At 44.3% G+C, this 72,089-nt stretch overlaps 1 long non-coding RNA gene across 1 annotated transcript; it reads left to right on the top strand.

Moving 5' to 3' along the window:
• Positions 1-25,884: 25,884 nt before the first annotated feature.
• Positions 25,885-52,815, top strand: LOC116980245. Its single transcript, XR_004413917.1, has 3 exons — positions 25,885-25,895; positions 38,955-38,960; positions 52,707-52,815. It is a non-coding gene; the product is annotated as an uncharacterized LOC116980245 (long non-coding RNA).
• Positions 52,816-72,089: the final 19,274 nt, after the last annotated feature.

Below are 72,089 nucleotides of genomic sequence, written 5' to 3'. Positions count from 1 at the left end.
ATGAAAAATGGAAAGGGGGAGATTATTTAAATAGCACAACAGCATTAAATATTGGTGTTGAAACAGATCGTACTTGCTCAATAAATACATTATGTTAAGACTTTGCTACAGCAGTATTAACAAAGGCAAATAGATTGTTGGATTTCATTGCATGGAAGATGGAATAAAAAGAAGGGAGACACAAGAATCTCCAGATGCTTGCTTAATAAAAAGACACAAGAATGCTGGAAAATACCCGCAGAACATGGAGCGGTAACATATTGGGTCAGGACCCTTCTTCAGACTGATTATGGTGGGGGAGGAGTGAAAAAGACATGGGGGCAGGTGAAAGATAGACACAAAAAGTTGGAGTAACTCAGCGGGACAGGCAGCATTTCTGGAGAGGTGGAATGGGTGACGTTTCAGGTCAAGACCCTTCTTCAGACAAAGCTTGACAAAGATGGAAAAAAAGCAAAAAGTGTGAAATAAGGATAGAAGAGCCATGAACCATCAAGCCAAAGGAGGGGATATATGTTGAAGGGAATGGGAGGTGGGGTAAGTGGGGAAATGGGTGCAAATCCAAGTGGGGCTCAGATTGAAGAAGGGTCCTGATCTGAACCGTCACCTATCCATATTCTCCAGCAATGCTGCCTGACCCGCTAAGTTACAAAAGCAGAGATGTCTTATTATAATCATGCAAGGCTTTAAGAGAGACTGGACCAAATGGGACCCATTGGGCCCTGTTCCCCCAAAGCAATATTCCACCACTCACCCATTGCCCCCAACTGCGCAGGAGCGACTCATTTCCCCTCAACCGCATCACTCCCTCCCGCTCCTCTTCACCCTCCTTCTTCTTTTTCCTCTCCTCCTCTCATCCCCTCCTCCACTCCCTCCCTCACCTCTCCCTCCCTCTCCTTTCCCCAACCCTCAGTCACCCCCTACCTCCCTCCATAACCCATCTCCCCTCCCTACCCTCCTCCTCTCCCTCTATCTGTTTAAATAATATTAAACAACAATCCTCTTCTTGTCCCCTCCCCCACTCGCTCCCTCTCCTTACAACAAAGTAATAAATATCTCATTGCACTGACAGTCCTGTCTTTGTTAGCATTGTAACAGTGGAGCACTGCTGATGGGCAATTTATGTAAATGAGATCGATTGTGACGTCACGGTTGTAACTGCCACTGCAATTGCAAGTGATATTTTTCTCAAAATGGATTTTGCAATGATAAAAATATTAATAACTTGTAAAATATACCACCAATCTGAACAAAACTACCTACATCACACCACAGGGTGATTAAAGTGGTCAAAATATAGTGCTATCATGTACCGTTTTGGTGTAATTCAGGGCATCAGGGCATGAGCCACAAACAGACAGGCAGACTCACAAACAAATAAGATGAGAGTTTTAGTAATATACTAGACTAAGTGGAACCCGTTGGGTCCCAGCATCACACAGGAGGGCTGGTCCCCCAACGCAATATTCCACCTCTCCACCAATTCCAATATTAGTGGCCAGTGGGGGGAGAGTGGGGTTTCAGGAGTGCCAGTATGGGTGTTGTGGGCTGAAGGCACTGGTTTCCAGAGGGCTAGTATGGATAATGTGGGCCAAATGGATTCTTTGGTTGGCGGCTCAGTCAATCAAGTCTGTTGTGCTGGCAGAATACTCACTCACGGCTGGTGGGTTGGCAGTTGATTCACGGCTATTCCTTGAAATTCCATTTCAAGCAGGGTGCAAGGCCACTAAATTCAAGTGCAGTTTCTTACCACTTCAAGCATGGTGCAAGGCCACTAAAGACAGTGAGTCGTGAACTCTCCCTCATTCATCTTGCAGAGACACTTCTGGGTTTTATAGTCCCTCCCCCCCTCCCACCAGAAGGGGCGTGGCCTTCATGGCATGATTGACAGTAGAGAGAATCTCAACATTTTAAAAACACTAATAACTCTTTTATTTTTCATCGATCGGAAAATCCTCAGCACCTGATGAGCGGAGGGGGATTCTGAGTAAGATGGCAAAAATCACAGCCATACGTGGTAGCATTTTTTTTCTAAAATCAATATAAAGCGCAAACAGGAAGTGGTCAAGATTAGACCTTTAATTATATAGAAGGCAGGGAAACGTTAATTGGGCAAGGCAACTTTAATTAGGCAAGGCAACTTTAATTAGGCAAGGCAACTTTAATTAGGCAACACAGCTTGAGCATTTCCAAACCAAAGGCAACACAGCTTTAGCATTTCCAAATCAAAGGCAACACAGCTTTAGCATTTCCAAACCAAAGGCAACACAGCTTTAGCATTTCCAAACTATATTTTCAAACCACAATAAGGGCACTGACAGGTCAGTAAAACCACTCACAGTTTAGTAGACATGTGTTCAGTGTTATTCACAGCTCAGACTGAGAGACATGACCCTCTCGCTCCCCCATCTTGCAGAGACTGACTGAGGCACTCAACACTTCCGAGTTTTATAGTCCCTCAGGAAGGGGTGTGACCTTCAGGAGAGAGAGAATCTCAAACATTTTTAAACACAAATAACCCTTTTATTTTTCATAGATGGGAAAAATCCTCTTGTCCTGCTCAGCGGGGGGGGGGGGGGGGGGGGGGGGACTCAGAGTAAGATGGCCAAAAATCACAGCCGTAAGTGGCAGCGTTTTTTCTAAAATCAATATACAGACCAACAGGAAGTGGTCGAGATCAGACTTTTAGTAATATAGATAGATAGATGAGACCATGGAAAATGTATTGTAATAAAATAAAACTGGAATATGAATGGCAGGGTCAAGGGAAGCAGAGGCATCCAGAACTGCATGGCCATGGTCCCCAGAAAGTGGTGTGACAGGTAGAGAGGATGGTTAAAAAGGCTTTTGGTACATTGGCCTTCATCAGTCAGGGTATTGAGTAAAGAAACTGACATGTTATGTTACAATGTACAAGATTTAGTGAGGCCGAATTCAGAGTATTGTGTTCAGCTTTGGTCATCCTCTAATGACAGTGCACTTTAAAATAGTGACAAAATCCAGCGGCCTTTGAACCATTTCTAACCAGGGAGTCACGGGGGCACTCAGAGAGGATATACTGGAGGTGTGTAGGAAGGAACTGCAGACGCTGGTTTAAACCAAAGATAGACTCAAAATGCTGGAGTAACTCAGCGGGACAGGCAGCATCTCTGGATAGAAGGAATGGATGACATTTCAGGTCGACCCTTCTGAATATACCTGTCTGAAGAAGGATCTCGACCCAAACGGTCACCCATTCCTTCTCTCCAGATGCTGCCTGTCTCGCTGAGTTACTTCAGCATTTTGTGTCTATCTTCGGGATATACTGGAGGTTTTGTTAGCTTCTGGCAATATGGGTAGAGTTTAGATATAAGAAAGGTGCAAGTATTTTAACGGGATTTTACTCTGGGCCCCCCAGTGACGGAAATCGCTATCGAAATATGGAGGGGACCGGGGGAGAGGGGGGAACACAATTTATTGGCGGTTGCGTGCGCGTGCGCACACTCACTCACACACACTCACACGTGAGGCTTCGAAGGCTTCTGCCGTGGGGCCCGTGAACGGTAATTACAGCTCAATCCAGTGCTTAATGCAGCTCAACTCTGCCTGTGTCGCTGTGTTAACCTACAGCCTTGCCTGCTTTGATGGAATACCAGTCCAGAGCCGAGGAGCTAGTGTTGCTTCTCCGCACTGGCTGTAAGCCTGGACAATATTTTCCTTACGTCCAGGCGGGGCTGTAGGTTAACCCGGCGGGAGAGGCAGAGTTGAGCTGGGTTTAGCGCTGCTTCTCTGTGCTGGCTGTGGGCCTAGGGGCGCCCGTCTGACTCCCGATGTCTCTGACCACCCCGGGGTGTGGGGGGGCACTCGGGTACGGGGATGGTCCAGTGGCAGTTCGGCAGCGATTGCAGCGCCGAAGAACCGTCCGGGATCATTCCTGGCTGCGGATGAGGCACAGCTCTATGTCCAGGGCTGACGTAGTGACCCTATGACCTGGGCACATCTCCCTCCTCAAATCACCGCACTCTATCCTCAGTCCCACCCCCCTACTTCCGCCTCTGACCAACACCTCCCTCCTCCAATCATCCCGCTGAATCATCATGTCCCTCCCCCATTACCTGCTGGCTGACGTCTCTCTTGTCCAATCGGCGCTCTCGATCAGCAGTCCCACCCCCACTCTCGCGAAAAGTGGAGATTTCAACGGGTTTTAAAATCCGGATTACAAAAATTGGGGGGGGGGGGGGGATCGTCCCCAACATCTCAAAACAGAGGGGGGACATGTTCCCCTTTGCCCGCCTGGATTTCCGCCACTGGGCCCCCCGAATAACAAGCGGGGGAGATAGAGGAACAGATATGCAGACAGATTATCTAAAGATACCAATGCAACAGGGTAGTCTAAGTGAGTGACTTTAACTTCCCCAATATTGACGGGGGCTTGTTCAGTGCCAAAGACTTTGATAGGGCAGGATTTGTGAATTGTTTGCTAGAGGGTTTCTTGGAACAGTATGTGGATAATCCAACTCGAGATCATGTAATCATGTATTGTCTTTCTTCTGACTGGATAGAACGCAACAACAGCTTTTCACTATGCCTTGCTGTACATGACAATAAACTAAACTGAAATTGAACTGTGGAAAAGGAAGGGAATATATGGAATATTGTGTTGGGAAATGAGGACTTGGATGACCAAAAAGGTTGTAAATTTGGTCAAGAAGAAAATGGCAACGCACGCAAGGTTTAAGAGGATGGAATCAGGCAGAGCATTTGAAGAATATAAAGAGGATGAAAGAAAATAAGAGAGCGATTAGGAAGGCCAAAAAGGGACACAAAATGGCTCTGGTGAGTCGTATTAAGGAAAATCACTGTGTTTTATACCTACATTAGAGACTATTGAGCATCCAGTGTGAAGACAGGATCACTCAAGGATAAAAGAGGGAATTTGAGAGGGTTTGGAGTCTGCGGATGTAGATGAGATACTAAATGGATCTCCCTTCACCGAAGAGAGTCACAAAATGCTGGAGTATCTCAGCGGGTCAGGCAGCATCTCTGGAGAATAGGTGACGTTTGTGGATCTACAGTCCTGATCATATTGAATGGCGGTGCTGGCTCGAAGGGTTGAACGGCCTACTCCTGCACCTATTGTCTATTGTCTATTGTTTCGGGCTGAGATCCTGAAACCTTGTTTTTTAGTTTTAGTTCCAATGAAAGATCATTGGCCTGTAACAGTAATGCTGTCTCCCACTCTCCACAGATGATCTCTAATCTGCTGAGTATTTCCAGCAGATAGACACAAAGTGCTGGAGTAACTAACCGGGTCAGGCAGCATCACTGGAGAGAAGTGGGTGACGTTTTGGGTCGGAACCTGTCTTCAGACTGTATTTTTCAGTTTACATTCCTAGCATACATGCATGTGGTTAATTATTTAATTGAGATAAATCCATGGGAAGCATACTGGTGAATTTGGGATAGGTTTGGATGAGAAAGCAAATTCATAAAATTATTCTTTGTCGAATTTCACCTGAGTGCATCATTGTTTATGCATGGTAGGGAGATTAACCATTTTTATTCAGGTGGTGGCTTTGAAGGCAGATGCAGACCTGTGTGATATTCCAATCCCCTCGTGACTTATGTTGTTAACATGAACGATCAACTGACATTTTTCCGCAGATTGATGAAAACATATCTGCAGCAAGCCGCTGAGACGTGCACTAGTTCCACGCCTCGCATATATAATAAAATAGATATTTCCTGCACTGAAGAATATTCATACATTAATAAATAATTAACTGAGAGACTCTTGCTGAAGACAGACAAAATAAACTGAAACTTAAAAATTATGTATTCTTCAGCTATTGTACAAGAAAGTTGATATGACTTCTGAAAGTTAAGAGGGTAGAGGATAATTTGACGTTAGGTAGAATTGATTGCTTCTTCTTGGACAGCTATTTTATTGGAAAGACTGAACGATAATAGTATAATGTTATTTAGAAATACACTGAAGATCCTAATGCTTTTAAGATATCTGCATGTGTTCCAAGAATGTATGAAGGAGAATTTTAGTTGCAAAGTCAGAGAGAGGTAGAGCATTGAAACGAGACCTTTGGTGCGTCAAGTCTGCAATGACCATCAAACATCCATTTTTACACTAATTCTACTCTTGATCATTATATTCTCCCCACATGCCTACCAACTCTCCATTGGATTCTACCACACATCAGTCAATGTTTACAGTGCCCAAATAGCTTACCGACCTGCACATCTTTGCAATGTGGTAGGTAACAGGAAAATCCGAAGGAACCCTCCCAGTCACAGGCAGAATTACAACATCCCCACAAGCGGCACCAGAGGTCAGGATTGAACCTGGGTTGTTGAATTTGTGAGGAAGCAGGTCTACTAGTTTGCCACCGTGCTGCCCCTTGTTCTATTTGCTCATAAAAAAAGTGTTGATTGTATTAGCTAATGAACACGGCAAAGGAAATGTAAGCATTTCAAAAGTTCATAAACTAATTCAGAGCATAATTAGGCCATTCGGCCCATCAAATCATTCAATCATGGCTGATCTACCTTTCCCTCTCAACCCCGTTCTCCTGCCTTCTCCCCATAACCCCTGACGCCGGTACTATTCAAGAATCTACCGATCTCCACCTTAAAAATATTAATTGACTTCAGGTTCCACAGCTCTCTGTGTCCCACAGATTAACTACCCTCTGACGAAGGAAGTTCCTGCTCATCTCCTTTCTAAAGGTACGCCCTTTTATTTTGAGGCTATGGCCTTTGGTCCTACACTCTCCCACTAGTGGAAACATCCTCTCCACATCCACTCGACCCAGGCCTTTCACTATTCGATTTACAGAGCAAATGGTACATAATCTATTAATTTAATCTGTGAACAATTAAAAAATTGTCAATGGGCATTAAAGAAACAAATATGGCAGGAGATTGTAAACCGCTGCTCGCCTAATAGGGTTGTAATTGAAAGGGATTTTAACTTTCTCCATACACTGTAGACCGAAAAGTCACATGGACTGAGCTCTGTCAGGCTGCACCACAACGTATCAAGTTCCTGGTCCAGGTAGTGTACGATGTCTTGCCCAGCCCATCGAAACTCTTCATCTGGGGCAAAGTGGAATCTCTGGATTGCCCGCAATGTTCAGGCAAGGGGACGTTGGAACACATCCTGGGCTGCTCCCCAAAGGTTCTTGGGCAGGGCCGGTACACATGGCGTCACGACCAGGTTCTTAAACCCATTGCAAAGCCATCAGCATGGGAATCAGCAACTGCAGACGAGAACGCCCCACCACCTAGATGACCAACTTCGTGAAGGCCGGAGTGCAGCTGCCAGGAACCACAGCAGCCAGGAATCCGTCAGGAATCCTGGTGACTGTGCATTGTCTGGCATTTTTCTGTAGACCTGATGAAACAGCTGAAGTTCACACAGCACATTGCCACGACCACCCTGAGGCCAGACATCCTCCTGGTCTCAGAGGCGACCAAAAACATCGTCTTGTTGGAACTGACAGTGCCGTAGGAGGACCGTCTGGAGGAGGCCCACGAGAGGAAGATGACCAAGTACGAAGAGCTGGTCATAGACTGCCGCAAGCAGGGCTGAAATGCAAGGTGTATGCCCATCGAGGTTGGTTGCAGAGGTTTTGCAGGGCAATCACTCTACAAAGCCTTGAGTGCACTGGGCACCAATGGAATGGAGAGAAGAGCCATCAGGAACACCGCAGAGGCAGTGGAGAAAGCCTCGAGATGGCTCTGGATCAGGAGAGGAGGTCCATGGGGAGGAGCAAATGTCACCTGAACACAAGTCGTGGTCTGATCATCCATGGCTGGGTCGCCTGAGTGAGGGTGTCTGATGTTGAAAGTCCTGAAAACATCCAATGACCCCAAGTTACATCACTGATGATATGTTCAGGATGACATAGGCCTGTGGCCTCAGTCATCCTGAAGCCACGGTCTCTGGTAGGGAAGCATCAATCCTTCCAGATGGGAGGGCCTGTTATATGGCCGCCCGCAGCGGCGACTGCGGATATTATGGCCCCGACCACGGGGGAAAATGGAGGAGGACTGACCATACTCTTTGTGCCTTCCACCACAGTGAAGAATGCTGTGGGTGATGTTTGTGTTAAATTTCTATTGTGTATTGTGTGTTCTTTTTTATTATACCACTGCTGGCAAGTTCATTTCACTGCACTTTATTGTTATTGTGTACATGATGAATAAATCTTGATTGATTGATTGATTGATTGATTCAGGAGCATCAATAGATGTATTTTTATCAATAGACTCGGACTGTCATAGTGCCAAATCGGATGGAATACATAAAGTGTGCGGAAAATTTCCACAGGCATTATATAGATGTCCTTGCAAGGGGAAAGGAGAAGGTTTCACCTCCTCTTAAAGAATTGGGCAGGTCAAGTGACTAAAGTGTCAGTGGGCAAGCTTTGTGAGACCAACAAACACAGTTCTATCAGCTTTAAAATCGTTATGGATAAGGGCAGAGCTGGTCCACAAGTTAAACACCTTCGCTCATTCCGCCTGATCTCCCGGTTGCTAAACACTTTAATTCTCCTTCTCATTTCTGCACAGACCTTTGTGTCCTAGGTCTCCTCCATTGTCAGAGTGCATTGTCTAAATACAAATTGGAGGAACAGCATCTTATATTTCGCTTGGGCAGTTTTCAGACCAGTTGTATGAACTTTTGATCTCTCTAACTTCAGGTAGCTCCCTCTCTCTCTATCCCTCCCCCACTAGCTTCTCAATTTCACCTAACAAACAGATAACAATCATCATTACTTTTTTGCATATCTTTCATTCATTGTTCTTTATCTCTCTACATCATAGACAATAGACAATAAGTGCAGGAGTAGGCCATTAAGCCCTTCGAGCCAACACCACCATTCAATGTGATCATGGCTGATCATTCCCAATCAGTACCCCGTTCCTGCCTTCACCCCATATCCCCTAACTCCGCTATCTTTAAGAGCCCTATCTAGTAGCTCTCTCTTGAAAGTATCCAGACAACCGGCCTCCACCGCCCTCTGAGGCAGAGAATTACACAGACTCACAACTCTCTGTGTGAAAGAGTGTTTCCTCGTCTCCGTTCTAAATGGCTTACCCCTTATTCTTAAACAGTGGCCCTTGGTTCTGGATTCCCATCTATATCTCTTATTTCCCTTATCCCTAACCACTCTGAAGAAGGGTCTCAATCCAAAACATTATCCATTCCTCTCTAGAGATGCTGCCTGTCCCACTGAGTTACTCCAGCTTTTTGTGTCTTTCTTAAGAAAGTTATATTTGGGGCAAGGCCAACTTTGATGGATTTGACAGGAACCTGCGGAAATTGATTGAGGAGGTTGTTTGCAAGCAAAGCGATGTCCAGAAAGTGGGATGCTTTTAAAATTGTGATAGTGAGAGCTCATAGTATGCTTGTTCCTAACAGAGTGCGAAGACCATATCTTATCTGCCTGCACATAACCCATATCCCTCCAAACCCTGCATATCAATGTGCCTATCCAACAGTCTTTTAATTTTACCATCATATCTGCCTTGACCACCACCACCCTGGCAGTGCGATCCAGGCACTCATCAGACTGTGTGTAAAATAAAAATGCCCCGTACATCTCTTTAAACTTTTCTCCTCCCACCTTAAACTATCACCTAGAGGGACATTCAAAATGTTAAAAAGGTGCAAGCACTCTCATGAGATTGTACAATAGGTCCCCCAATGGCAACAGGAGATAGAGAAACAGATATGGATTATTTGGATTATAGATATCCTAGAAGGTTCACTAATGCTACGCAAGAGCGTTTAAACTAGAGAGGTAGGGAGTGGGAACCAGAGGACCAGGTCAGAAATTGGAAAAAGTGAAGGGTGGGTAGAGATTAGGACCAGCAAGTCTCAATGGAAAGACAGGCAAAATGGGGTGAAGGAATATTGCGGCACTCAGAGAGGAGGACATAAAGGAAGTCTGATCCATTGAAATGAAATGGGGAGGGTGTAACATTTTAAAAAGGTGCAAGCACTCTTTTAGTATTGTACTATTTGCCCCCCCCCCCCCCCGACCCACTCAACAGCAAGTGAGAGATAGAGAAGCAGATATGTAGGAGGTGGGGGAAAGAACTGCAGATGCTGGCTTAAATCAAAGGTAGACACGAAGTGCTGGAGTTTCTCAGCAGGACAGGCACAGATATGTAGACAGGTTATCGAAAGATGTCAAAGCAACAGGGTAATCTTAGTACTATTTGATTTTTTCCATCTTGTGAAGATGTTTCTGACTGTCTACCCTGTCTATGCCTCACTTAATTTTATATACTTCCATCAGGTCTTCCTGCAACCTCCAGTTAAAGTCACCCACTAAGGCTACCCTGTTGCTTTGACATCTTTCGGTAACCTGTCTACATATCTGTTTCTCTATCTCCCATTTGCTATTAGGAGAACCTATAGTACAATCCCTTTAGAGAGCTGGCACCTTTGTTAAATTTTACGCCTTACCCATAACACCTCAGTGGATCAACCCTCCAGTATGTCCTCCTCTCTGAGTGCCACCATATTCCTTCACCTCATTTTGCCTGTCTTTCTATTGAGACTTACTGGTCCTATTCTCTACCCACCCTTCACTTTTTCCAATTTCTGACCTGTGTCTCTGGTTCCCACTCCCTACCTCTCTAGTTTAAACTCTCTCGCGAAGCATTAGTGAACCTTCTTGCCACGATATTGGTCAAACTCCAGTTGAGTTGCAGCACATCCCTCTTGTACAGGTCACACTGCCCCAGAAAGGATCCCAATGGTCTAAAATTCTGAATCCTTGCCCCTACACCAACTCCAGAGCCACTCATTCATCTGTACTGACTTCCTATTCCTACCCTCATTAGCACATGGCACGGGGAGTAATCTGGAGATTACCGCCCGCGGGGTCCTGCTTTTTAATCAGTTTAGATTAAAAAATGAACAACTGCAGAACAACCGCACCGCTGACCGCTAGGCCACACTTGCCACACAGGTCTCCCAGGGGACTGCGGAGAAGCCGGGTGGCAAGGCCTGCTTGGGCTGAAGGAGCATCAGTGGCGGTGGCGATGAGAGACTCAGAGGCAGTAGCGGGAGTCTCGGCGGAGGCAGCGGGCGACTCGGCGGGAGCGGGAGCCTCAACGTGCGCGATGGTGGAGCCTTGGCGGCAGTAGGAGCCTTGGCGGCAGCGTGAACGTCTTGGGAGTTGGGGCCTCAGGTCGGTGGGGCCTCGCAGGCAACGGGGGCCTCGCCGGCAACGGGGGCCTCGCCCGCAACGGGGGCCTCGGCAGCAGCGGGAGCATCAGTGGTGGTGGGGCCTCACCATCAGCGGTCGATGAGCGTAAGGGGGAACCGCCATGAAGAACAATGGGGACCGGCTTGGGGGGACTACCATGTGGGACGGTGGGAGAACAAAGGTGGACCTGGTGTGGGGGAGAGGGGGCACTCTAGTATAGAATCCTCTGCCCAGGGGTTCATTTGTTTGTTTGTTCATTCTGGTGAAGACAGCCAACCACCAATCGCTTGTCTTTTTCTTTTTTTTAACTTAATTTAATTTTAATTTCAAGTTTTCATGTACCTTGTTGTGTGTTATGACAGTTGGCAGCCCAATTTTCATATCGTACTGTATTGTCGTTTAGTTTAGAGAATCAGAGCGGAAACTGACCCTTCGGCCCACTGAGTCTGCACCGACAGTGACCCCCGCATATTAGCACCACCCTACACACACTAGGGACAACATATATTTATACCAAACCAATTAACCTACAAACCTGTTCACCTTTGAAGTGTGGGAGGAAACCAAAGATCTCAGAGAAAACCCACACAGGTCATGGGGAGAACATACAAACTTTTAATATGGTAATGAGAATGTGGAGAACGGTTTACTGGGAATAAATGACTTCTTCTTCAAATGCTTATAGAGAGACTTAAGACATGACTCAAACCTTTGATTACTATATGAATTTCTTCCCCACTCTAGTATAAGGACATTTGCTCTTCCACTGAGCTCAGTATGTTGTGAATGAGAACACATAACGCAACACATAAACAAGGTAAACACTTAGGGCGGCACGGTGGCACAGCGGTAAAGTTGCTGCCTTACAGCGCCAGGGACCCGGGTTCAATCCTGACAATGGGTGCTTGTCTGTCTGGAGTTTGTATATTCTCCCCCTGACCTGCGTGGGTTTTCCCTGAGATCTTCAGCTTCCTCTCACACTCCAAAGACGTACAAGTTTGCAGGTTAATTGGTTTTGTATGAATGAAAATTGTCCCTAGCGTGTAGGATAACATTCATATGTAGGGATCACTGGTCGGTGCGGACTCTGTGGGCCAAAGTAACCTGTTTCTGCGCTGTAAACATTTCATCTTATCTGTGACATCTTTTCACATCTAAAGCATGTGGATGACATTTTTAGTTCTTCTAAGTCTCATACATCATTTGTTTTGGTATTATAAACCCAGGGGATACTGATGATATAGTTACCAGTCTGCCAGTGACATTGGCACTCAGTACTTGTCAATCTAAACCCATTCCATGAACAGTGATACATATATCACTGATGATTTGGAATTAACAAAACATGTTAATCCACTTTGGTGGGAAGAACCGGAAGGCAGATTATTAAATGAATGGTGTCAGATTAGGAGAAGGGGAAGTGCAAAGAGATCTGGGTGTGCTTGTACATTAGTCATTGAAAGTAAGCATGCAGGTACAGCAGGCAGTGAAGAAAGCCACTGGCATGTTGCCCTTCATTGCAAGAGGATTTGAGTTTAGGAGCAAGGAGGTCCTACTGCAGTGTACAGGGCTCTGGTGAGACTGCACCTGGAGTATTGTGTGCAATTTTGGTCTCCTAATTTGAGAAAGGACATTATTGCTATTGAGAGAGTGCAGCATAGGTTTACCAGGTTATATCTCGGGATGGCGGGACTGAGGTATGATGAAAGAAAGGGTCGACTGAGCTTGTATTTGCTGGAATTTAGGATAAGAGGGAATCTTATAGAAACATAAATTCTTAGAGGATTGGACAGGGTAGATGCAGGAAAAATATTGCCGATGTTGGGGGAGTCCAGAACCAGGGGCACAGTTTAAGAACAAGGGGGCCGGCCATTTAGGACTGAGATGAGGAAAAACATTTTCAACCAAAGAGTTGTGTGTCTGTGGAATTCTCTGCCACAGAAGGCAGTGGAGGCCAATTCACTGGATGTTTTCAAGAGAGAGTTAGATTTAGCTCTTAGGGCTAAGGGAATAAAGGGATATGGGGGAAAAGCAGGAACGGGGGACTGATTTTGGATGATCAGTCATGATTATATTGAATGGTTCGAAGGGCTAAATGGCCTACTCGCACCTATTTTCTATGTTTCTATGTACACTGCTAATGATGGGGGGGGGACCTGGCCGGGGGGGGGGGGAGGGGAGAGGCTGGCGAGAACGAAGGGGAACCCAGCGGGCGCTGCTTGCTACCACAAGTAGCGGCAGTCCTGGTTCACCACTGCGAGTGGAAGATAAGTCTGATGAACTTTATGTAACTTTGTCAGGGGCAGAAACATGGTGACTCTTGTGTATAGCATGGCAAGCTCTGCTCTATTAATTTACCGAGTTGGATGCAAAATGAAGCATTTCATTGTACCTAGGTACATGTGACAATAAAGTATCATTGAATCATTGAATCAGTTTTCATGCAATAGACCTTGGTGTTTCAATCATGAGAACACAATGTCACTAGTAGCGAGGAATACTACAGTCAACTGCAAATCCTTGCTTAACAAAGACGATACACTCCTGGAAAATGTTTTTTAAAGCAAATTGTCATAAAATCAAGAAGGTTACGTGAAATGCATTCAAGACATTTTGTACAGTTTATTATCATGCACAGAATGGTGTGTTATTTATTATAGGGAAATATAGATGAATTGAATTGAAGATACATATTTGGAGTGGCTCCATGATGCAACTTTGTAGTGACTGTAAATACAAATAATAACAATTCCCCGAAAATGCCAGGTTCTTCAAAACAGTGATTTTTATTTTGCTGCAGGCTAATTGCAACAGACACAAATGCTGTGTTATATGTATGATGACATCTCAATAGTATCCATATACTGTTTTCCCACTTTCAAAACAATATATAAAACATTTTCATGGATGTACAATCATTGTTATTTCATGCTGGCAATTGGTTTACTTAAACACTTAACTCTTTATTTTCTGATATTGTAATTACTTCTTGACCTGAAGAATTGCTGTTTACTGACCCTGCTCACTGCTGATTACACTCCAATAATCACTTGGATGTCCATTTTGGTAATTAATTATATATTTACATTATTACATATTTCTTCTTCATGTTTTGTTATATACGTTGCAGCATTCATTTGATAAATATGGAAGCTTTTGACATTACCTTCAATTTGTACCGAATATTGTTTTGGACTGCAAATTTGTTCCATTTCACCAATGTCGCATTTCTACGTATCATCATTGTTTATCAGTCTTGGTTATCTTTTTGATTTTGTCTAGATTGTATTTCTTTGCCCCTTTTCCTCAGTTTTTGATTCAAATGCTGCTCTCCCTTCTCTTCTCCAAGCTCCATACTAAGTGTATCAGCAGAAAGACAATATGTGATTACTATTGAGCTATTTACAGTGTAAAGATACATGTTAATGGAATAACCTTTAAGGGCCTGTCTCACTTACGTGTCCTTGGCATGTAAATTACGAGACCTCGTGGTCGCGTTGAACCACGACGGTCCCGCGAAGGTCGCGCGCGACTTCATTCGACCGCACAGCCGTCTGGAGCGCGTGACATAATTTGAAGACCGACGTGAAATGCTGGAGTAACTCAGCGGGACCGGCAGCATCTCTGGAGAGAAGGAATGGATGATGTATCGGGTCGAGACACTTCTTCAGTCTGAAAGAAGGGTCTTGACCCGAAACATCACCCATTGCTTCTCTCCAGAGATGCTGCCGGTCCCGCTAAGTTACTCCTGCATTTTGTATCTATCTCCAATCGTCTTGGCCCCGCTCTGGGAGTAGAAGTGGGGGCGGATCCGGACTGCAATGGCTGTGAGCTCCAGGCCGAGCTCGACGATCGTTTGCCTGCTTCTGTTGCTGTTGGAGGTGAGACGTTGCATCGCGCCAGGGTCATGGACCTGTTCCACTTTGGCCGTCAGTTACGCGACAGGCTGTTGGCCTGCAAAGATATTGTTCGGTACAAAAATGTTGTTGCCCCGCACGATGTCGCGCACAACTCCGCGCTTCTCAGTGGGACCGGCCCCGCGCGGTCACACGATGCGCGTACGCTTCAACGCGACCACGAGGTCGCGTAATTTGCGTGCCAAGGACACGTAAGTGGGACAGGCCCTGTAGTACAAAATAAAGCCAGCAAAGTCTAATCAAGGATAGTCTGAGGGTCACCAATGAGTCTGTATAATTTTAAATACATCAATCCGATCTCCTCTAAATTTCCTGTGTTCCAAGTCTTAAGGGGCTGTCCCACTTGGCGGTTTTGCTGGCGTCATATCAGTGTCACCAAAGGTGGAACAGCATCCCCCTTCCCATCAGAACTGCCTCCTTCATCGACTCATTTAAGTCAAGACTAAAAACGTATCTATACTCCCAAGCCTTTCCTGACGTCCACTGAGCGAGGGCTATATGTATATATGTATGTAGTTTGTTTGTTTATATTATTCTTATAACAAATGTAAAGCACTTTGGCCAATGAGAGTTGTTTTTTAAATGTGCTATATAAATAAATGTGACTTGACTTGACTTGACCAAGAGATTTTGAACATTTCAAAATCCAGCGACGACAAAAAAAATGTTGCGATACTTGAAAAAAAAAAGCATGTCATTCGTCATAACGCCGCGTCACCGCCGAGTCATACGTCATCACGCCGCGTATTTTTCGATGACCTGATACGTCAGTCAATGATGCCAGCCTTAGCTCTATCTATGCCGGTCCATCCCCAACAAACTCTCTCACCATTGGAATCCTTTTCCTAAATCTATTCTGTACATATCCTCAGCCTTCAAATCCTTCCCGAAATGTGGCACTAGGACCTGGACACAGTATTCCAGATATGGCCGGAAAAGTGTTTTATCGCGATTTATCGTGACCTCCTCACTCTCTTCCTTGATGTCTCTTTTAAAGGATGATGATGTCAGATCATTCTAAAATACTCACTTTAGGAAAATAAATCTGCCGTCTTACACCATCTGTGACTCCATTTCAGAAGGCAGTTCAAAGTCAACTATATTAGTGGGGATCTGGATTCACATACAGTGTTTTTATAGCAGATTATAAGTTTGTCAGAGATGGAAACAGAATTGTGCCATTCAGCCCATAGAATCTGCTCCACCATTCAATCGTGGCTGATCTATCTTTCCCTCTCAACCCCATTCTCCTGCCTTCTCCCCGTAACCTTTGACACCCTTAAGGACATTAGTAAAGAACTTGGTTTTAAATATATTATGCTCACCATTACTATACTTTGTATCCATTACCCTCCAAAATCTGATCCGATTTTATTTTTAATATTACAAGCCAACTATCAAACTATTGATGTAGAAGGCCCTCTACTGTATTCTCAGTGAAACTTGGAAGAAATAATAAATGTCAGCTTGCCAATGTAAATGGGAGGTGTTTTGTTTAATTCAATTCAATTCAATTCAATTCAATTCAACTTTAATGTCATTGCACAAATACTAAGTATGGGTACAACGAAAAGCACTAGCTCCTTAAGCAAATGTAAAGGCCTTTATAATGAAATCGTGAATCACTTGTGGATTATTAAATCTCAAAGTCTGTCTTAATGCTTTTCTCCTTTGATTTGTATGTATCCGCTCCAGGAAGTGGATAAATTACATAGACGAACAATTTATTTTCGTTTTTCAGAGCACTATAATAGCTGACAGATGGATACAACCACTGTCATTGCAATTCATGCGTTGCGTTGCGAGTAGAAACGTGAAAGCTGTACAGAAGGTATGAGGTCTCTCAAATGTGATATTTTATCCAAAATTAATTCTTATTCAAATAGTGCCAACATATTTGTAAAAATAAAGAAAGTGAAAGAGTTGCAGTTCAGCAATAGATAAAAAGTTCTCGATCTAAACATTTTTATGTACGGGCGGCACAGTAGTGCAGCGGTAGAGTTGCTGCTGTACAGTGCCAGAGACCCAGGTTTGATCCTGACTACAGTTGCTGTCTGTACGGTGTTTGTACATTCTCCCTGTGATCGGGTGGGTTTTCTCTGGGTGCTCCAGTTTCCTCCCACGTTTCAAAGACGAGCAGGTTTGTAGGTTAATTGGCTTCTGTAAATTGTTCCTAGCAAGTGGGATAGAACTAGTGTATAGATGATTGCTAGTTGGTGTAAACTTGATGGGCCGAAGGGCCTGTTTCCAAGCTCTAAAACTAAAACTAAATTAATACCCAATGCTGTATTGCGAGTACAGAAGATACTTGCAAAATAGTTGCTTGACATTACATTCAATGGCTTTCCATAATTTCACCCTACTGATCTTCCCTTTATTCCACCCATTGTCCTTCCCACATTCTCCGTTATATTGATCCATTATTGATCCGTTATATTGAATCTGCTTTTCCTTGTTCTCAGCTCTGATGAATCGTCATTGACCTGAAATATTAAATGGTTTCTCTTTCCAGAGATGCTGCTTGACTGGCTGATTTCTTTCAGTATTCCTGAGAACAGGTTATTTTCGTGCCCTGCTCTGGAATTCGTCCAACAAATCCTGTTTCTTACCATTCGGCTGGTGAAGAAACCGCATGCATCTTTTCATGCTGCTAAACCACCCAGAGGGTTAATTCCTTCCAGACAAGTTGGATTTAATTTGACATGACCTTTACCAGCAGATGGATATTAAAATGTTGCTGCTTCTATTCTTAACAAACTTGAGGCATATTATTTTTCTCTGCGTGACCAAAATGTCATCCGTTGCAATCAACCCAGGATTTTAAAATTGATTTGTTATGCATTCCTTCATGTGTGTAATGGCTTGCTCAGAAAATATACAGTGGCTTGCCATTACAAAACTCTAAACTTTTCAGTATGAAACAGTTCTTTAGCTTAGATTTTCCCTTGTTCAACAAATACAATTTCCAAATAATGAAATGTATGCACAACAAGCTGGAGTAACTCAGTGGGTCAGACAGCATCTCTGGAGGAAAGGAATAGGTGACATTTCGGGTCTCGACCCAAAATGTCACCTATTCCTTTTCTCCAGAGATGCTGTCTGATCCGCTGAGTTACACCAGCTCTTTTATGTCTATCTTCGGTTTAAACATCAGCATCAGCAGTTCCTTCCTACACAATGAAATGTATGCGTTAGGGAAGTACAATACAATATTCTGCTGACAGCAAAATCACATCCAATGTTGAGGTTAAACTGGCTACATTTAAACTGGGTACATTTGAACTACTAAACTGCAAACACAAAGACAGAATTCAATGACAGAAAGGTAATTTACTGACCCTTTAATACAACTCCTTGTGCTATCCCCATTTTACTACTCTCCAAATGCCCTTACATAATTTTTAATGTTTTGTTAAACTCTCCTGACTGCTGTATTTAACTTTGGTTCAATAGCCACTTATGCCAATGCTTTTCAAATTCCAACATCTTAATAATAATAAGTACTAACTAAAGGAATTTGATTTAATTTTTCCAATTCTTCACTTTCTGGAATAGAGGAAGTGGAGAGGGTTTTCAGAAGACAGAAAGGCCAGAAATCTCCAGGACTGGACAATGTTTCCCCCTCTACTCTCAAGCTCTGTGCCGAACAACTGGCACTGGTCTGCACATACATTTTCAACCAGTCCCTGCAAACCTGTATTGTCCCGGCCTGCTTCAAAGTCTCCACTATTGTCCCTGTACCAAGAAAGGCAAGGATTACTGGTCTTAATGACTACAAGCCTGTCGCACTGACCTCTGTAATCATGAAGACCCTTGAAAGGCTTGTGCTGGCCAAGCTGAAAAATATCACGATCCCCCTACTGGACCCTCTGCAGTTTGCATATCGGGCCAATAGATCTGTGGATGACGCAGTCAACCTTGGTCTGCAATTCATCCTCCAGCACCTAGACCTCCAGGAGACCTATGCGAGGATTTAGTTTGTTGACTTTAGCTCTGCATTCAACACCATTGTACACTCCAAACTTTCCGAGTTGACTGTGTCTGAACCCCTCTGTCGGTGGATCACCAGCTTCCTGACAGACAGGAAGCAGCATGTGAGGCTGTAAAAGCATATCTCGGACCCGCAAACCCTCAGCATAGGAGCACCGCAAGGCTGCATACTCTCACCTCTCCTCTACCCTCTCTAAACCAATGACTGTACCTCCACTGACTCCTCTGTCAAGCTTCTCAAGTTTGCGGACAACACAACCCTGTTTGGACTGATCCAGGATGTGGAAAAATCTACCTACTGACAGGAAATGTCACAGCTGCCGTCCTTGTGCCATCGCACCAACCTGGAGCTCAATGCCCTTAAGACAGTCGAATTGATTGTAGACTTTAGGAGAGCTTCCCCTCCCCCCACCCCACTCACCATCAACAACACCACATCACATCTGTGGAGTCTTTTAAGTTCCTGGGAACAATCATCTTAACAAGGACATTGTTAAGTTCCTGGGAACAAGGACATTAAGTGTGGGGCTACCATCGACTCCACAGTCATGTACTTCCTGTGGCAGCTGAGGAAGCACAATCTGCCAAGGCAATGATGGTCCAATTCTATACGGCCATCGTAGAGTCTGTCCTCACCTTCTCCATCATGGTCTGGTTTGACTCAGCCACCAAGCACGACACACGGAACTGCAGCGAAACTTCCGATCAGCTGAGAAGATTATTGGCTGCAACCTTCCCTCCATTGACAAACTGTACACTGCAAGGGCCATGAGGCGAGCGGGCAAGATCATCTCTGACCCCTCTCGCCCTGGCCACAAACTCTTTGAATCACTTCCTTCTGGAAGGTGACTCCGGACTGTCAAAGCTGCCACAGCCAGACATAAAAACAGCTTTTTTCCATGAGTTGTAGCTCTACTCAATAACCAAAAATCTGTAGCCTCCTTTGGCGTTGGTACTTTATTTAATTCACATATGACCATATAACATATAACCATATAACAATTACAGCACGGAAACAGGCCATCTAGGCCCTACAAGTCCGTGCCGAACACTTATTTTCCCCTTATTTTCCCCTAGTCCCATCTACCTGCACTCAGACCATAACCTTCCATTCCCTTCCCATCCATATACCTATCCAAATTATTTTTAAATGATAAAATCGAAACTGCCTCCACCACTTCCACTGGAAGCTCTTTCCACACTTCTCTGAGTAAAGAAGTTCCTCCTCATGTTACCCCTAAACTTCTGTCCCTTAATTCTGAAGTCATGTCCTCTTGTTTGAATCTTCCCTACTCTCAATAGGAAAAGCTTATCCACGTTAAACTCTGTCTATCCCTCTCATCATTTTAAAGACCTCTATCAAGTCCCCCCTTAACCTGCTGCGCTCCAAAGAATAAAGACCTAACTTATTCAACCTTTCTCTGTAACTTAGTTGCTGAAACCCAGGCAACATTCTAGTAAATCTCCTCTGTACTCTCTCTATTTTGTCAACATCCTTCCTATAATTGGGCGACCAAAATTGTACACCATACTCCAGACTTGGTCTCACCAATGCCTTGTACAATTTTAACATTACATCCCAACTTCTATACTCAATACTCTGATTTATAAAGGCTAGCATACCAAAAGCTTTCATTACCACCCTATCTACATGAGATTCCACCTTCAGGGAACTATACAGTTATACACAGATCCCTCTGTTCAACTGCATTCCTCAATTCGCTACCATTTACCATGTACATCCTATTTTGATTTGTCCTGCCAAGATGTAGCACCTCACACTTATCAGCATTAAACTCTATCTGCCATCTTTCAGCCCATTCTTCCAAATGGCCTATATCTCTCTCTAGACTTTAGAAATCTACTTCATTATCCACAACACCACCTATCTTAGTATCATCTGCATACTTACTAATCCAATTTACCACACCATCATCCAGATCATTGATGTACATGACAAACAACAGTGGACCCAACACAGATCCCTGAGGCACCCCACTAATTACCTGCCTCCAACCTGACAAACAGCCATCCACCATTACTTTCTGGCATCTCCCATTCAGCCACTGTTGAATCCATCTTGCTACTCCTGCATTAATATCCAACAATTGAACCTTCTTAACCAACCTTCCATGAGGAACCTTGTCAAAGGCCTTACTAAAGTCCATATAGACAACATCCACTGCTTTACCTTCATCAATTTCCCGAGTAACCTCTTCAAAAAATTCAAGAAGATTAGTCAAACATGACCTTCCAGGCACAAATCCATGTTGAATGTTCCTAATCAGACCCTGTTTATCCAGATGCTTATATATATTATCTCTAAGTATCTTTTCCATTAATTTGCCCACCACTGAAGTCAAACTAACAGGTCTATAAATGCTAGATTTACTCTTAGACCCCTTTTTAAACAATGGAACAACATGCGCAGTACGCCAATCCTCGGGCACTATTCCCATTTCTAATGACATTTGAAATATTTCTGTCATAGCCCCTGCTATTTATACACTAACTTCCCTCAATGTCCTAGGGAATATCCTGTCAGGACCTGGAGACTTATCCACTTTTATATTTTTCAAAAGTGTCAGCACTTCTTTTTCTTTGAATCTCATAGTATCCATAGCTACTCTACTTGTTTCCCTTACCTCACATAATTCAATATCCTTCTCCTTGATGAATACCGAAGAAAATAAATTGTTCAATATCTCCCCCATCTCTTTTGGCTCTGAAGATAGCTATCCACTCTGTCTCTCTAATGGACCAGTTTTATCCCTCGTTAACCTTTTGCTATTAATATAGCTGTAGAAACCCTTTGGATTTACTTTCACCTTACTTGCCAAAGCAACCTCATATCTTCTTTTAGCTTTTCTAATTTCTTTCTTAAGATTCTTTTTACATTCTTTATACTCCTCAAGCACCTCATTTACTCCATGCTGCCTATAATTATTGTAGATCTCTCCCTTTTTCCGAACCAAGTGTTCAATTTCCCTTGAAAACCATGGCTCTTTCCAATTTTTACTATTTCCTTTCAACCGAACAGGGACATAAAGATTCTGCACTCTTAAAATTTCCCCTTTAAATGTCCACCATTTCTCTTCTACATCCTTCCCATAAAACAAAATGTCCCAATTCACTCCTTTTAAATCCTTTCGCATCTCATCAAAGTTAGCCTTTCTCCAATCAAAAATCTCAACCCTAGGTCCAGTTCTGACCCTCTCCATAATTATATTGAAACTAATGGTATTGTGATCACTGGACCCGAAGTGCTCCCCAACGCATACCTCCGCCACCTGACCTGTCTCATTTCCTAACAGGAGGTCCAGCACTGCCCCTTCTCTAGTAGGTACCTCTATGTATTGCTGCAAAAAACTGCACACATTTTACAAACTCCAAACCATCCAGCCCATTTACAGAATGCGTTTCCCAGTCTATGTGTGGAAAATTGAAATCTCCCACAATCACTACCTTGTGCTTACTACTAATATCTGCTATCTCCTTACATATTTTCCCTTCCAATTCTCGCTCCCCATTTGGCGGTCTATAATACACCCCTATAAATGTTGCTACACCTTTCCCACTTCTCATTTCCACCCAAATAGCCTCCCTAGACGAGCCCTCTAATCTATCCTGCCAAAGCACTGCTGTAATATCTTCCCTGACAAGCAATGCAACAACTCCACCTCTTGCCCCTCCAATTCTATCACACCTGAAGCAACGAAATCCTGGAATATTTAGTTTCCAATCACAGCCCTCCTGCAACCATGTTTCACTAATCATCACAACATCATACTTCGAGGTGTCAATCCAGGCTCTAAGTTCATCCACCTTTCTTACAATGCTCCTAGCATTAAAATATACACATTTAAGAAACCCACCGCCTATTATTCTCCGTTTATTTTCTTTTTCTTCTTTCTCCCCTAGATTTTGGGTCCGAGTGCTTCCCTTCTCTGCCTCCTGCCTCACACTCTGTCTACTAGCTTTCTCTATTTGAGTCCCTCCCCCCATTCTAGTTTAAAGTCTCCCCAGTAGCCTTTGCAAATCTCCCCGCCAGGATATTGGTCCCTCTCGGGTTCAAGTGCAACCCGTCCTTTCTGTACAGGTCCCACCTTCCCCAAAAGAAGTCCCAATGATCCAGAAACTTGAATCCCTGCCCACTGCACCAGTCCTTCAGCCACGCATTTATCCTAAACCTCGCTCCATTCCTACTCTCACTGTCGCGTGGCACAGGCAGTAATCCGGAGAAATTTTTTGGTCCTTTTCCTTAACTCTCCTCCCAACTCCCTAAATTCTCCCTTCAGGACCTCTTCTCTTTTTTTAACCTATGTCATTGGTACCTATATGTACCACGGCCTCAGGCTCCTCTCCCTCTGATTTCAGGATATCTTGGACGTGTTGAGACACATCCGAGACCCTGGCACCAGGGAGGCAAACTACCATCCGGGTCTCCTGACTGCGTCCACAGAATCGCCTGTCCGACCCCCGAACAATAGAGTCCCCAATTACTATTGCCTTCCACTTCTTTTCCCTACCTTTCGGAGCAACAGGGCCGGTCTCTGTGCCGGAGGCCCGGCCGCTGTCGCTACCCCCAGGTAGGCTGTCCCCCCCAATCGTACTCAAACAGGAGTACTTATTTTCAAGGTGTACAGACACTGGGGTACTCACTCGTCCCTGCCTCTGCCCATTGCCCTTCCTAAGCGTGACCCACATGTCTCTCTCCCGTGGTTTTGGAGTGACCACCTCCCTATAACTCCTCTCTATGACCTCCTCACTCTCCCTGACCAGGCAGAGGTCATCGAGCTGCTGCTCCAGGTTCCTAATACGGTCCCTTAGGAGCCCCATCTCGATGCACCTGGCGCAGATGTGGACGCCTGGAGGGCTATCCGACTCCATGACCTCCCACATCTGACATCCAGAACAGTAAACTGCCCTGGCCCTCAATCTCCCACCTTACCCTGGATACATTACAAGTACAATACAATACAAACTGCTGGAAGAAATCAGCAGGGATCTGACTTACAATCAGCTGCTCACTCTTGGTCTTTGTTTAATCAATAATGTTTTATTATTAATGTTTTATGTATTATTCTTAACTGTCATTGTATGTCATGTGTCACTTGCGTGCGGAGCACCAAGGCAAATTCTTTGTATGTGAATACTTGGCCCAATAAACGTATTCATTCATTCATTCATTCATTCATTCATTAATCCATTTGGAAGTACACTATCCTACACCCTAGGGACAATTTATGATTTTTTTACAAGTTAATTAACCAAACAACCTGAATGTCTTTGGAGTGTGGGAGGGAACTGGAGTATCTGGGGAAAACCCTCATGGTCACAGGGAGAATGTACAAACTTCATCAGGAATAAACCTGGGTCTCTAGCGCTGTATGGCAGCAATTCTACCGCTGCGCCTCTGTGCCGTCCTGTTAAGTATACTGTTAAGTAAACAAGTCTAAAGTTTTTGTTGGCACCCCATTTTAAATAAAGGCACATCAGCCACCATTTAGTCTTCTGGCACCTCACCAATGGCTAACAATGATGCATACAGTATATCTCAGCCAGGGCAACCACAATTTTTCCTCTCGCTTCCCACAGTGTTCTTGGATATAAGTAATGAGGCTCCAGAGATTCATCTATCTTCACATGCTTTATGATATCCAGCACCTCCTCTTCCCAAGGACATCCCCAGTAACATTCCAGAATTATTTGATCCTCCTGTCTTTTTCCACGGTAAAAACAGAGGAGAAATATTCATCAAGGACTTCACCCATCTCCTACGTTCCAAACATAGATGTCCACTTTGGTCTTTGCAGGGCCTAATTGGAACAATTACATTTAAGTTGTAGCACGATAGGGCAAAATGAAACAAAGTGCATCATGAAAGGGTCATTAAACAAAAACAATGAGACACCGCAGGAATTATCCGGTTTGATCAAAGAACACAATAAAATCTGAGCAGGGGTTTTATACTGGCCACTTAAGCTTGCCCAGCCATTCAATTGGATCAAGTCTGGCCTGTTCCAGCCCTTAACTCGTCTCTGTGCCAGTTCCACCTTACTCACAATTCCCTTGTCTTTCATAAAATGAACTATCTCCTTTAGTATCTCCTGTGACGTAGCCTCCACAATCCTATGTAAAGAATTCTGGAGATTTGCTACCTTCTTCCCAATCTTGATATTGTAGGCCTAAAATTACCTGGTGGGCCAGAAGGGCCTGTTTCCATGCTGTATCTCTAAAGCCTAAAGTATGAAAGAGAAATATGTATCAGTTCGGGTTTATTCGTTAGTTTGAGTCTGAAGATGGGTCCCAATCTGCCACCTATCCATGTTCTCCAGAGATGCTACCTGACACACTGTAACTCCAGGATTTTGTGTGTTGTTTTCCTTCAATAGAATCAGATGTTTACTTCAAATAGAGGTTGTCGCTGAAGCCCTCATATACTTTTCTTCTGTCATGTTTTAGTGCATATGTTAATGACAATTACTTCACATTTGTACTCGTTTTGAGGGTTGCTTCAGCTTTCTATTTCAATTATGTTATCCTGTGGATATGGGATTTTTCTCACTATCTTACTTTTTTTAACAGCTTTCTTTTTCTGTGGCTGTTAAGGATGTTTCCCATGCACATTGCCAGGTACAGAACTTATAAATTAACGTGTCCACATTGTGCCATCTAGTGGTCTATGTGTACATATGTAGAGAAAAAAGATATGCCGAGAAGAAAATTGTAAAAAAAAAACTGCCTAGCACTGAAGGCAGGTAAATGAGTGGAGAAATAGGTTACTCAGCTTCACAAGCCTGGAACTTAGTCTAAATGAATGCACCAAATCTTGTAACTATATCCTCTTGTTTGAGACTTCCACAAGTGGAAATATCTCAACAAATGGTCTCGTGCATAGGGAGTAGGTGGGCTGTTCTGTACATTCAGTACATTCAGTTTCTTATAGAAACGTACAAAATTCTTAAGGGGTTGGTCAGGCTAGATGCAGGAAGATTGTTCCCGATGTTGGGGAAGTCGAGAACAAGGGGTCACAGTTTAAGGATAAGGGGGAAATCTTTTAGGACCGAGATGAGGAAAACATTTTTCACACAGAGAGTGGTGAATCTCTGGAATTCTCTGCCACAGAAGGTAGTTGAGGCCAGTTCACTGGCTATATTTAAGAGGGAGTTAGATGTGGCCCTTGTGGCTAAAGGGATCAGGGGGTATGGAGAGAAGGCAGGTACAGGATACTGAGTTGGATGATCAGCCATGATCATATTGAATGGCGGTGCAGGCTAGAAGGGCCAAATGGCCTACTCCTGCACCTATTTTCTATGTTTCTATGACAGGGGGATTGTGCTTATGTACGGGGATGGTGTTTTTGATATGTAAGTAAAAAATGTATTTCACTGGTAAATGCGACAATAAAAAAACCCATTGAAACAGTACCAAGAAATATTGAGGGGACTTTCAATGTGCACGGAAATGTGGTCGATGGAGCTGTCTGCAAGTAAGATGGAAACATAGAGAACTGAGACACTCCACTTCCCCCCTACTTACCATCCAAATGGCTAATGTACAGTCACTAGAGAATAAGGTTGATTACAAGGGCAAGGCTGCTTTATGAAAGGGAAATGGGGGAATGTTGTGTGCTTTTGTTTCACAGACACATGGCTCATCCCCAGCTCCCCAGACTTGGCCCTCAAGTCCGAAGGTTTCTCCATTCATCTCATGGACTGAACGGAAGCATTGAGGAAAGCGAGAGGCGGTGTCTGCTTATCATAATTTCTTCATCATACTCAGATGTAGTGGTCGTTTAGTTTAGTTTAGTTTAGAGATACAATGTGGAAACAGGCCCTTTGGCCCACCGAGTCCACTCCAACCAGCAATCCCCGTACACTAGCAATATCCTACACACGGGGGACAATTTACAATCTTTACCAAAGCCAATTAACTTACAAGTCTGTAGGTCTTTGGAGCGTGGGAGGAAACCGGTGTACCCAGGGAAAACCTACACGGTCTCGGGGAAAAACGTGCAAACTCCATAGAGACAGCACCTGTAATCAGGATCACACACGGCTCTCTCGCACCTTTTCTGGAATACCTGGCGCCATCCCTTCTAACTTCCAAGATAATTCACCTCCATCATCATGATTGCAGTCCATATTCCACCCCAGGCAGATGGTAGGCTAGCAATGGAGGGGCTGCACATCATGATCAACAACTACCAGTCAGCATACCCTGCTGCTTTTCTATCATAACCCAGGACTTCAATATGGCCAGTTAGAAGAAGTAATTTCAAAACTACAACCAGCACTTGTCCTGCAGCACCAGAGGATCAAACAGCCTCAACCAATCTATCTGCAGTTGAATGGGTCAGGTTGGAGCTCAGCAACGTGAAAGACAGATTGATGACAGTGTAGCGGCACCTAGTGGTGGCCCTGTTAATGTCGAACCCTCGCTATTGACTAGCGCGGTCACGTGAGCGAGGGAGCTTTTTCGCGGGCTTTCTGTAAAACCATTCTTTCGAGCTCCACGCGGTTTGAGTGAGCATCGTTTATTTTGGCTGTCTATATCGACTCGGGTAATCACTTCAAGTTCAAGTGAGTTTATTGTCAAGTGTCCCTGATAGGACAATAAAATTCTTGCTTTGCTTCAGCACAATAGAACATAGTAGGCATTGACTACAAAACAGATCAGTGTTTCCATATACCATTGTATAAATATATACACACATGAATAAATAAACTGATAAAGTGCAAATAACAGATAATGGGTTATTAATGTTCAGAGTTTTGTTCGAACCAGGTTTAATAGCCTGATGGCTGTGGGAAAGTACCTATTCCTGAACCTGGTCGTTGCAGTCTTCAGGCTCCTGTACCTTCTACCTGAAAGTAGCAGGGGGATGAGTGTGTGGCCAGGATGGTGTGGGTCTTTGATGATACTGCCAGCCTTTTTAAGGCAGCGACTGCGATAAATCCCCTCGATGGAAGGGAGGTCAGAGCCGATGATGGACTGGGCAGTGTGTACTACTTTTTGTAGTCTTTTCCTCTCCAGGGCACTCAAATTGCCGAACCAAGCCACGATGCAACCGGTCAGCATGCTCTCTACTGTGCACCTGTAGAAGTTAGAGAGAGTCCTCCTTGACAAACCGACTCTCCGTAATCTTCTCAGGAAGTAGAGGCACTGATGAGCTTTCTTGATAATTGCATCAGTGTTCTCGGACCAGGAAAGATCTTCAGAGATGTGCACGCCCAGAAATTTGAAGCTCTTGACCATTTCAACCATCGACCCGTTGATATAAACGGGACTGTGGGTCCCCATCCTACTCCTTCCAAAGTCCACAATCAGTTCCTTGGTTTCGCTGGTGTTGAGGGCCAGGTTATTGTGCTGGCATCATATGGACAGTTGCTTGATCTCTCTTCTCTGACTCATCCCCATCAGTGATACGTCCAACAACATTGGTGCCGTAAGCGAACTTGATGATGGAGTTCGCACTATGACCGGATACGCAGTCATGAGAGCAGGGGGCTGAGCACGCAGCCGTGAGGTGCTCCCGTGCTGATTGTTATCGAGTATGACATTTCCACCTATTCGAACAGACTGTGGTCTGTGAATGAGGAAGTCGAGGATTCAATTGCAGAGGGATGCGCAGAGACCCAGTTCTGCGAGTTTAGTAACCAGATTGGAGGGGATGATAGTATTAAATGCCGAGCTGTAATCAATGAATAACAGCCTGACATATGAGTTTTTGTTGTCCATGTGGTCAAGAGCGGAGTGGAGGGCCAGCGAGATCGCATCTACCGTTGATTTGTTGTGGCGGTAAGTGAACTGCAGTGGGTCCAGGTTTTTGTCGAGGTAGGAATTGATTTGCGCTATGATCAACCTCTCAAAGCACTTCATCACCACCAGCGTTAGTGCCACTGGTCGATAGTCATTGAGGCACGTCACCTTACTCTTCTTGGGCACTGGTATAATTGATGCCCTTTTGAAGCAGGTGGGAACCTCAGACCTCAGAAGTGAGAGGTTGAAAATGTCCGTAAAAACTCCAGCCAGTTGGTCCGCTCAGGTTTTTAGAACACGACCAGGTATACCATCAGGCCCAGGTGCTTTTCGAGGGTTCACCCCTCTGAAGGATTTCCTGACGTCGGCCTCTGTGATTGAGACTGAAATACCATCACAGTGAATGGGGGCTCGGGAAGGCACATCGGTGTTCTCCCTATCAAAGCGTGCGTAAAACGCATTGAACTCATCAGGGAGTGATGTTTCGCCGACATTCGAGCTGCCTCCTGATTTCGCCTTGTAGGAGGTGATTGCATTCAGGCCCCGCCACAGCTGCCGAACATCTGTCTCATCCTCCAGCTTCGATCAGGTCTATTTTGGCCTTTTTGATGGCCTTACCAAGGTCATATCTGGACTTCTTGTAGACCACTGTATCATCAGACATGAATGCCCGGTGTCTGGTCTTCAGAAGAGTGCGGATCTCAAAGTTCATCCAAGGTTTCTGGTTGGGAAACACTTGGAAGGTTTTGGTGGGGTTGCAGTCCTCCACACATTTCTTAAAGAAGTCTGTAATGACTGCGGCATATTTGTTCAGGTCCGTTGCCGAGTCCTTGAACATTGCTAACTTTATTTTTGTTTAAAAATAAAGAAATTTGTTATACCCGACTGTCTTGACTCACCAAACTGGTGACCCCATTAGTCCGATCGGTACTCGGACTCTCAACATGCAAACCGTCACCATCCCCGACGTCCATTTCCCGCACCAAAACACCCTGGGCCTGGAACTGCCCGTTTTCTGGGCAGAGGAGCCTCAAGTGTGGTTCGCCCACATCGAGGCCCAGTTCCACCTGCGAAATCTCGTTGCCGACGCCACCCAATATTTCTACGTGGTCGAGGCGCTCAGCCAAGAGACGGCCATGCGGTTGCTGCCCTGCCTACAAGACCCACTGGCCATCAGCAAGTATGAGGGCCTCAGGGCCCTACTGCTCCGTACCGTCGTGCTCAGCCGTCGAGATCGCGCGGCCTGCCTGCTCCACGTGGATGGCCTAGGCAATCGGAAACCGTCCGCCTTGATGAGCGAGATGCTCGCGTTGATGGACGGCCATCGACTCTGCCTGCTGTTCGAGCAGGCGTTTCTAGAGCAAATGCCCCGTGACATCCGCCTGCTGCTCGCCGGGTCGGAATTCACAGACCCTATGCTGCTCGCTGAGCGGGCCGACGAATTGTGGCTCACGAAACAGCAGGACGGCGGATCCATCAACCGGGTGTCCGAGCCCATACGCCAGGAACCGCGCAGAGATGCCCGACCCTCTGCGCCGCAGTCGCCCGCCGGGGACCGGGTTAAGCGCCAGTGGTGCCCGCCGATGACGCCCCCCCTGCACGTTTGCGGGAAACGGCCGATCGTCAGTATGGGCTGTCGCGATCGGCCAAAACAACTGCCTCTACATGCGAGACCGCCATTCAGGACTTTGTTTCCTGGTCAACTCAGGGGCATCGTCAGCATCCTCCCCTCGACTGGGTTGGGCGCCCGTACTGGCAAGCGAGGCCCTGTCCTGACTGCCATCAGCTGTAGTACTATCTGCACCCATGGCACGTGGACCCTATCGCTCAACTTTGACTCCCGCCCGTACGATTGGACCGTTGCGGACGTGGCCCAGCCGTTGCTGGGCGCCGATTTCCTTCGGATTTTTTCAATCCTGGTGGACGTACGGGGCGGGCGCCTCATTCCACCGGTGGGCCCTAGCCCCACGACCCCGCAACCCGTGGAACCCCCCAGCCCGCAGCTGAATATGGTGACTCAGATCAAGGGCTTGTATGCCTCCCTGCTCGCGGAGTTCCCAGAGCTACTCTCCCCCCGTTACCGCACCGCGACCCTCAAGCACGGGGTAGTGCTTCATATCTCCATCACGGGACCGCCATTACACACTCGGGTGCGCCGGCTCCCGCCTGACAAACTACACATCGCCAAGCAAGATGATGGAGGACATGGGGATTGAACGGCGCTCGGATAGCCCATGGGCATCCCCATTACACATGGTCCCTAAAACATCTGGGGGGTGGAGACCATGCGGGGATTATAGGCGCCTGAACGCCGTTAGAACCGCGGACCGCTACCCTGTCCCACACATCCAGGATTTCACAGCTCATCTGGAAGGCGCTACCTTTTTTTCCAAAGATGGACCAGGTCCGCGGTTGTCATCAAATCCCTGTTCAGTCAGACAATGTCCTAAAGACGGCCACCATCACCCCGTTTGGGCTGTTTGAGTGGCTCCGTATGCCTTTCGGCTTAAAAAACGCTGTGCACGCGTTCCAGAGACTGATGGACATGGTGGGTAGGGTATTGAACTTTATATTCATCTACTTAGATGACATCCTGGTTGCGAGCCGCTCCCAACAGGAACACCTCACACACTTGCAGGCGCTGTTCCAGTGGCTCCAAGACCATGGACTCATAGTCAATCCCGCCAAATGCCAGTTCGGCCTCCGCACAATTTCATTCCTGGGGCATCACGTTACCTCACAGGACGCTACCCCATTACCCACTAAGGTAGAGGCCATCCGGCAGTTATCCCGGCCGCTCACCGTCAAAGGGCTGCAGGAGTTTGTCGGCATGGTTAACTTCTCCCATCGTTTCGTGCCGGCAGCTGCCAGGGTCATGCAGCCCCTCTTTCAGCGCCTCGCTGGTAAGCCATGGGACCTCGTGTGGTTCACCGAGGCCACATTCGACAGCATGAAAGAGACGCTGGCTAAAGCCACCTTGCTAGTGCACCCGCGGGCCACAGCCTCGACTGCTCTCATGGTAGATGCCTCCGATACGGCCGTGGGTGGGGTGTTGGAGCAGCTCATTGACGGCCGCTCAGCCGTCAGCTGAGGCCCCACGAGCGCAACTACAGCGCGTTCGACCGGGAGCTCCTCGCTCTGTACTTGGCTATCCGTCACTTTAGATACTTCCTGGAGGGCAGGCCATTCACGGCCTTTACTGACCACAAGCCCTTAATGTCACCTGGCCCGACATCAACGACACCTGGCATTCGTGTCAGAGTTCACAACGTACGTACAGCACATGGCCAGAAAGTTCAACACGGTCGCCAACGCCCTGTCCCGCCCCGCCCCGCCCTGCCGGCTGTGGCGGCCATTGACCATGGTGCGGATTACATGGAGTTTGCTGCAGCACAGCGCTCAGACGACGGGATGGATGGCCGCGTCAGGGTTGCGGTTGGCCGACGTTCCGTTCAGTCCCACAGGAGCGTTGGTACTGTGCGATGTTTCCGCCGGGCGCCCATGCTGCATTGTTCCCACGGGTTGGCGCCGCCAGATTTTCGACGCTATCCATGGCCTGGCCCAACCTTCAATTCGGGCGACTTCTGCGCTGGTGGCAGACAAATTTGTCTGGCACAACCTCAGCAAGCAGGTCGCGGGTTGGGCTGGAGCCTGCATCCCCTGCCAGACATCCAAGGTTCAGCGTCATGTACGGGCCCCAGTGCAAGACTTTGCGGTTCCCTAGGGCCATTTCCAACACATCCATGTGGATTTTGTGGGTCTGTTACCGACGTCCCGTGGTGCCACGCATCTCCTCACGGTTGTGGATCGGTTCACGAGGTGGCCTGAGACTATTCCGCTGTCGGACACCTCCGCCGCGTCTTGTTCCCGGGCCCATTGGATTGCGAGGTTCGGGGTTCCGGCAGACATTTCCACCGACCGGGGGGGCTCAGTTTACATCCTCATTGTGGGCTTCGCTGGCGAAATTATACGGGGCGCAGCTGCACCACACCACCGCCTATCACCCCCAGGCCAACGGGCTAGTGGAATGATTCCACCGCCACCTAAAATCGGCACTGAAGGCACAACTCACAGGTCCGAACTGGGTCGACCAGTTGCATTGGGTGCTGTTAGGCGTCTGCACGTCCCAAAAGTGGACTTAGAAACATAGAAACATAGAAATTAGGTGCAGGAGTAGGCCATTCGGCCCTTCGAGCCTGCACCGCCATTCAATATGATCATGGCTGATCATCCAACTCAGTATCCCGTACCTGCCTTCTCTCCATACCCTCTGATCCCCTTAGCCACAAGGGCCACATCTAACTCCCTCTTAAATATAGCCAATGAACTGGCCTCGACTACCCTCTGTGGCAGGGAGTTCCAGAGATTCACCACTCTCTGTGTGAAAAAAGTTCTTCTCATCTCGGTTTTAAAGGATTTCCCCCTTATCCTTAAGCTGTGACCCCTTGTCCTGGACTTCCCCAACATCGGGAGCAATCTTCCTGCATCTAGCCTGTCCAACCCCTTAAGAATTTTGTAAGTTTCTATAAGATCCCCTCTCAATCTCCTAAATTCTAGAGAGTATAAACCAAGTCTATCCAGTCTTTCTTCATAAGACAGTCCTGACATCCCAGGAATCAGTCTGGTGAACCTTCTCTGCACTCCCTCTATGGGAATAATGTCCTTCCTCAGATTTGGAGACCAAAACTGTACGCAATACTCCAGGTGTGGTCTCACCAAGACCCTGTACTCTCTTAGATTTGCTCTCTTAGACTCTCTTAGACTTAGATACATCGTCCACTGAGTTGGTGTATGGGTCAACTTTGCGGGTGCCCAGGGATTTGTTTCCTGCGGCCCGAGGGCAGCTGGAGTCTGCCCCGGTGGTTTTGCAAGCCTCCGGGAGAGAGTGGGTGGCCTGGCTCCTGTTCCTACCTCACGGCATGGGACTGCCCCAGTGCACGTGCCATCAGACCTCGAGAAATGCCTATTCAAGTTTATCCACATGGATTCGCATCGGTCCCCACCAGGGGCGGAAAACCCGGGGGGGCCAGAGGGGACACGTCGCCCCCAAGTTTTGAGAGGTGGGGGACATCCCCCCATGTTTTTGTAATCCGTCTTTTAAAATCTCCGCTTTCCGCGAGACAGTGGGGGTGGGACTGATGATCGAGTGCGCGATGATTGGAGGAGGGAGGAGTGGGATGGGGGGGGGGTTCTACTGAGGATAGAGCGCGGCGATTGGAGGAGGGAGACGTGGCACAGACCTGCACCTCATCCGCAGGCAGGGTCGATCCCGGCCGGGTCTTCGGCGCTGTCCTGGGTGACATCCCCCCCCCACGGGTGGCCAGAGAGGTCGGGAGTCAGATGCGAGCTGTACCCCCAGGCCCACAGCCAGCGCAGAGAAACAGCCCTAAACCCAGCTCAACTCTGCCTGAACCCTCACTATTGGCTAGTGCGATCACGGGAGCGGGGAAGTTTTTCGCGGGTTTTCTGTAAAACCATTCTTTCAAGCTCCACGCGGTTTGAGTGAGCATTGTTAATTTGGCTGTCTATATCCACTCGGGTAATCACTTTATTTTCCTTTAAAAATAAAGAACTTTGTTATACCCGACTGTCTCGACTCACCAAAACAGATCATTATAAAAGAGACAAGATGAAAATTACATTCATGCAATCAAACATCAATCTCCAACAGAAAAACAATTTAGATACAAGTAAGATTGACACAAAATGCTGGAGTAACTCAGTGGGTCAGGCTGCATTTCTGGAGAAAAAGGAATATGTGACGTTTTCTTCAAAAGAAACGACAACTAATTACTCTTGATTCTTGACCTACGAGACAGCTCGTTAAAAATAGGGAATGGAAAAGGTGGTGCTGTTTTAAGATTAGTGGGAGATTAGGATAATAAATGTTGATATTAAGGGGGATTTGGGTGCCATGATTGAATAGCAGCGTAGACTTGATAGGCTGAATGGTCTAATTCTGCTCTTAGAACATGAACTTTGAGCATTAATCCTAGAAAGTTGTCATGCATGGACAAGAAGCAGTTCAGAAGGCAAATGTCAACTTTATTTCATGAGTTTGGACTTCAGGAGAAGTCTTTTATACAATTATATTCTTCTTCTTGTGAATGAAACATAAACCAAAGGAATAGTTAGATCTCAAGCCGGATGTTGAGCAGCCAGGTTGTTGGCTCTGCTTCAATGTCTGCCGGGCACTAAGCTCCATTTGGTGGGTGGTAGAGCGGGCACCCAGAGATGACATGGTTGGCTGTCTGTTGTTCTTCTCTGCATTCACAGGCTGGGCTCTGGCAGAGTTCCCAACTCCAATGCTGGCATTGAAACGCCCAACTCCAGTACGAGGTCTGTTGAGCTTCACCCATGCTCCTCTGGAGAGGTCAGACCCTGGACAGCTTTTATCTGGTGAAGAGATGTAGCTGTGTAATGGAGATGAGGTTGCCTTCCACTCCTGTGACCACTTGGTGCCTATCCAGTGTGCTTTTGAGTATAATTGATTTATACTGAATCACATCTGTGTTACTGCATAATATATTAGTCTCCTTGCCTATAGGCATGTCTGTAGAAACAAATAACTGCAGATGCTGGTTTACACATAAAGACACACAGTGCTGGAGGAATTCAGTGTGTCAAGCAGCATCTGTGGAGAACATGGATAGGTGATGTTTCAGGTTGGGACTTTTCTTCAACTTCCCGACCCGAAACGTCACCTATCTAATGTTCCCCATGGATGCTACCTTACCTGCTGAGTTGTTCCAGCACTTGTGTCCTACAGGCATACGTTTGTTTGGGAGTGAATAGAGGTTTACTAGATTGATTTCTAGTATAATTAGGCTGTTATTTGAGAAACTAGAGTAGAACTATAGAGGCAATGTAATTAAAATGTTTAAGATTCTCGGGCTAGACAACAGCATTTATAAGTATTTCCCCTGGCTGGAGTGAGTAGCAGGAAAGCTCATAATCTCAAGATAGGTACTTGTTCATTTAATATGGGATTGAAATAAATATTTTCTCTGAGAAGGTTGTGAACCTTTCAGATTTTCCTCTCCAGAAAGTTGCAAAAGCTTGGTAGAAGAATATTTTCAAGGTTGAGTCTGAAACATTTTTAGCCACTGAGGAGAAATGTGCCGCGCCCGTGCAGTTGGGGGCTATGTGTGAGTGGTCCAATATTGCGTTTGAGGAATGGCTTGCGTTGGGGGAACGGGTGAGTGGTGGAATCTTGCGTTGGGGGAGAAAACACAACGGGTTTGCACTTGATCTAGTATAGATATATAATCTTGTTGTTTATTTAGGCGATTTATAGAGCAGTATGTTTACACATTTGTAATGCTGCTGCATGTAAGGAGTTCATTGCTTCACTTTGGGACACATGACGATAAAACCCCTTTTTTTAAAGTTTAGTTTAGTATAGAGATACAGCGCAGAAACAGGCCCTTCGGCCCATCGAGTCTGCACTGACCACCGGTCCCAGCACATTAACACTATCCTATTCTAGGGACATTTTTTTACATGTATACAAGCCAATTAACCTACAAACCTGTGCATCTTTGGAGTGTGGGTGGAAACTGAAGTTCTCTGAGAAAACCGACGCAGTCACGGGGAGAAAGTAAAACTCCGTACAGACAAGGGCTCGTAGCCAGGATCGAACCCTGGTCTCCAGTGCTGTAAGGCAGCAACTCTACCACTGCATCACCGTGCCGCCCTCTTCATTTATGTTTTGACTCTGTTCAGGATCCTACCATTCATTGTCAAGGCCCTACTCTGATTCGACATCTCAAAATTCAATACCTCCCTCTTTATCAGAATTAAATTCCATGAACCATTCTTCAGCTCACTTGCTCAAATGATCAAGATCTCACTATAAATTCTTGATAACCATCTTCACTGTCTACAATATCTCCCTTTGTAGAGTAATTTGCAAATTTACTGAACATGTCGTACTTTTTCAATCATATCATTGTAGATGACAATCAAAATCATGAGACACGATGTCCTACACACAAAACCATGTTGTCTTCAATAATTCTTACCATTTTCTAGATGCACAATAGCACGCATTCTAACGAGATGCATCACAGCTTGGTATGGCATCTGTTTAGTTTTGTTCAGAGATACAGCATGGGAACAGGCCCTTCGGCCCACCAACTCCATGCTGACCATCTGTCACCCATCCACACTAGCCCACTTTTGCAACCTACATACTAATGGACAATTTACCGAGACCAATTAACCGACAAACCCATGTGTCTTTGGGATGTGGGAGGAAACTGGAGCATCCAGAGTAAGTGCACATGGTCACAGGGAGAATGTGCATACTCAACACAGACAGCACCAAAGGTCAGGAACGAACCCTGGTCTCTGGTGCTGTGAGGCAGCAGTTCTACCAGCTCTGCCACTGTGCTGCCCCTAATTAATTGTAGTATTAATAGGATCTGTTCTGCAAAGACCGTAAGAAAATGTAAAGAGTTGTCGATGCAGCCTAGTTCCTCACACAAAACAGCATCCCCCACGTTGACTCCATTTACACTTCACACTGCTTTGGAAAGCAGCCAATATAATCAAGGACCATGCACATACTGTCATTTTCCTCCCCCTCCTGTTGGATTGAAGATAAACTCTCTTAAAAACTGGAAAGCGCATACCACCATATTCAAGAAAAACTTCTTCCCTGCTATTATCAGATTCTTAAAAAGACCTCTTGTGCCTAACAATGAATACCCTGATCTCCCAATCTACCTTGTTGCAGCCCCTGCACTTTTCTCATATGCACTTCTCTGCAGCTGTATCACTATATTATGCAGTATGTGAAGGAAGGAACTTCAGATGCTGGTTTAAACCCAAGTTAGATGCAAAATACTGGAGTAACTCAGCGGGACAGGCAGCATCTCTGGAGAGAAGGAATGGATGACGTTTCAGGTCTCAACCCGAAACGCCACACTTTCCTTTTCTCCAAAGATGCCACCTGTCCCGCTGAGTTACTCCAGCATTTTGTGTCTTCCACTAAATTATGCAATCCTTGGTTCTTTTCTCTTTTGCACTACCTAAAGTACTTATATGTGGTATGATTTTCTTGGAGGCAACACAAAACAAAGCTTTTCACTGTATCCCAGTGCACATGACAACTCAATATTAATACCTATCAATATCAGAAGAAGGATCTCAAACCGAAATGTCACCTATTCCTTTTCTCCAGAGATGCTGTCTGATCCGCTGAGTTACTCCAGCTTTTTGTGTCCGTCTTCAATACCCATCGCGTTGAGAAGCGTGATGGTATTCAATGTATTCATTCCTCTAATTCCCATTCATAGAGGAAAATGTTACAACTTTGAGCACATTCTGTGAACCTATTAGTTACAAGATTTGCAGAACTTTTAAACCAGACAATAGAAACTTGTGATGAGACAGGAGGGGGGGGGGGGGGTCATTCACCAATGGCGCCGATACATAATCATCAACATGGTGTCGAACGTTGGGGAAATGTGCAAAGCATTTAAAATACTATTTCTGTTCCGGTTTGTGCGGTTTAGCCAGAGGATGTGAAACCATTCTTGGTGTAGAATAATATCTGCTGGTTGAATAATTGTGAACCAGGGGACAAAAATAGAACACATTAACAAGATTTTAACTCAGCCTAATATAATCCTCAGTTCTAGCTGAAATGCGGCTGCCCAAATACTGTAATGCAGGATGTGTCATTTGTTTGAAATATAAACACCCACTATTAACTTCAGCTTTGGACACTTTTCCAAAATGGTTGCAGAAATGGGGCAGCACAGTAGCGTTACACCAGGGGCGGAAAACCCGGGGGGGCCAGAGGGGACACGTCCCCCCCATGTTTTGAGAGGCAGGGGACATCCCCCCCAAGTTTTTGTCATCCGGATTTTAAAATCTCTGCTTTCCGCGAGACAGTGGAGGTGGGACTGCTGATCAAGTGCGCCGATTGGACGAGAGAGATGTCGGTCAGCAGGCAATGGGGGTGGGATATGATGATTCAGCACGATGATTGGAGGAGGGACGGGGGGGGGTGGGGTGGGGTGGGACTAAGGATAGAGTGCGGTGATTGGAGGAGGGAGTTGTGGCACAGACTTGTGCCTCATCCGCAGCCAGGATCGATCCCGGACGGTTTTCTGGCGCTGTCCCGTCCACTCCCGAGTGCTCCCGCCCACAGCCAGCGCAGAGAAGCAGCGCTAAACCCAGCTCAACTCTGCCTGTCCCGCCAGGTTAACCTGGCTGGGTTTGCGGGAAATATGGCCAACGCGGAGAAGCAGCGCTGGTATCCCGTCAGTCCAGGCAGGGCTGTAGGTTAACGTGGCGAGACAGGCAGAGTTGAGCTGCATTTAGCGCTGGATTGAGCCTCCAAAGCCTGGCGCATGTGTGTGTGAGTGTGCCCAGGTCCCCTCCATATTTTGATAGCGAGTTCCGTGCCTGCATTAGACTGTAGAGTTGCTGCCTTACAGCACCAAAGCCCAGGGTTTAATCCTGACTTTGGTTGCAGTCTGTTTGGAGTTTGTACGTTTTCGCTGGTTTCCTCCCACACTCCAAAGATGTAAAGGTTAGTAGGTTGATTGGTTTATGTGAATTGTAAATAGTCCCTAGTATGTTGGACTAGACCTAGCATGGACCCGTTGGGTCCCGTTCCCACAACGCAATGTTCCACCAAACTGCGCATGTGCAGCTGACGGGCCCGCAATGTGCAGGAGCAATTGCCGCGTTCAAAGTTGTGCGATTGATGGCAGAAATTACGTTAAATTTAATAAAGTGAATAGAGTGCCTGTGGAGCCATTTGTAAAATAGAACAAAACTTACCCGTGAAGCCATTGAGTCCCTGTTGTGAGGCCAGGCAAATACGCACAAAAAAAAAATGGCGATCTGAAAATCAGCAAAGGCTCCAAATGTGCACGCGCGGATACCAGGCCCACTGCACACGTGCGGGGAGACGGTGTCATTTTGCGTCACTGCCTCATCACTGGCATCATTTTCAATTGTGACATGGCTGGCGGGCCACCCCCAACTGCGCAGACGCGGCCGGCAAGTGGGGGCACTGTTTTAAGTAAATTTAAGTTTAAAATGTCAATTATTTGAAAATATAACATAAATCTGAAGGATACTTGGCTAATGCACACCATATATATATATATATATATATATATATATATATATATATATATATATTTAATTTCATTTTTAATCGACGGGGAAAATTCTCGGCACACATGCGGCGGAGGGGGGCTCTGAGCAAGGTGGCCAAAAATGACGGCCGTAGGTGGCGGCGTTCTCTCGGAAATCGCAGCACAGATCGCAGCAGAATTCGCAGCAGAATTTTCCCCGTCGATTAAAAATGACAGAGATATTAATGTTTTTACAAAATTCCCCCTTCTCTCTGCTCCCCCGCTGGCAGCAGGGGGGAGGGACTATAAAACCAGGAAGTGGTGTGCCTCAATCAGTGTCTGCAAGCTGGAGGAAGGCAGAGGGTCACGTTTCTCTGAGCTGTGAATAACACTGAACACATGTCTACTCAAATGTAAGTGCCCTTGGTGGTTCTAAAATGCTTGCAAAATGTGTCTATTGGTTCTAAACTTGCAAAAAAGTGTCTATTGGTTCTAAAGCTAGCAAAAAATGTCTATTGGTTCTAAAGCTGGCAAAAAAAATGTCTATTGGTTCTAAAGCTTGCAAAAAAGTGTCTATTGGTTCTAAAGCTTGCAAAAAAAATGTCTATTGGTTTTAAAGCTTGCAAAAAGTGTCTATTGGTTGTAACGCTTGCAAAAAATGTCTATTGGTTCTAAAGCTTGCAAAAAAAATGTCTATTGGTTCTAAAGCTTGCAAAAAAATGTCTATTGGTTCTAAAGCTAGCAAAACATGTCTATTGTTTCTAAAGCTTGCAAAAAGTGTCTCTATTGGTTCTAAAGCTTGCAAAAAATGTCTATTGGTTCTAAAGCTTGCAAAAAAAGTCTATTGGTTCTAAAGCTTGCAAAAAAAATCTATTGGTTCTAAATCTTGCAAAAAAATGTCGATTGGTTCTAAAGCTTGCAAAAAGTGGCTCTATTGGTTCTAAAGCTTGCAAAAAGTGTCTCTATTGCTTCTAAAGCTTGCAAAAAATGTCTATTAGTTCTAAAGCTTGCAAAAAAAATGTCTATTGGTTCTAAAATGGTTAATACTAGGGCTCCAGAAAGCGCCCCCCTCACCCTCCCCTGGTTGGCTTGGCTTGGGTGTGTCTTGAAATTGAAAGGCACTACTTACTGCAAATGGTGGCATGAAGTTGAAAGGCACTACTTACTGCAAATGGTGGCTTAGGAGCTTTGGCTTGAAGTTGAAAGGCACTACTTACTGCAAATGGTGGCTTGGTTGCTTTGGCTTGAAGTTGAAAGGCACGACTTACTGCAAATGGTGGCGTGGGAGCTTTGGCTTGAAGTTGAAAGGCACTACTTACTGCAAATGGTGGATTGATTGCTTTGGCTTGAAGTTGAAAGGCACTAGTTACTGCAAATGGTGGATTGTTTGCTTTGGCTTGAAGTTGAAAGGCACTATTACTGCAAATGGTGGCTTGGGAGCTTTGACGAAGTTGAAAGGCACTACTTACTGCAAATTGTGGCTTGAAGTTGAAAGGCACTACTTCCTACAAATGATGGCTTGGGTGTGGCTTGAAGTTGAAAGGCACTACTTACTGCAAATGGTGGCTTGGTTCCTTTGGCTTGAAGTTGAAAGGCACTACTTACTGCAAATGGTGGCTTGGGTGCGGCTTGGGTGTGGCTTGAAGTTGAAAGACACCACTTACTGCAAATGGTGGCATGAAGTTGAAATGCACTACTTACTGCGAATGGTGGCTTGGGTGCTTTGGCTTGAAGGTGAAAGCACTACTTACTGCAAATGGTGGCTTGGGAGCTTTGGTTTGAAGTTGAAAGGCACTATTACTGGAAATGGTGGCTTGGTTGCTTTGGCTTGAAGTTGAAAGGCACTATTACAGCAAATGGTGGGTTGGTTGCTTTGGCTTGAAGTTGAAAGGCACTACTTACTGCAAATGGTGGCTTGTGAGCTTTGACTTGAAGTTGAAAAGCACTACTTCCTGCAAATGGTGGCTTGGTTGCTTTGGCTTGAAGTTGAAAGGCACTCTTACTGCAAATGGTGGCTTGGTTGCTTTGGCTTGAAGTTGAAAGACACCACTTACTGCAAATGGTGGCTTGGGAGCTTTGAAGTTGAAAGGCACTACTTCCTGCAAATGGTGGCTTGGTTGCTTTGGCTTGAAGTTGAAAGGCACTATAACTGCAAATGGTGGCTTCGTTGCTTTGGCTTGAAGTTGAAAGACACCACTTACTGCAAATGGTGGCATGAAGTTGAAAGGGACTACTTACTGCAAATGGTGGCTTGGGAGCTTTGACTTGAAGTTGAAAGTCACTACTTACTGCAAATGGAGGCTTGGGAGCTTTGGCTTGAAGTTAAAAGGCGCTACTGCAAATGCACTTACTTCCTGTTTGCACTGTATATTGATTTTAGATAAAACGCTACCACTTACGGCTGTGATTTTTGGCCATCTTACTCCGCTGAGCAGGTGCAGAGAATTCTTCCCATCAATGAAAAATAAAAGTGTTATTAGTTTTTTTTTAAATGGTGAGAATCTCTCTCCTGTCAATCACTCCATGAAAGCCACACCTTTTCCGGTGGGGGGGGGGGGAGGGGTTATAAAACCTGGAAATGTGGGTGTGGCTCAGTCTCTGCAAGATGGAGGAGGGAGAGGTCACGACTCGGTGTCTTTAGTGGCTTTGCACCCTACTTCAAATGGTATGAGACTGCACTTGAATTTGGTGGCCTTGCACCCTGCTAGAAGTGGTAAGAAACTGCACTTGAATTTGGTGGCCTTATACCCTGCTTGAAATAGAATTTCAAGGATTAGCCGTGAGTCAACTACCAGCCCACCAGCCATGAGTGAGTGAGTTGCCAGCACAACAGGCTTGATTGACTGAGACGCCAGCACAAGAATCCATTTGGCGCACACTTTGCATACTAGCCCTCTGGAAACCAGTCCCTTCAGCCCACAACACCCATACTAGCGCTCCAGAAAGCCCCCCCCCCCCCCAACTGGCCACCAATATTAGAATTGGTGGAGAGGTGGAATATTGCGTTGGATGACCAGCCCTCCTGTGATGCTGGGACCCAACGGGTCCAACTAGGTCTAGTATATATATAAAACTAAAGATCTAATCTTGACCACTTCCTGTCTGTGCTGTATATTGATTTTAGAAAAAATGCTACCATATATCGCTATGATTATTGACCATCTTACTCAAAGTCCTCCTATGCTGAGGCAGCCACAAGGATTTTTCCGATCGATGAAAAATAAAAATGTTATGAGTGTTTAAAAAATCAGCTGATTGGTCCACTTGCCTGTCAATCACCACGATGAAGGTAACACCCCTTCAGAAGGGAGTGGCAGGACTATAAAAGCCCGGATGCCTGGATGCGAGTCAGCCACTCTGGAAGATCATGAGGGAAAGTCCACAACTGTGATTCTAAGCTGTGAATCAACTGAGCTGTGAGTCGGCAATGTACTTGCAATAAATGATTTGCTAGCCCTTAATGACAATGCAATGAGTTGTTTGGAAATTTGGTGGCCTGCACTCTGCTTGAAATGCTATGAAATTGAATTTGGTGGCCTGCACTCTGTTTGAAATGCTATGCAATTGAATTTGGTGGCCTGCAATCTGCTTGAAATGCTATGAAATTGAATTTGGTGGCCTGCACTGTGCTTGAAATGTTATGAAATTGAATTTGGTGCTTGCACTCTGCTTGAAATGCTATGAAATTAAATTTGGTGGCCTGCACTCTGCTTGAAATGGAATTTCAAGGAATAGCCATGAGTGAACTGCCAGCCCACCAACCAGCAAACTAGTTTTGCTGGGACATGTTGGCAGTGTGGGAAAGTTGGGCCGAAGGGCCTGTTTCCACATTGTATCACTCTATGACTCTAACATTCATCTATTTATCTATTTATCTATTTATTTATTTATTTATTTATCTATTTATTTATTTATTTATTTCGAGCTTTAAAAAAGATAGAAATAAAAGAAGTAAGAAAAGTGAGCAAGAATCGTGAAGGTGCAGGAAAGTGTTGGGAAAAGAAAGCCCCTTGGGGAGGAAGTTAGAGAAGGAAGTAAAGAAAGGAAATAAGACCCTAGAAAGAAAAGAAAAAAAAGGAAAAACAATCGCTCTATTGTAACACAAAACTCGCAAAAAAGGATATACCAACCGTGTTTAAAAATTTTTTTTTATTTTATACCCCCCGTTACCAGATCCTGGTACCATTTATATTTTAAATTACTATTGCACCTTATAACCATATAACAATTACAGCACGGAAACAGGCCATCTCGACCCTTCTAGTCCGTGCCGAACACGTATTCTCCCCTAGTCCCATACACCTGCGTTCAGACCATAACCCTCCATTCCTTTCCCGTCTATATAACTATCCAATTTATTTTTAAATGATAAAAACGAACCTGCCTCCACCACCTTCACTGGAAGCTCATTCCACACAGCCACCACTCTCTGAGTAAAGACGTTCCCCCTCATGTTACCCCTAAACTTCTGTCCCTTAATTCTCAAGTCATGTCCCCTTGTTTGAATCTTCCCTACTCTCAGTGGGAAAAGCTTATCCACGTCAACTCTGTCTATCCCTCTCATCATTTTAAAGACCTCTATCAAGTCCCCCCTTAACCTTCTGCGCTCCAAAGAATAAAGCCCTAACTTGTTCAACCTTTCTCTGTAACTTAGTTGCTGAAACCCAGGCAACATTCTAGTAAATCTCCTCTGTACTCTCTCTATTTTGTTGACATCCTTCCTATAATTAGGCGACCAAAATTGTACACCATACTCCAGAATTGGCCTCACCAATGCCTTGTACAATTTTAACATTACATCCCAACTTCTATACTCAATGCTCTGATTTATAAAGGCCAGCACACCAAAAGCTTTCTTTACCACCCTATCTACATGAGATTCCACTTTCAGGGAACTGTGCACAGTTATTCCCAGATCCCTCTGTTCACCTGCATTCATCAATTCCCTACCATTTACCATATGCTTGTAATAGTTCCATAAATGCAGACCACGTCGTTTGGAAGTGGTCTGCTTTGCCTGCTAGGAGGAGTCTCATCTCTTCCAAGTGTAGTGTTTCGAACATGTTTGAAATCCACATTTTTATTGCTGGTATTGGAGCATTTTTCCAAAATTTGAGTATAAGCTTTTTTCCCATTATTAGCCCATAATTAAGTAAGTTCTTTTGAAACACGTTTAATTCGGGGTTACCTTCTGATATTCCAAAAATGACCCATTCTGCTTTTGGTACAAGTTTTATTTTAAATGATTTTGTGAAGATTTCAAATATTTCATTCCAAAATCTTTGGATTTTTATACAAAAAACAAAAGAGTGCGCTATGGTAGCTTCTTGTGACTGACATTTATCACAAATGGGTGAGACATTGGGGAAAAGTTTATTTATTTTAGTTTTTGAATAATATAGTCTATGTAATGTTTTATATTGAATTAGAGTATGTCGTACGTTGATCGAGCATTTATGCACATATAGTAAGTGTTTATCCCAGCTCTCTTTTGAAATTTTTATAGCTAGTTCTTGTTCCCAGTCTCTTCTAATACCATCAGTTGTAGGGTATTTCTATATTTAAAATAATGTTGTATAAGTATGATATTAGATTTGCTGATTCAGCCTTTGTCTTCATGGCTTCATCCATAGTATCATGGTACATGTTATGATAGTCTTTTGTGTATTTTTTCAGATAGTCACGGATTTGAAGATATTTAAAATATTGATTATTTTTCAAATTATATTTCAGTTGTAATTGTTGAAATGATAATAATTTTCCTAATTCATACAAGTCTCCGAGCGTTTAGATTCCCATTCTTTCTTATTGTGTAAATGATTTATCTATAATTGAAGGTTTAAACGACGGGTTATTGACTATTGGCATTAAAAGAGATAGATTTCTTAATTTTAGATTCTGTTTTATTTGTTTCCAAGTTCTAATTGTGCTATGTATCATTGGATTTTTATTATAATTTTTGTTATTCAGATTCATTGGTGAGAGGAGAGTCGCTCCTGTATTACACGGAGAGCAGTCCTCTCTCTCCATTACAATCCAGTTCATCTGCTGGGCAGAATTGTCCAGCAGGTGAATCATATGTTTTATATTTACTGCCCAATTATAGTACATAAATTGGGCAGTAAACTGGACTCTAACATTTAAAAGACATTTGGCTCTGTACATGGATTGGAATGGTTTAGAGAGATATGGGTCAAACACAGGCAAAAGGGACTAATATAAGAAAACAAAGGTACACAAAATTGCTGGAGGAACTCAGCGGGTGCAGCAGCATCTATGGAGCGAAGGAAATAGGCGACGTTTCGGGCCGAAACCCTTCGTCTGAAGAAGGGTTTCGGCCCGAAACGTCGCCTATTTCCTTCGCTCCATAGATGCTGCTGCACCCGCTGAGTTCCTCCAGCAATTTTGTGTACCTTCGATATTCCAGCATCTGCAGTTCCCTTTTGAACACTAATATAAGAAAACATCTTGGTTGGCATGAACAAATTGGACTGGACCTATTTCCATGCTGTGGAGACTTTGAGGTCTCCAACCAAGAACACAACGGTGGAACAGGTGGAGGATGATGGCTGCAACAGAAAAGGGTCTACGGTCATCTTGGTATCCATGCCACTGGATCCTGACCCAGATCTGTCAAGGACCGTGTGGTGGCTGTCTGTGCACCAGTCTCCCCACATTAAACAAAGTCACGCACTGCCGCCCTCCAACACTGGCGACACCCCTGGTCAGCCATGACTGAAGGGGCCTAAGAGTACTCTATAGAACCTGTTCTCATGTCCAGGTCCTGGCAAAGCAGCCATGGTATTGATGGGAGTTTGGGAATCAAGGTGGTTAGGTGAGGAGACTATGAACAAAGAACTGCAGATGCAGGATAATGCACAAAGGGACACAAAGTGCTGGAGGAACACAGCAGCTCAGGCATCATCTCTGGAGAAAATGGATAGGTGATATTTTTAGTCAAGACCCTTCGGCAGAGGTAAGTTGGGTGTGTTCAATGTCAATGTATCCACATAATATTGTGTTGATAAGAACAATTTGTTTTATTTGCCCCTGGAAAGTCAATTTAATTTAATTTAACATCAATGCAATAATTTATAATAGACCAGTCTTTTTGCTGACTGGAAAACACGCAACAAAACAGCTTTTCACTGTACCTCGATATACGTGATAATAATAACAATAAACTAAATTAGACCTAAGGACCTCTATCCTTTTATTTATTTCTTCCTTTCCAAGGAACAATTTAAAATAAAATCTCATTGTCACAAATTTGCCAGATGAAGTAACCTTCTCTTTCGATTAAAACACTTCTTAATTTTAAAATATGTTCCCCAAATCTCAGTCTGCATTGACCAATGCCATTGCTGGCCCTTGTATTACAAGTCCAACTGAATGAGGCCTGTTGCATCAAGCACCCAATGACAGTAAGTTTATTTTCAAAAATGTACTCTGTATAACAGCTGAGAACAATGTGAAAGTGTCAATTGAATTTGGATGTGAGGCAACACACTATATGGAACCAAATAATTGTTTTTGGAGGAGTCTCAAGATACTGAATTAAGATTGGAATCTGAGAACTATATTCTACACTCTGTATCTTCCCTGTGCTCTATCTATGGTACTTGAGTTTGACTGGATTGTATTCATATATAGTATTATCTGATCTGTTTGAAGAACATGCAAAACAAAGCTTTTCACTTAGCTTCAGTACACGTAATAAGAATAAACCTGAGCCTAAGCCATTACAAAAGATGTTTAAGTTGCGATAGGGATAGGAAAGCAACCAGCTTTAAGATGGATACATTGCTGAAGGGGGTTACAGTCAAACAGGTCAAATGTGGTGAAGTCAAAAGAATGAAGATGGACAGTTTATCATTGCCAGAGCAGTTTGTCTGTCATTCATGGATTTAATAAACCGCTTTCAATGCTGTGCTACAATCATTTCCAACTAGCCTGTGGTGAAAGTCATGAAAATGGAAAGTAAGATGGATTAACTGTCCATTTGTTAATTAAATAGTAAACAGATAGTTAATCCATTTGTTTTCCTCTTTGTGAGAGCAATAAGTCCTATTGTGGTGAATTAGCCATTTTCTGACATTACTAAAGTGTTTAAATCATTAGATCATAAGAGATTGGATTGAAGCACTATTGGGTCATTTGGCACATCAAATGGCTGATCTATTTTTCCCTCTCAACCCCATTCTCCTACCTTCTCCTCTTACTAATCATGAAACTATCACTCTTCACTTTAAAAATACCCAGTGACATGGCCTTCACAGCCGTCTGTGGCAATTAATTCCACAGATTTACCACCCTCTGGTTAAAGAAATTCCCCCTCAACTCCATTCTAAAGTTACGTCCTTTTATTCTGTGCCTTCTGGTCCCAGACTCTCCTGCTTGCTTGGTTTCAATGCAATATCCCCTCATCCTTCTAAACTCCAGTGAGTTTACGCCCAGAGCTGTCAAACATTCTGCACATGATAATCCGATTATCCCTGGGATCATTCTCATAAACCTCCTCTGGAGGTTCTCCAAAGCAAGCACATCTTTCCTCAGATATGGGCCCAAAACTGTTCATAATATTCCAAATTTGGTCAGACAGCGCCTTATAAAACCTCGGCATTACATCCTTGCTATTATATTCTAGTCCTCTTGAAGTGAATGCTAACATAGCATTTGAATCCTTAATTAATGTCTCAACCAAATTACCATTTTGGGAATCCTGCACCAGCAACACACTTACACCTCCAATTTCTGCATCATCTTTCCATTTAGTAAATAATCTATGCCTTTACTACTTCTACCAAAATGCATGACAGTGCACTTTGCTACACTATATTCCATTTACCAATTCTTTGCCAAACTATCCCAAACTGTCCAATTCCTTTTGCAGACTCCCTGCTTCTTCTGCACTACCTGCCCCTCCACTTATTTTGAATCATCCACAAACATGGCCACTAAGCTATTAGTTCAAGTTCAAATTTATTATCACGTACCAATTAAGGTTCAGTGATAAAGGTTCAGTGATATATGAGTTACCATACAGCCATACTAAGTAAAAAAGCAACAAGACACACAGCACGTAAAATAAAATAAAATAAAATTTAACGTAAACATCCACCACAGTGGAATCCACATTCCTCACTGTGATGGAAGGTAATAAAGTTAAATCATCTTCCTTTTTTTGTTCACCCATGGTTGGGGCTGTTGAACCCACTGCAGTCGCTGCTGCCGACGGTCTGATGTCCGAAGCCCTCGCGTCGGGATGATTGAAACTCCGGCGTCGGGATGGATTGGAACACTCCGCGGCATGGAGCTCCCAAGTCGGTTTCTTCATACTATGAAGACCGTGGGCTTCACGGTGTTAAAGTCCACAGGCTCCGCGGTTGGAGCTCTTTCACAGGCGTTCCTCGGCAAAGGATTGCAGCTCTCGATGCGCTCCCGATCGCAGCGCCCGCGGCTTGAAGCGCCAGGCTGGTCTTCAGGAAAGGCCGCACCATTCCACGTTGTTAGGCCGTAGGGACGACGGAGTTGCGATACGGAGAAAAATCGTATCTCCGTCGAGGTAAGTGATAAAAAAAGTTTGCCCCAACTCCCCCCCCCCCCCCCATCCCGCACACAAAACAAACTAAGAAACACCAAATCAAAGTTTTAAAACATAATTTAAAAAATAAAAACAAAGAGGGGACAGACAGACTGTTGGCGAGGCAGCCACTGCTATGATCATCCAGATCATAAACATATAACATGAAAGGTAACAGACCCAACATTGCCCGTGCAGAACACCTCTAGGCAGTCAACTGATAAAAGGCCTCTTCTATTCCCATTCTTTGCCACGTCCAATTGTTTTATTCATGCTAGTATCTTTCCTCGAATGCCATGGATTTGCATCTTTTTTAGCAGCCTCATATGTGGCACATTATCGAAGGCCTTCTGAAATCCTGCTTGTTACTTCCTCAAATAATTCCATCAGGAATTGTCAGGCAAGATTCCCCATAACAAAACCATGCTGATTTTGTCCTATTTTATCATGTGCTACAAAGTAGTGTGAAACCTCTTCCTTCATAACGGACTTTAAAATCTTACCAACAACTGCAATGAGGCTAAACTGGTCTTTAATTTCCTTCCTTCTTCATCACTTCCTTCTTAAACAGCGCCTTCTCGTTTGTAACAATGATTGTACTTACATCTTCCCCCTGACCATCTTGAATTTCTGGCATGTTGTTGATGCTTTCCTTTATGAAGATTAACACAAACAAAAGCATTCAGTTCATCTGCTATTTCTTTGTTCCACATTACTTCTTCTCCAAGGTAATTTTCCAAAGGTCCATGTCTACTCTTGCTTCTCTTTCAGCCTTTATATATCTGAAACATGGTTTAGTATCCTCTTTTATATTATTGACTAGCTTACCATCATATTTCACCAATATGATCACATTGAATGGTGGTACTGGCTCGAAGGGCCGAATGGCCTACTCCTGCACCTATTGTCTATTGTCTATTTCACCTTTTCTCCCCATTGCTTTTTTTAGTTGCCTTCTGTTGGGTTTTTTTAAGTTTCCCACTAATCTTCCCCATATTATGTACATCATTTTTGTTTTTTGTTGCCTTTGACTTCCTTTGTCAGCCACGGTAACTCATTCTCCCCTTAGAATGTTTCTTCCTCTTTGGGATAAAACGTTCCCGTGTCTTAGTTTAGTTTACTTTAGTTTATAGTCGCGTGTACCGTGGTACAATGAAAAGTATTTTTGTTGCATGCTATCCAGTCAGTGGAAAGACTATACACAATTACAATCAAGCCGTCCACAGTGCACAGATACATCCGGGCCAGTTTTGTTCCATGGGTTCACACTCAGGAAAGCCGATCTAACTTATGCTATAGTGCCCCTGGGAAGAGGCACACTAGAAACATAGAAACATAGAAAATAGGTGCAGGAGTAGGCCATTCGGCCATTCAATATGATCATGGCTGATGCGACGGATGTCATCGTCCCCATTTGCCTTCTGCTCAAAGTGGGCAAATAATGTATTGTTCATCAGATAGGGCTGCACTATCACCAGTGATGCTGCCTGTTTTTGCTTTGCAGCCAGTTATAGTATTCAAACCTTGTCACAGTCTGCGGGTGTCCAAAAGATTTATTCCAAATAACTCCCAGAAAATCCTGCCATTGTTGCTCGAACGTCATCCTTATTAGGGTTCCTTTCCAATCAACTTTAGACAGCTCATCCCTCATTCCTCTGTAGTTATCTTTACTCAACAGTAATATCGATACATCTGATTTCAGCTTTGCTCTCTCAAACTGCAGGTTGAATTCTATCATATTATGATCACAGCCTCCTATGGGGTCCTTCAACCTAAGCTCCCTAATCAAATTCATTACCCCAACAGCAAATCCAGAATTGCCTTTTCACTGGTAGGCCCGACCAGGAACTTGTCTAAAAAGTCATCTTCTTGGCATCCTACAAATTCCGTCTCTTAGCAGCCAGTACCAACCGTTTTTCCTAGTCTACCTGCATGTTGAAATCCCCCATCACCACTGTAACATTGGCTTTCTTACATGCCTTTTCTATTATAGAAATTATATAGAAGTTATATAGAAGAAACAAGTTACTTCTTACTTTTACCAATATGTTTAAAACATTATTTTTATGTGATCAGACATCAAGGCACAAAAACAAGTTGCTGCTTAGTTTTATTTTGCTTTAGCTAGAACATCATGGTAAGCTCAGAGATTAAAGTTAAAGGGCAAGGACAGTGAGAGATTAAAGTTACAGAAGCATGCATGCCAAGTAGCCGAAGATAAGGCTGAAACTGTAATAAAAAGCTTTTTGATTTTATGAATCGGAGAACAATTGGAGAGCAACCAGGCCGTGTTGCCTCTGAATGTTCCAAGCCCAAATTTGTGTGCAAATAAAGGCTTTTTGTCTTCTTGAAGAATTCTCCATGTCTGTGTCATCTTATCCAAACTTTGAGTCTTAAAACCACGACAAAATTAGTGGAGGGTTGTCCGAGAAGGCTGCGCTGTGTGTGGTGAGTAATAATATTTGTGATAAGAAAGTAATGTGATACTATTAAGAGTTTATTAAGACCTCATGGATACCGCCCTGAGAACTGAAGGGTTTGCACGGGCGAGGCAGGTATGAAGACCTCGTGGGTACTGCCCTGAGAGGTCAGGGGTTTGCACGGACGAGGCAAGTATTTTGTGGATACCGCCCTGAGAGGTCAGGGGTTTGTACGGGCAAAATACGAATTAAGGTAAGTGCGTAACAGAAAGTGTACACAGTGATAAAATATTGTACAATGTAGAAAGTAGAATAGCAATAAGAATAGTGTAAAGTTACCTTATTCAATAAGAATATATTAAGGTAATATGGTGGCTGCAAGGACGGAGGAGGTGAAAGGACTGAGTTTCTTAACTGTTTGTGAAGATAAGCTTGTTGCATTCTTACTGCTGCTTGTTCTTTCAGCATTCTTTCTGCTGAGAGATCAAAGACAAAATGTGTTCCTTTGTCTGAAATTAATGGGCGTGGCGTGTGGTCAGATGTTGAGTGACTAGGATTTTGATTGGTTGTGATCTTAGTGGGGTGTGGTTAGAATTTGAGTGACGGTGAGTATGACTAATCACGATCTGAATCAATGTCCAATCACAGCACTCAGGAACCTGACTGATAGGGGATTAGACCTTCCTACTTTAACTTAAAAGGGAGATAAGAATTAAACAAATGTTAATTTTGAAACTTTAATATGTGTAGAAAATTGCATAATTTCTTTGAAGTAAGAATGGAACGAATGTGATTTGTGTGTAAAAACCGGTTTTGAATGAGGAAGTTCATATATGTGATAATTATTTTGTTTATTGTAGACCACATTGTAAGGGTAGGTGTATGTTCCTTTAATAAGTTGTAAGCCATGGGGGAAGGTTACGAACAGCTGTAAGGTAACGATTAACTATTTGTATCCTCATAACTTAAAAGCGGAAAGGAAAGGAATTAGATACACTTAGGCAATTTAGAAAGAAAGGAGAGAGACGCAGTTAGGAGATAACAGAAATAGGAAACGACAAGTGTGAAGTAATAAAGCAGGAGGAGTCAGTGGAAGATTTAAAAAAAAAAGAAAGGTAAATGAATTTGCAAGGAGGCTAGAATATTTGAGAAGCAAGAAATTGAGTTTAGAATAAGAAAGAAGGCATACCAGAAAGGATTAATGTGGGTAGCAGAGGGATAAATTGATGAGACAAAGAAAAGAGCAGAACAGACACAGATTATCCCTTGGGGCACCCATAAACTGAGAGGGCTAAAAAATACCTCACCCTATATCCCTGATGGGGCAGGAAATGGATTAGGGCTTTGGAGGAGGAGAACGTGGGACGATTATTGGCTATGGGAGATTTGAAGGCACAGTTGGTGAAAGTGTTAGGAACCACTAAACTGACAGAACTACTGAAGATGGCTGGTATAAAAATGCTGTGAACAATGTAAAAAACAATGGCATGCTGTTTGACACAGTCAGGCAGAGGGTATGGCAGGCCCTCAGACAATGTTACCCACTTAAGGTGAACCCCAAGGAATAAAGGGGAGATCCACCCGGAGAGGAAAATAATCTAGCAGCCTATCTGGAAAACCAGCTGAAAAGGTGGAGACTTGAAAATGAACAAGAAATAGAAGGCAACCAGTTAATGAACACTATATTCTGAACCACTGTGGTGGATGCCATTCCTCCTAAAGTCAAGCCAAGATTGGAGGAGGTAGTGGGATTGTCATTTATTTCCCACCCCCGATTCAGCGATCAGTTGGTCTCTGCGGTCGAGAAATATCGCAAAGATAGGAAAAAGACTTGCAAACCAGCAGGAAGAGGTGCAGAGAAACATGATGTAAATGTAACTTGAAGAGCTTAAAAAGAAAGAACGTGAAAAAAGAAAGACAATGTTGTCAATAACAACGGACCTGGTTGAAAAGACTGAAATAAGTGATGCACTGACACACAGTGAGTCGTATGACAGAACCAAGCAGGGGCCAGAGAATTACATGCCAATAATAAATGTCTTTGGGGGAGCGTTTCCTCAAAATGTCCTATCAGGAGTGAAATTAATCTGGATATAAGCCCAGACAGGACTGGGGTCCCCAAGGGAGGGAGGGATCTAAAGGAGGAGGTCAAGAAAGGCTAGGATGAGGTAGGATTTTAAATACTAGCCCCATGTTTTAATCAGATGATAAAGGCAGAGTTGGAAGGTGTACCATTAGAAAGTATTTGATACAGTATGTGGATGATTTGTTGGTTTGTTCCACAAGTGAGAAGCAATGTGAGAGAGAAACATTTTAATTCTAAAACCTCAGAAAATAGGACAGATGATGATGACCTTGGGAAAGGCAGGATATAGTTCAGACTAGATTGGAAAATATGTTGAAATTGTGACGTCATTAAGAAAGATAATGAAGGAAGAAGGACAAACAAGCCTAAAGAATGTTTTACAGTTAGAGCTTTTGAATGATGGAGACAAAAAGGTTTTGTTTGTGAATGTTTATTGTTAAAGGGATCATAATAGCAAGTATGTAGGGTTTGAAATGGTGCATAAGGATGAATTAGACTTTTAGGTAATTAAATTGGATATCTGTAATCTTGCTTAGCTCAGTTGGCAGAAATTAAGGCTTTAAGAGCAGCATGTGACATGAGGGAAAGTGAGAAAGCTGAAGTTTATACCAACTAAGCATATGTTCATGGGGTCTGTCACATGTTTGGAGCAGTAGGGAAATAGAAAGGCTTTGAGAAAAACAACGGAGACCACATGAAATGTTAGCAGTAAAGTTAGACCTGATAATGGGAATAGTGAAGTCAGGGGCACTAGCTGTCATTAAATGCCAAGCACATAAGAAGGGAAATTAAAGTGCAGACAAAGCAGCCAGAACAGCATCTGGAGGATGATCAGCTGTTGTTACGTCTAGGGTAAGTTTGAATTGATTTATGTGTGAAGACTGTAGTGTCGTTTATGATGAATAAGGTAATTAAGAGGTTTGGTAGACCTACAGAAATCAGCTTTGACAACGGATTGTTTTCATTCAGGGAGTAGTCAAGTTGGCGCTACAGATTTGGGTGTGTAACACCTGCAGTCACAGGCATGGTGGAAAGAATAAATGGAACATTGAAGGTTAATATAAATAAGATTTGTGTAATTACAAAGTTGAATTGGATCAATGCCCTGCCATTGGCACTGAAGAGATGTTGCATGCAAACTAACCGAATAACCCACATAACACCACATGAGATGTTTACTGACCGACCTATGCAGGGGGCACAATGGAGAGGTCCCTACAAGGGACCGAGTTTGGAACAGTTAGAGGTAGAATTTAAGAAGTATATGTAACTGTTAATTATGATATAAAAGTCTATTTATGCACAGGCAAAGTAATAGCTGTTGGAGGTGCACCAGGAGGAAGGACCCTTTAAACCTGGAGACAAGATGTATGTATGAGCTTTCCAAACCACCCACCGATGTTCAGGTAGAAAGTTGATCTACCTGGTACCATTTCAATCCTTACATGAGGGCCGTCCCGCAGGTATGAATAGATATTAGCCTTGAGGTAAGTGAACAGGGGGACAAAGAAGTGAGAGAAGGGTAGCGTTCTAACAAGAATGTTGTTTGACGTCAGTGGTGGGCAAATTAATGGAAAGGATACTTAAAGATAATATATATAAGAATCTGGATAAATAGGGTCGGATTAGGAAGAATTGGCATGGATTTGTGACTAGAAGGGGCCTTTCCTGCCGGGATCGACCAGAGCTCCAGCAGCGGCGGGACAACGCTGATACATCGCGGGGCTGGCGATGCCTTACCGGGGATCGCCGTCTGGAGCCCGGAGTGCTGGACCTGTGGCACCGACATCATGGAGCTGCGGATTGCGGAGCTCCCAACGCGGGCGGCGCTGATGGACAGCGCGGGGTCCTGCGACTCTGCCCGGCTCGGCCTGTGGACTCGGGAGCTGCGGTCTCCGGCTGCGGACTCGGGAGCTGCGGACTCGGGAGCTGCGGACTCGGGAGCTGCGGACTCGGGAGCTGCGGACTCCGGCTGCGGGAGGCGGCTGATCTGGAGGTCCGGGCCGCTGAGGAGGATGTTCACCGTCAGGGTTCGGCGTCGGCGTTCCACCAGCCCGGCGTGAGGGCCTGAACATCGGGCCACCCAGGGCGGCGACTGCGGGTGCTAGGAAGGCCTCGACCATGAGTGAACATCTGGGAAGAACGGAGTGGAGGCTGGCTGGACTATGGTGCCTTCCTCACCTTGGTGCCACTGTGTTATGTTGTGTCGTGGACTTTCACTGTTTGTGCTTTTTTTTAAATTCTATTTTATTTTTAATATGTTTTATTATTTATTATTATTTATTTATTTTTATTTTTATGATACTGCCTGTAAGGGAAATTCATTTCGTTGTCTCTAACTGAGACAATGACAATAAATTTGAATACAATACAATACAATACAAGAAGGCATGTTTGACTAATCCTGAATTTTTTGAAGAGGTTATTAGGGAAATTGATGAGGGTAAAGTGGTGGATGTTGTCTAGATGGACTTCAGTAAGGCCTTTTACAAGGTTCCACATGTAAGGTTGTTTTAGAAGGTTCAATAAGGAAGTAAGGTTGGTTAAGAAGGTTCAGTAAGGACTAGCAAGATGGATTAAACAGTGGCTGTATGGGAGATGCCAGAGAGTAATGGTGGATGGCTGTTTGTCAGGTTGGAGGTCAGTGACTAGAGCGGTACCTCAGGGATCTGTGTTGGGTCCACTGTTGTTTGTCATGTACATCAATGATCTGGATGATGGTGTGGTAAATTGGATTAATAAGTATGCAGATGATACTAATAGGTGGTGTTGTGAATAATGAAGTAGATTTTCAAAGTCTACAGAGAGATTTATGCCAGTTGGAAGAGTGGGCTGAAAGATGGCAGATGGGTTTAATGTTGATAAGTGTGAGGTGATACATCTTGGCAGGACAAATCAAAATAGGACGTACATGGTAAATGGTTGCGAATTGAGGAATGAAGCTGAACAGAGGGATCTAGGAATAATTGTGCATAGTTCCCTGAAGGTGGAATCTCATGTAGATAGGGTGGTAAAGAAAGCTTTTGGTGTGCTGGCCTTTATAAATCAGAGCATTGTGTATAGAAGATGGGATGTAATGTTAACATTGTACAAGGCATTGGTGAGGCCAATTCTGGAGTAGGGTGTACAATTTTGGTCGGTAAATTATAGGAAAGATGTCAACAAAATAAAGAGAGTACAGAGGAGATTAACTAGAATGTTGCCTGGGTTTCAGCAACTAAGATACAGAGAAAGGTTGAATAAGTTAGGTCTTTATTCTTTGGAGCGCAGAAGGTTAAGGGGGGACTTGATAGAGGTCTTTAAAATGATGAGAGGGATAGACAGAGTTGACGTAGATAAGCTTTTTCCGTTGAGAGTAGGGAAGATTTGAACAAGAGGACATGATTTGAGAATTAAGGGACAGAAGTTTAGGGGTAACATGAGGGTGAACTTCTTCACTCAGAGAGTGGCAGCTGTGTGGAATGAGTTTCCAGTGGAAGTGGTGGAGGTAGGTTCGATTTTATAATTTAAAAATAAATTGGATAGGTATATGGACGGGAAAGGAATGGAGGGTTATGGTCTGAGTATAGGTAGATGGGACTAGGTGAGAGTAAGTGTTCGGCAAGGACTAGAAGGGCCGAGGTGGCCTGTTTCATTGCTGTCGTTGTTATATGGTTAAGATAATGTGAGTTTTTTGGAGACATTAGTGACTATGAGATTGGTGTAAATAAGGTGAGAATAAGGGGTGTATGTGTCTTGTTTGGGGAACAATGTTTCACCTTCATACGGAATAATACTAGCCCGGAGGGGTCTTTCACTAACGCCATGGATAAGCTAAAAACCTAAGGAGTGAGGTTAAAAGACACGTAGAGTTAAGACATCAATTGTGTGGGTGGCTGGAGAGCATGTTGGGGGGTTTGGGGAGAATGGCTGATTCAAATTGGTCTGACCATTGGGGTCGTACTACATGCAGTGGCAATGATGTTGTGCTGTGTTTTCCCCTGTATTAAGTCCCTCCTGGTGAAAGTTACTGTGAAACAACTGCCAATGATAACGGGTGCAGACGAATCCGGCCCTAAAGGAAAGTGGACCTGGGTGATAGAATACTACTACGATGAAGAAGAACTGTTAGGAAAATGTTAAATGTAGCCTGTAAGGGAAGCTGGATCTTTTTTCCTGCCTCATGTAATGGGGGTGGGGTTTTGGCCCAGCTTCTCAAGGAGCCAGAGAAAGAACACTACACAGCATTACGTAAAATTAATTAAACCAGCCTGCATTTTAGGGCTATATGAGTGATTTGACCTGGGGGATGTGTGTGTAGTTGTCTTTGTCTTTTGAGACTTTTTAGTCTCAGAGGAGGAAGTTATATAGAAGTTATATAGAAGTTATATAGAAGAAGCAAGTTACTTCTTACTTTTACCAATATGTTTAAAACATTATTTTTATGTGATCAGACATCGGCACAAAAACAAGTTGCTTCTTAGTTTTATTTTGCTTTAGCTAGAACATCATGGTAGGCTCAGAGATTAAAGTTAAAGGGCAAGGACAGTGAGAGATTAAAGTTACAGAAGCATGCATGCCAAGTAGCCGAAGATAAGGCTGAAACTGTAATAAAAAGCTTTTTGATTTTATGAATCGGAGAACAATTGGAGAGCGACCAGGCCGTGTTGCCTCTGAATGTTCCAAGCCCAAATTTGTGTGCAAATAAAGGCTTTTCGTCTTCTTGAAGAATTCTCCGTGTCTGTGTCATCTTATCCAAACTTTGAGTCTTAAAACCACGACAAAATCTCCTGATGTAATTTGTACCCTACATTCTGGCTATTGTTTGGAGGTCTGCATATAACCTATATGGGTCTTTTTATCATTACTGTTTCTTAAGTCTACCCGCAAGGATTCTACACCCTCTGTTCCTATGTCATTTCTTTATTGCCTTAACTATTTGACATGGAACGTAATGGGTGGAGTGTTTTGGGAGCTATGGTTCTGTGCAATTGCTAGACAAACTGTAATCAAATAAGGAATTAAGGTAGTATTTGATTATTACTAATGATTATGTGGTACATTATTAGGTGGCTACTATATTAGTACTGTATTTGATCTTATTAAAGCTTTCAAGCTTTAGTGAACCAGCTGTAAGTTCACAAAGGTATGTAGTGCTTCAGCTGTATGCATTTGCAGTCATAAATATTTGATCTATCATGCAGAATTGCACTGATTGAAAAAACATGTTGCAACACTTGTCCCGAATATTCACAACCAGTTTTGAGTCACACCTTAATTTTAGAAACATAGAAAATAGGTGCAGGAGGAGGCCATTCGGCCCTTCGAGCCAGCACCGCCATTCATTGTGATCATGGCTGATCGTCCCCAGTCAATAACCCGTGCCTGCCTTCTCCCCATATCCCTTGATTCCACCAGCCCCTAGAGCTCTGTCTAACTATCTCATAAATCCGTCCAGTGACTTGGCCTCCACTGCCCTCTGTGGCAGGGAATTCCACAAATTCACAACTCTCTGGTTGAAAACCTTTTTTTTCTCACCTCAGTCTCCAATGGCTTCCCCTTTATTCTAAGACTGTGGTCCCTGGTTCTGGACTCGCCCAACATTGGGAACATTTTTCATGCATTTTTCCATTTTGCTTTTGGAATTTTCCTGTAGGCACGTTGTTAATTTTGCTTTATTGCACTGAAGGTGATTACAAAAGGGTAATATTAGTTCACTGCATTCACCTGCTTATTAAGATTCCAGGATTGTCTTTTCCCCAGTAAAATAAAACTAGATTTGTGGTTGTTATGGAAACTTAATTGATTAATTGTAAAAATTTCACGATTGTTTGAATTAAATATAGGCTTGCATCGGAAAAGGTTCACGTTAGGGAGTAGAATTAAGCCATTCGGCCCATCAAGTCTACTCTGCCATTCAATCATGGTTGATCTCTGCCTCCTAATCCCATTTTCCTGCCTTCTCCCCATAACCTGGAGGGGAGGGATTGACAAATTGGAAGTATAAAGATGGAGTTAAAGGGGAAGTGGGTCACAAGGAAACATGACAAAAGGTATCCCTGTGTCATATGATATATTGAGGCTCTAGACAGGGTGCAAGTGAAGCACAAAATAATTAGAGTCAGAGTCATGCAGAATGGAAGAAACCCCATTCAGCCCAATTCATCCATGACGAGCAAAATGCCCCATTAAAACTCGTCCCATTCGCCTGCATTTAGCCTATATCCCTCTAAACCATTCCCATCCATATGCCTGTCCTAAAGCATCTTTTAAATGTTGTTTATTGTAAATGCCGCAAATACCTCTGGCATACCATTCCATATACCAATCATCCTGTGAATGGAAAAGGTGCCTCTGTTTCTATTAAATATTTTCCCTCTCACCTTAAACCCATGTCCTCTGGTTCATAATTCCCGTCCCCATGTAAAAAAAAGCTGTGCATTCACCCTATCATTTCCACTCATGATTTTATATCCCTCTCTAAGATCTCCCCCTTAGCCTCCTGTGTTCCAAGGAATGAAGGCCTAACTTGCCCAATCTCTCCCCATAGCTCAGGCCCTCTAGTCTGGGCAACATCCTCGTAAGTCTTCTCGGCACTCTTTGCAGCTTAATGACATCCTTCCCAAAGCAGAGTGATTAAAATTGAATACAATACACCAAATGCAGGTATGTTAGCATTCATTGCAAAAGCATTTGAATATAGGAGCAGGGAGGTTCTACTGCAGTTTTACAGGGTCGTGGTGAGACCACACCTGGAATATTGCGTACAGTTTTGGTCTCCAAATCTGAGGAAAGACATTCTTGCCGTAGAGGGAGTGCAGAGAAGGTTCACCAGACTGATTCCTGGGATGTCAGGACTTTCATATGAAGAAAGACTGGATTGACTCGGCTTGTACTTGCTAGAATTTAGAAGATTGAGGGAGGATCTTATAGAAACTTACAAAATTCTTAAGGGGTTGGACAGGCTAGATGCAGGAAGATTGTTCCCGATGTTGGGGAAGTACAGAACAAGGGGTCGCAGTTTAAGGATAAGGGGGAAATATTTTAGGACCGATATGAGAAACACATTTTTCACACAGAGAGTGGTGAATCTCTGGAATTCTCTGCCACAGAAGGTAGTTGTGGCCAGTTCATTGGCTATATTTAAGAGGGAGTTAGATGTGGCTAAAGGGATCAGGGGGTATGGAGAGAGGGCAGGTACAGGATACTGAGTTGAATGATCAGCCATGATCATATTGAATGGTGGTGCAGGCTCGAAGGGCCGAATGGCCTACTCCTGCACCTATTTTCTATGTTTCTATGTCTATGTTTCAAGAAGGGATAAGAGAGTAAGGTCAGGGCCAATAATGAGTGGTGTGAGAGGGGAGGTGAATACCGAAGTCAAAGTGTTATATATGAATGCGCGAAGTATAAGAAATCAAGTGGACAAGCTTGAGGCTCAGTTAGAAATTGGCAAGGATGATGTGGGAATTACAGAGACATGGTTGCAAGAGGGCCAGGGCTAGGAACTGAATATTCAAGTGTGTGCATCCTATAGGGCCCTAGTGAGACCACCCCTGGAGTATCGTGTTCAGTTTTGGTCTCCAAGTTTGAGGAAGGACATTGTTGCTATTGAGGGAGTGCAGCTTAGGTTCACGGTTAATTCCCGGGGTTGCGGGACTGTCATATGCTGAGAGAATGGAGCAGCTGGGCTTGTATACTCTAGAATTTAAAAGGATGAGAGGCTATTTTATTGAAGCATAAGATTATTAAGGGTTTGGATACGCTAAGGCAGGAAACATGTTCACGATGTTGGGGGAGTCCAGAAACAGGGGCCACAGTTTAAGAATAAGGGGTAATCCATTTAGAACGGAGATGAGGAAACACTTTTTCACACAGAGTTTTGAGTCTGTGGCATTCTCTGCCTCAGAGGGCGCTGGAGGCCAGTTCTCTGGATACTAGATAGGACTTTTAAAGATACTGGAATCAGGGGATATAGGGAGAAGGCAGGAACCGAGTACTATTTGTGGATGATCAGCCATGATCATATAGAATGGCAGTGCTAGCTCAAAGGGCCGAATGGCCTACTCCTGCACCTATTGTTTATTGACACATTATAATCAAGAATTTGTATATTTCTTGCTCAAAAATATCCACTGACGGCTTCCACAGCCCTCTGACTCCACGAATTCCACAGATCGGTGAGAAGGGATATTGGATAGGGAGGGAAACATGGAATGCAAACGTCCCCCGGTGTTGTACCTCTTGTGAACAGGCTCACCCACTTAAAGATGTCGGGACAGAAGACATTATCACACTGAGTGGCGAACTGGCTTGCGAAGCAAAAAGGGCTGTTGAGCCAAAACCAAAGAGGCCAACGTCAGGCAACGCCATGTAGTTGGAGACTCAATTGTGAGAGGTACGGACTGGGGGTTCTGCGGGATAAGACGGGATTCGGGGATGGTGTGCTTCCTTCCTGGTACTAGGATCCAGGATGTCATGGACAGAGTGCAGAAAATCCTCAAGGGCGAAGGTGAACAGCCGGAAGTGGTAGTGCATGTTGGCACAAACGATGTCGGAAAGAAGGGGATGAATATTCTGCAGCGTGACTTTAGAGAGCTCGGAAAAATGCTGAAAAGCAGGACCTCCAGGGTTGTTATCTCCGGTTTGCTTCCAGTTCCTCGTGCTGGCGATAGCAGGAACAGGGAGATATGGGACCTGAATGTGTGGCTGAAAAACTGGTGCAGGGGGCAGGGATTTAGATTCTTAGATCACTGGGATCTGTTTTGGAGTAAGGGGAACTTTACAAAAGGGACGGATTGCATCTTAACAGGTGGGGGACCAGCATTCTGGCAGGCAGGTTTGCCACTGCTACACGGGTGGTTTAAAACTGAATAAGGGGAGTGGGGTGTCAAATGGGATAGTCGAGGACGGAGTTAAATGGAAAGAGAGTAAAGGGATGGTTAATGAACCCAGAATTAACGGGAGCTTACAAAGGGATAGGAGCCTATGGCCAAGTGTAATAGGGATCTATATGAAAGGTGAGATGCATCATAGAAACATAGAAATTAGGTGCAGGAGTAGGCCATTCGGCCCTTCGAGCTTGCACCGCCATTCAATATGATCATGGCTGATCATCCAACTCAGTATCCCGTACCTGCCTTCTCTCCATACCCTCTGATCCCCTTAGCCACAAGGGACACATCTAACTCCCTCTTAAGCTGTGACCCCTTGTCCTGGACTTCCCCAACATCGGGAGCAATCTTCCTGCATCTAGCCTGTCCAACCCCTTAAGAATTTTGTAAGTTTCTATAAGATCCCCTCTCAATCTCCTAAATTCTAGAGAGTATAAACCAAGTCTATCCAGTCTTTCTACATAAGACAGTCCTGACATCCCAGGAATCAGTCTGGTGAACCTTCTCTGCACTCCCTCTATGGCAATAATGTCCTTCCTCAGATTTGGAGACCAAAACTGTACGCAATACTCCAGGTGTGGTCTCACCAAGACCCTGTACAACTGCAGTAGGACCTCCCTGCTCCTATACACAAATTATTTTGCTATGAAAGCTAACATACCATTCGCTTTCTTCACTGCCTGCTGCACCTGCATGCCCACTTTCAATGACTGGTGTACCATGACACCCAGGTCTCGCTGCATCTCCCCTTTTCCTAGTCGGCCACCATTTTGTTGTCTCTGTACTGTAAATGCATTTCGTTGTCTCTGTACTGTACACTGACAATGACAATTAAAATTGAATCTGATCTGAATTTAGATAATAGTCTGCTTTCCTGTTTTTGCCACCAAAATGGATAACCTCACATTTATCCACATTATACTGCATCTGCCAAACATTTGCCCACTCACCCAGCCTATCCAAGTCACCTTGCAGTCTCCTAGCATCCTCCTCACAGCTAACACTGCCCCCCAGCTTAGTGTCATCCGCAAACTTGGAGATATTGCCTTCAATTCCCTCATCCAGATCATTAATATATATTGTAAATAGCTGGGGTCCCAGCACTGAGCCTTGCGGTACCCCACTAGTCACTGCCTGCCATTGTGAAAAGGACCCGTTTACTCCTACTCTTTGCTTCCTGTTTGCCAGCCAGTTCTCTATCCACATCAATACTGAACCCCCAATGCCGTGTGCTTTAAGTTTGTATACTAATCTCTTATGTGGGACCTTGTCGAAAGCCTTCTGGAAGTCCAGATACACCACATCCACTGGTTCTCCCCTATCCACGCTAGTAGTTACATCCTCGAAAAATTCTATAAGATTCGTCAGACATGATTTACCTTTTGTAAATCCATGCTGACTTTGTCCAATGATTTCACCACTTTCCAAATGTGCTGCTATCCCATCTTTAATAACTGACTCTAGCAGTTTCCCCACTACCGATGTTAGACTAACTGGTCTGTAATTCCCCGTTTTCTCTCTCCCTCCCTTCTTAAAAAGTGGGGTTACGTTTGCTACCCGCCAATCCTCAGGAACTACTCCAGAATCTAAAGAGTTTTGAAAGATTATTACTAATGCATCCACTATTTCTGGAGCTACTTCCTTAAGTACTCTGGGATGCAGCCTATCTGGCCCTGGGGATTTAGCGGCCTTTAATCCATTTAATTTACCCAACACCACTTCCCGGCTAACCTGGATTTCACTCAATTCCTCCAACTCCTTTGACCCGCGGTCCCCTGCTATTTCCGGCAGATTATTTATGTCTTCCTTAGTGAAGACGGAACCAAAGTAGTTATTCAATTGGTCCGCCATATCCTAGTTCCCCATGATCAACTCACCTGTTTCTGACTGCAAGGGACCTACATTTGTTTTAACTAATCTCTTTCTTTTCACATATCTATAAAAACTTTTGCAGTCAGTTTTTATGTTCCCTGCCAGTTTTCTTTCATAATCTATTTTTCCTTTCCTAATTAAGCCCTTTGTCCTCCTCTGCTGGTCTCTGAATTTCTCCCAGTCCTCCGGTATGCTGCTTTTTCTGGCTAATTTGTACGCATCATCCTTCGCTTTGATACTATCCCGGATTTCCCTTGTTATCCACGGATGCACTACCTTCCCTGATTTATTCTTTTGCCAAACTGGGATGAACAATTTTTGTAGTTCATCCATGCAGTCTTTAAATGTCTTCCATTGCATATCCACCGTCAACCCTTTTAGAATTAATTGCCAGTCAATCTTGGCCAATTCACGTCTCATACCCTCAAAGTTACCTTTCTTTAAGTTCAGAACCATTGTTTCTGAATTAACAATGTCACTCTCCATCCTAATGAAGAACTCAACCATATTATGGTCACTCTTGCCCAAGGGGGCACGTACAACAAGACTGCTAACTAACCCTTCCTCATTACTCAATACCCAGTCTAAAATAGCCTGCTCTCTCGTTGGTTCCTCTACATGTTGATTTAGATAACTATCCCGCATACATTCCAAGAAATCCTCTTCCTCAGCACCCCTGCCAATTTGATTCACCCAATCTATATGTAGATTGAAGTCACCCATTATAATGGTTTTGCCTTTGTCGCACGCATTTCTAATTTCCTGTTTGATACCATCTCCAACTTCACTACTACTGTTAGGTGGCCTGTACACAACATCCACCAGCGTTTTCTGCCACTTAGTGTTTCGCAGCTCTACCCATACCGATTCCACATCCTCCAAACTAATGTCCTTCCTTTCCATTGCGTTAATCTCCTCTCTAATCAGCAACGCTACCCCACCTCCTTTTCCTTTCTCTCTATCCCTCCTGAATATTGAATATCCCTGGATGTTCAGCTCCCAGCCTTTGGTCACCCTGGAGCCATGTCTCCGTGAGATCCCAACTATATCATAGTCATTAATAGCTACCTGCACATTCAACTCATCCGCCTTATTACGAATGCTCCTTGCATTGAGACACAAAGCCTTCAGGCTTGTTTTTACAACACTCTTACCCCTTATACAATTATGTTGAAAAGAGGCCCTTTCTAATTTTTGCCCTGGTTTTGTCTGCCTGCCACTTTTACTTTTCACCTTGCTACCTATTGTTTCTACCCTCATTTTACACCCCTCTGTCTCTACGCTCACACATTTAAGAAACCCTTTCCCTTTAACTCCATCCTCCACCATCCCATTCGACACCCCACCCCCCTTATTCAGTTTAAAACCACCCGTGTAGCAGTGGCAAACCTGCCTGCCAGAATGCTGGTCCCACACCTGTTAAGATGCAATCCGTCCCTTTTGTACAGTTCCCCCTTACCCCAAAACAGATCCCAGTGATCTAAGAATCTAAATCCCTGCCCCGTGCACCAGTTCATCAGCCACACGTTCAGGTCCCGTATCTCCCTGTTCCTGCTCTCGCCAGCACGAGGAACTGGAAGCAAACCGGAGATAACAGCCCTGGAGGTCCTGCTTTTCAGCATTTTTCCGAGCTCTCTAAAGTCACGCTGCAGAATATTCATCCCCTTCTTTCCGATCATGCCCCTGTCCCACTTAGGAAACCTGAACGGAAACCTCTGGAGACTTTGCGCTCCACCGAAGGTTTCCGTGTGGTTCCCGGAGGATTTTGTCAGTCTCCCTACCTGCTTCCACTACCTGCAAGCTCCGGCAACCACCTGCAACCTCCAGGAACTGCACGGAAACCTTGGGTGGGGCGCAAAGTCTCCAGAGGTTTCCGTTCAGGTTTCCTAAGTGGGACAGGGGCATAAGGAATTAAAAGTATTGTATATGAACGCGCAAAATATAAGAAGTAAAGTAGATGAGCTTGAGGCTCAGTTAGAGGTTGGTAGATATGACATTGTGGGGATTACTGAGACGTGGCTGCAGGAGGATCGGGCCTGGGAACTTAATATTCAGGGTTATACATCCTATGGAAAGGGCAGGCAGGTGGACAGAGGAGAGGGGGTAGATCTGCTGATGAGGGATGGAATTCAGTCCCTTGCGAGGGGAAACATAGGGACTGACGAGGTAGAGTCACTGTGGATTAAGTTGAGGAATTGCAAAGGCAAGAAGACACTATTTGGTGTTATTTACAGACCCCCAAATAGTAGCCTGGATGTAGGGTCTAAGTTGCAGCAGGAGTTAAAACTGGCATGTAACAAAGGTAATGCCACTGAGGAAATATTATATAAATAGAACCGCTTGGATAGTGACTTTTATATAAGCTAGGTAATTTGCAAAAGAAAAGCTTAAGGTTTTCCTGAACCGAAATAAAGTGCAAACAGACACATACACACAGGCAAAGATGAATCAAAACATGGAGGCCTGAACTTGAACCTGCTTAGCTGAGTTTATTGATTTGAGGCAATTATAGCACTGGAGGAGATTGTATTTGATATGACTTTGTGTTGGAGAATGGATAGCTGAATAGGGGCCTCTTCTTAGGCCAGAGGTCAATTGCTCTTTTCTTTATGGCCATTCTTAAGTTGTGAGGTTTGTGCTGTAGTTTGAGATATAGTTAGGGCTGAGAGATGATAGGCCCTGTAGTTAGCCTTGGCTGTTGAATTAGGATGTATGTGAAGAGGAGTAGTTGCTTGGAGAAGAAGATAATTTGTAATATTTGTAAAGGGCCTTGTAGAGAGATTGGTAATACAGCTCCCAGAGATAGCAGGAAAAGGGGAGGCTGTAAGTTAGAAGCTGCATCCTGGAACCAAACACTTATTAAGTAAGTTGACAGATTTACGACCCATGTATGCTTGGTTGGGATGGGTATGGGTTTTGAACTTGAAACTGTAATTCAGCAAACTTATATAATTAATGTTTTAAAGACATAGGTAAAAGTATTTCAAACTGTGAAATTGTAGTAAAACAAATTATGAAATGTCTTAGTAGGAATGTAAACATTAGACATAGAAATTGTTTAGATTTATAGAAATATCTTTTTTCTTGGTATAGAAAGTGTGTATGACGTGTGATCATTGTATGTATCTTATATTTTGAGGAGTGGTCGTTGATAAGTGAGCCTACTGGGGTTTTGCTGTGTTAAAATAAAATAATTCTAAAACAAAGTTATAAAGTTATACCACAGGCAAACTAAGGTTGTAAAGAGGCCAGGGAAGGGGGATCATGTGACTGATGTTGTAAATCACCAGAAGGACTCAGATGATTAGTTACTAGCTTGTCATACCCTCTGTATCTGAAATGTCTAATACCTATATAAATGCCATGAGTTTGTATCAAAGTTAATAATAATAATAATGGATGGGATTTATATAGCGCCTTTCTTATACTCAAGGCGCTTTACATCGCATTATTCATTCACTCCTCAGTCACACTCGGTGGTGGTAAGCTACTTCTGTAGCCACAGCTGCCCTGGGGCAGACTGACGGAAGCGTGGCTGCCATTCTGCGCCTACGGCCCCTCCGACCACCACCAATCACTCACACACATTCACACACAGGCAAAGGTGGGTGAAGTGTCTTGCCCAAGGACACAACGACAGTATGCACTCCAAGCGGGATTCGAACCGGCTACCTTCCGGTCGCCAGCCGAACACTTAGCCCATTGTGCCATCTGTCGTCCCAGAAAGTTACTCCTCTCTGGACCCGCCCCAGAGCATCAGCTCTGTGTTGGAAGGTTCAAGAGACTGGTCTCAGCTGAATAAAGAATTGCTTTTAACAGCAACAAGTGTTTGAGTCAAGTTGACTTTAGATTGACAGAAGAATTCAGTTTAACACCACTGTGGTGATGGGGGATTTCAATATGCAGGTAGACTGGGAAAATCAGGTTGGTTCAGGACCCCAAGAAAGAGAGTTTGTAGAATGCCTCCGAGATGGATTTTTAGAGCAGCTTGTAATGGAGCCGACCAGAGAAAAGGCAATTCTGGATTTAGTGTTGTCCAATGAACCAAGATAAGAGAACTCGAGGTAAAGGAACCGCATGGAGGTAGTGATCATAACATGATTAGTTTTAATCTGCAATTTGAGAAGGTTAAATCAGAAGTGGCAGTGATGGAGTTGAACAAAGGGGACTATGAAGGCATGAGAGGGGAGCTGGCCAAGGTAGACTGGAAAGGGATCCTAGCAGGAATGACGGTGGTACAGCAATGGCAGGAATTTCTGGGCATAATCCGGAAGACGCAGGATCATTTCATTCCAAAAAGGAAGAAAGATTCTAAGGGGAGTAGGAGGCCACCGTGGCTGACAAGAGACGTTAGGGATAGAATCAAACTAATAGAAAAGATGTATAACACAGCAAAGAGTAGCCGGAAGCCAGAGGATTGAGAAACTTTCAGAGGACAACAGAAGGAAACAAAACAGGCAATACGGGCTGAAAAGATGAAGTACGAAGGGAAGCTGGCCAGGAATATAAAGAAGGACAGTAAAAGCTTCTTTAGATATGTTAAGGGAAAAAGAGTAGCAAAGTCAAATGTGGGTCCCTTGAAGGCAGACATGGGTGAATTTATTATGGGCAACAAGGAAATGGCAGAAGAGTTGAATAGGTACTTCGGATCTGTCTTCACTAAGGAAGACACAAACAATCTCCCAGATGTACTGGAGGACAGAGAATCTAAGGGGATAGAGGAACTGAAATAAATTTTCATTAGGCGAGAAATAGTATTGGGTAGGCTAATGGGACTGAAGAATGATAAATCCCCTGGGCCTGATGGTCTGCATCCCAGGGTCCTCAGGGAGGTGGCTCTAGAAATAGTGGACGCATTGGAGATCATTTTCCAATGTTCAATAGATTCAGGATCAGTTCCTGTGGATTTGAGGATAGCTAATGTTATCCCACTTTTCAAGAAAGGAGCGAGAGAGAAAACGGGGAATTACAGACCAGTTAGCCTGACTTCGGTGGTGGGAAAGATGCTGGAGTCAATTATTAAAGAGGTAATAATGGGGCATTTGGATAGCAGTAAAAGGATTAGTCCAAGTCAACATGGATTTATGAAAGGGAAATCATGCTTGACTAATCTTCTGGAATTTTTTGAGGATGTGACAAGTTAAATGGATGAAGGGGTGCCAGTGGATGTAGTGTATCTAGACTTTCAGAAAGCCTTTGATAAGGTCCCGCACGGGAGACTGGTGACAAAAATTAGAGCACAAGGTATTGGGGGTAGGGTGTTGACATGGATAGAAAATTGGTTGGCAGACCGGAAGCAAAGAGTAGGAGTGAACGGATCCTTTTCAGAATGGCAGGCAGTGGCAAGTGGAGTGCCACAAAACTCGGTGTTGGGGCTGCAACTGTTTACCATATATATTAATGATTTGGAAGAGGGAATTAGGAGCAACACTAGCAAGTTTGCGGATGACACAAAGCTGGGTGGCAGTGTGAACTGTGAAGAGGATGTTAGGAGGTTGCAGGGTGACCTGGACAGGTTGAGTGAGTGTGTAGATGCGTGCCAGATGCAGTATAATATAGATAAATGTGAGGTTATCCACTTTGGCGGCAAAAACAAGGGGGCAGATTATTATCTCAATGGGGTCAGGTGAGGTAAGGGGGAGGTACAGCGAGACCTGGGTGTCCTTATACACCGGTCACTGAAAGTTGGCGTGAAGGTACAGCAGGCAGTAAAGAAAGCTAATGGAATGTTGGCCTTCATAACAAGAGGATTTCAGTATAGGAGTAAATAAGTTCTTTTGCAGTTGTGTAGGGCTCTGGTGAGACCACATCTGGCGTATTGTGTACAGTTTTGGTCTCCTAATTTGAGGAAGGACATCCTTGTGATTGAAGCAGTGCAGCATAGAATCACGAGATTGATCCCTGGGATGGCGGGACTGTCATACGAGGAAAGATTGAAAAGACTAGGCTTGTATTCACTGGAGTTTAGAAGGATGAGGGGGTATCTTATAGAAACATATATAATTCTAAAAGGACTGGACAAGCTAGATGCAGGAAAAATGTTCCCAATGTTGGGTGAGTCCAGAACCAGGGGCCACCGTCTTAGAATAAAGGGGAGGTCATTTAAAACTGAGGTGAGAAAAAACGTTTTCACCCAGAGAGTTGCAAATTCATGGAATTCCCTGCCACAGAGGGCAGTGGAGGCCCAGTCACTGGATGGATTTAAGAGAGAGTTAGATAGAGCACTTGGGGCTAGTGGAGTCAAGGAATATGGGGAGAAGGCAGGCATGGGTTATTGATAGGGGATGATAAGCCATGATCACAATGAATGGCGGTGCTGGCTCGAAGGGCCGAATGGCCTCCTCCTGCACCTATTTTCTATGTTTCTATTAACTACCCTCCGACTAAATAAGTTCCTCCTCGCCTCCTTTAATTTTGATCCTATGACTTCTGGTCCTAGACTCTCGCACCAGTGGAAACATCCTTTCCACATCCACTCTATCTATGCCTTTCATTATTCTGTAAGTTTCAATGAGGTCCCCCTCATAGAAACATAGAAATATGTGCAGGAGGAGGCCATTCGAGCCAGCACCACCATTCATTGCGATCATGGCTGATCGTCCCCAATTAATAACCTATGCCTGCCTTCTCCCCATATCCCTTGATTCCACTAGCCCCTGGAGCTCTATCTAACTCTCTCTTAAATCCATCCAGTGATTTGGCCTCCACTGCCATCTGTGGCAGGGAATTCCACAAATTCACAACTCTCTGGGTGAAAAACTTTTTTCTCACCTCTGTCTTAAATGGCCTCCCATTTACTCTAATGGCCCTGTCTCACGGTGCGAGTTGACCCACGAGTGACCCCGAGTGAAAGACTCGTGGTTGTGTACGAGATTCCAAGTTTATGATCAAAAGTTTAACCGAGTTCCCACGGGTATGACTAAGTTTGCCGATTACTTGTCATTTCTGCGATGTTCCAAGTTCGACTCCCGAGTTACCAAGTTCCTCTCCCGAGTTACTCTTGAGCCAACGTCTACCGACGTGTTGTAAAATCATCACATGGTAAAAATGACTGTTTTATTTAACTTTATGTGTGAATTTATATTTTCATTTTAGTGTAAGTAATTTCATTGCATCTGTCTTTCCTTTAAAAAGTGGTTATCATGTATCTGCTTATCTGATGGTAGATCTCAAAACTTGCCATTGAGTGCTTTGCATTGTCGCCTTTATTGCCCGAATTTAGGCTTGTGTTCCATTTCTCAGCTGAATGAGAGTACATACTG

Source organism: Amblyraja radiata, chromosome 1, assembly GCF_010909765.2.
Source record: "Amblyraja radiata isolate CabotCenter1 chromosome 1, sAmbRad1.1.pri, whole genome shotgun sequence".
In the NCBI taxonomy this organism is placed as follows: domain Eukaryota; kingdom Metazoa; phylum Chordata; class Chondrichthyes; order Rajiformes; family Rajidae; genus Amblyraja; species Amblyraja radiata.
The sequence above is the reverse complement of the archived record's forward strand: the minus strand, read 5'-3'. Positions and strand labels throughout refer to the sequence as shown.